Raw genomic sequence first — 67,500 nt, 5'->3', positions numbered from 1 at the left:
GGTTAGCATATACCTTGTGTCACTTGTAAACAAACACACACACACACACACACACACACACACACACACACATGCATTTTTTTGTGTAATGAATGCACACACATATATATTTGCTGTAATTTGTATACGCACATATATATATATTTGTAATTTGTCTGCGCACTCACACACATACATATATACACGCACATACATCCACATAAACTCAGTATAGATCGTCAAATGTTTGTTTATCACGTCACTTTTTTTATTCCTCCCCGTCTTTCACACTTTTAACTAAGGATCGAGGAGGGCAGAGAACCACCATTAGGAGAACACTTTTGTCAAGCCTTTCAATTTATCTTATTATTACTTGATTTTTTACGTATATTTTACAACCAGTCGTGAGCAACAGAAACTCCCCTCTCAAAACTTCTGTTTCTAAAATTGCGAAAAACTGTTATTGAGAATTCCACAAGATTATCCAGAAACAGGTCACATTATTATCTGATTTTTTACATATATTTTACAACCAGTCATGAGCAACCAAAAACAACAGAAACCGCCCCCCTCAAAACTTCTGCTTCTAAAATTGAGGAAAAAGTGTTATAGAGAATTCCACAAGATTATCCAGAAACAGTTCGGGAGAGATATATTTGCTGTCATTCCTTTTCCTTAATTCCACCTCCCAAGTAAACAATAAGGGGAAAAAAAAAGCCCACAAAACTACTGCTTCCAAAATTAACCCGTCCGCTACGATTGGCATGGATTTGGCCTTCACTGGTAGCCTGGTAACATACACTCCCAGGTCTTTCTTTGCCTCTGTGGTGGATAGTGGAGTGTTTCCCATGTGGTATTGGTGCGCTGGATATCCCTTCACTGGTAGCCTGGTAACATACACTCCCAGGTCTTTATCTGCCTCTGTGGTGGATAGTGGAGTGTTTCCCATGTGGTATTGGTGTGCTGGATAGCCCTTCACTGGTAGCCTGGTAACATACACTCCCAGGTCTTTCTTTGCCTCTGTGGTGGGTAGTGGAGTGTTTCCCATGTGGTATTGGCATGCTGGATATCCTCTCCCAAGGTGCAGGACTTTACATTTTTCCTCACTGAATTGTAGCAGCCACTTTTTGTTCCATTCCTGTAGCTTGGTGATGTCTTCTGGTAGGAAATCCGCAGTGAAGGAGTTAAGGAAAAAAGTGATAAAAGATTCCAAAAGATTATTCAGAAACAGTTTGAGAGAGATAATTATTTGCTGTCATTCTTTTCATATAATTTCACCCTCAATTGTTCATCCTAATGGTGGTAATCTACTCCTCCTCTTCTTTTAAAATGTGCGTGCCTGATTGTATACCTTTCCTCTGTGAATGATATAAATGGGAAGCCTATATATATATATACCTAATCTAAATGTCTGTATGCCTGTATATATATGTAAAAGGTATGTTCGTATGTCCCTGGTCTGTTCTTTCTAGTAGTTGACTGCATTGATGTCTATATTAATTGTTACTATACTCATTTATCTTCCATGTGGTAATTCCCTCTCTATATTTACTCTGGTGGTAGCGATGTAACAATTCCACTTATAATTATTTCATGGGGTACTTTTCTTCCTTTTAATCAGTGGTGTAGTCGTAGAAGTAGTGTGTATTTTCGTCCTCTTTCCCTGGGCATTCGTTTCCCATTTTCTCTCCCCGGGCACTCCTGTTTTCTGTTAACGGTGAGGTGGTATACTGTCCTATTTTTTTTAATCAGGTAGGTATACACTGAGCTCTGATATATTGGCCCCATCCTTCCCTGCTTCCTGTATCTTGCTTTCTGGCTTAGTAGAAGAGGGCGTAGATGGTGAGGGTGGGTGGGTGGGGTTGTGTAGATATGGGAGGAGGGAGGAAGTAATGAAGGTAGGAAGGGAGGGAGGAAGAGAAGGAAGGAAGGAGAAAAAGAAAGGAGGGAAGGAAGTAGAAATGAGGAAGGAGAGGAAAGAAGAAAGAAAGAAAGAGGGAATAGGTAAGGAATAAAAAAAGAAGAGAGGAAAGAAGAAAGGGAAGAAGTAGAAAGGGAATTAGGGAGGAAAGTAAAAAGGAGTGAAAAAAAGAGAAAGGAAGAAAAAGAAGAAAGGAAGGAAAAAACAAGAGAAAAAGGGAAAAAAGAAGAAAAAGAAAGGAAGGAAAAAGAGAAAAGGAAGAAAAAGAAGGGATTAAAGAAGAAAGGAAGGAAAAAACAAAGAGAGGCAGAAATAAAGGTACAAAAAAAGAGAAAATAAAAAAAGAAAGGAGATGAAATATGAAAACCAGGAAAAAGGAAGAAAAAACAGACCCAATTTTCAGAGTAGGAAGAAAAACAAGATAAATTAACAAGGAGGTAAAAAAAAAAAAAGAGGTGGAGGAAAGGAGAGAAATATCCACCTCCATTTCCTCCACCTCTCCCTGCTTATTCCCCTTCACTCCTCCTCCTCCTCCTCTTCCTCCTCCTTGCTTTCCCTCTGCCATTTGCTTGTGATGTTAGCCTTAGCTTGTAAAAAAGGGTGATTTAAAGTATATATATAAACCCCCATTGCACTGTAGATTTGAAGGCTTCTTGTTGCTTGTAGAGGTTAGGGAAAGGGAGAGGTAGGGAGGGTAAGGGAAGGGAGGAAGGGAGGGTCAGTGTAGGCTATAGTTAGGCAGCTGTGCTTCTCACCATTCCCCTTCCCTTCCCTCCCTGCTGCCCTCCCCTTCCCTTCCCTCCCCTTCCCTTCCCTCCACTTCCCATCAACTTCATTTTCTCTTTCATTTCTCTCTTTCATTCTTTCGTTCTCTTTTTTTATTCTTTATTTTGTTCTTTCTTTCCTCGTTTTTTTCCTTTCTTTCATTCTTTCTTTCATTCTCTCTCTCTCTCTCTCTCTCTCTCTCTCTCTCTCTCTCTCTCTCTCTCTCTCTCTCTCTCTCTCTCTCTCTCTCTCTCTCTCTCTCTCTCTCTCACACCTGTTGCATCATGCATTAATGTTTTCTGTCACATTCCGGAGGCACCCCGCTTCATCCACCTCCCCCCCCATGGCCCATGCAGCCCCGCCCCGCCCCGCCCCGCCCCTCACTGTGCCCCAGCTGACGTCTTGCCCCAAAGTGGCTAGATTTATTTTTTTCCCCAGAAGACCAGACAGAAGCCGGGTCATCCCCGCTCTCCCTCTCTCCTGGCTCTTCCGCCTCTCCCTCCCTCTCCCGCTCCCACTCCCCCATCCCCATCCCCCGTCCCGTGCGCACCCCGTCACCCTACCTGGCCTGGGAGGATCTGGAGGGTGAGGAGGTGAACGCTGGGACTCCTCTCATCCCCATAGCAGAGAGCTTCGCCTCGCTCTACACCTCCGAGGCCACTAACGCTAAGCCCGGCTCCACCCCCTGCACCCCTGTCTTTGCCTCCGGGGTCAGCGCTCAGTTTGTCTTCCCCACTAACATAGGCGGGGGCGGGGAGGCCTCAAAGCCCTCCCCAAAATCGTCCTCAAAGCCGGCCTCCCCCGCCCCACCCCGCACCTCTGACACTCATGCACCCTCTGCCACTAACCACCCCCACTCTAGAGACAAATCCCCCTCACCCCCGGGCCCCTCCTTCCCCCTGCTCAGCCATGCCCCGTCCCCGCCACCCAGCAGCAAGGCACCCCACACCCCGCGGGGACGCTCAGGCTCCCCCTTTTTCCCCCTGAACCGCACCTCCTCCCTCCCGGGGTCTAAGGCAGGTCTTGAGGCAGCCCCGCACAGCCCTTATGGGTCCCCGCGAGGTGTGGCGCTCCTTCTGTCTACCATGGGGCGGCGGGGGTCCTACCAGAGCCTTGGGGGGTCCACGGGCTCTGTCAAGGACGAGGAGCACCTCCTGGACGACCTTGAGCCAGAGGAGGAGGACGGCCGGGGCACAGGGGAGGAGGAGGGGCCAGGGCAGGAGCCGCCCCACCCCATCTCCCGCCCCATCCCCATAGCCCAGAGCCTCCTGTACCGCCACGGTGGCCGTCCCCTCAGTAGCAGCTGCCCCACCCGTGCTTCCCCCCTCACTAACCCCCCGCTGCCCCCTCTGTCCCGCCTCGCCACTAACAGCCCTTGGGGGGCGCCGGGGCGGGGCCAGGGGGGCAGCACCTCCACCAGCATGACACCCACTAATGCCACTCTTGCAGGGGCCACCGCCACAGCCAGCCGGCCAACCCCCCCAGGCCCCCATCTCCCCTTCTCCAGTAACCCCCTCACTCCCCTCACACCCCACTCCTCCACCTCCTCCTCCACCCCCAACACCAACACCGCCGCAGCCGCCGCCACTGCCGCCGCCGCTGCTGCTGCCGCCGGCGGTAACCCTCCGCAGGACAGGTACGCCGCCCTCAAGGACCTGGACGAGGAGTTCAAGACGCAGAAGGAGAGTGAGACCTCCAGTAAGTCACCTACCCACCTCCTCCTGACCTCTGACCTCACACTAACTGATTGGGTCTTTGATAACTGTTTTTTCTCCTATTTTTATCCATACTTGCATTTCGTATTGATTGTTTTAATTTTTGTATCTATATGTGAATTGGATGAATGAAATAATGTAATAGTTTGTCTCCAGTAATTCACCTCCACTCCCCTTGACCTTTTCTGACCTCAGACTGACTGATTGGGTCTTTGATGATTGTTTTTCTCCTGTTTTTATCAATATTTGGATTTTGTTTATTTAAATTGGATGAATGAAATATTGTAAGAGTTTGCCCCCACTCACCTCTGCTCCTCCTCGTGACCTCTGACCTACTCTGACCTCACACTTACTCATATTTTTAGAGTTGAAATATTTGAATCGGATTAAATGCCGTAGTAGTTTCCCTCCAATAAGTCATCTCGCCTCCTCCTCGTGACCTTTGACCTTGCACTAACTGATTGGGTCTTTATTTTGTATTTCAGTTTTTTGGATAATTGTCTCTTCCTATTTTTATCTATATTTGCATTTTGTATTTTTTTAGAAACGAAATATTTGAGTTGGGTGAATGAAATATTGTAATCATTTGCCCCCAGTAAGTCACCTCCACTCCTGCTGACCTTTTCTGACCTCACACTGACTAATAACATCGGACCTTTAAATATCCGAACTCTATGAATGAAATATTTTGTAGTTTTCCTCATAGGGTAGTGAGCGGAAGGTCGGTTTTTAGATAGGAAATATACCCAGCATATCTCTCCTCCCGAAATTGACCTCTCTTTCGGCCACCTCTTCGGATTCTTTTTAGGAGCAGCGAGTAGCGTGCTTTTTTATTGTTGTTTCCTTTTTTTGTGCCCTTGAGCTGTCTCCTTTGTTGTAAAAAAATAAAATGAAATAAAATAAAATACCCTTAAAAAGCTTGAGCATGTATTTTTTTTTTTTTTTTACAACAAAGGAGACGGCTCAAGGGCAACAAAAAATGTACAAAATAAAAAAAGCCTGCTACTCTCCGCTCCCACAACAGACAAACACAAAGAGTAGCCAAAACAGAGGTCAATTTTGTGTGGATAAATAAGATAAATAAAATAAATAAATAAAAAATGGTGGATGAGAGGTTGCACTGGACTGGAATGGATTAGAATGGGAGTGAGTCAAGGATGAAATAAGTGGTTTTGAGATGAGGGAAGGAAGGGAAGCAAAAGGAAGAAAGGGAGGGAAGGAAAGGAGGAGTCAGGAGATGAAAACATAAAAGGAAGAAAAGAAAGATAAGTTCAGAGATTAAGAAAACTCGTTGAGGAAGAGTTCTATTGTATTTCCGTTTTCTTTAAGGGCCCAGATAGCACAATGCCTCCCCTCTTTCACCTCTCTCCCACACTGGACTGGAATGGATTGGATGGGAGAGAGCGAGGGATGGAATAAGTGGTATTGAGGTGAAGGGAACCCATTGAGGAAGTTCTATTGCATTTCCGTTTTCTTTAAGGGCCCAGATAGCACAATGCCTCCCCTCTTTCACCTCTCTCTCCCACACTGGACTGGAATGGATTAGATGGGAGAGAGTCAAGGATGGAATAAGTGGTTTTGAGGTGAAGGGAACCCATTGAGGAAGAGTTCTATTGCATTTCCGTTTTCTTTAAGGGCCCAGATAGCATAGTGCCTCCCCTCTTTCACCTCTCTCTCCCACACTGGACTGGAATGGATTGGATGGGAGAGAGCGAGGGATGGAATAAGTGGTTTTGAGATGAAGAAAACTCATTGATGAAGAGTTCTATTGCATTTCTATTTTCTTTAAGGGCCCAAGATAGCACAGTGCCTCCCCTCTTTCACCTCTCTCCTCTTCCCCTCTGATCATCTCCTTCACCCCTCTCCTCTCCCCTACATCTCCACCACACGCCCCTTTTTTCTCTCCATCTCTCCACACCCCTTCAACCACCCCTATCACCCCTCTTCCTCTCCCATCCTTCTCCACCCCATCCACCTTTTTCTCTCCCTCTCTAACCATCCCTTCAACCACCCCTACCACCCCTCTCTCCCCCTCTTTCCATCACCCCCTTCTGTCTCTCTCCGGCATATGACCACAGGTGTTGCGCCGACTAAACGAAACTTTCCAACTTTCCCTTCTCCTCACCCCTTTACCTCCTCTACTCTCCCCTCCACCACCACTCATTTAACCTCCCCTATTGCCCCTTCTCTTCCCCACCACAACACAGATGGGGGTGTCAGCTGGGCCGTGCCAAATGGAGCCCATCACCCCCACCACCCCAACACCACCGCCTCCTCTTCCTCCGTCCCCAACAATGGCTCATCCGGCGGCGTGTTCGGCCCCTCCAACATCAACGGCTCGGTCTTCGGATCTCCTCCTGGTGGGGTGTTCGGTGGGGGGGTGAACGGAGGCGCCTCTGTCATGGGTACGCCCCCCACCGCCCCCTCCCCGTGGCAGAACTTTACTGGCGCCAACCCTTTCTCTGGTAGGTTGTTGTTTTTGTTGTTCTTGGTTATTGTGATTTGTTGTGAGGTTTTGATAGTTAGTTTATTTGTTTATTTATTTTGTTTTATTGTTTTGCTTTGGTTGTTGTTTTTGTTGTTGTTGTTGTTCTTGGTTTGGTCTGTTATTGTGATTTGTGAGGCTTTGATAGTTTATTTATTTATTTATTTTGTTTTATTTTGGTTAGGTTGTTTTTGTCACATTGTTGTTGTTGTTGTTACTCTTGTTGTTGTTCTTTGTTGTCTGTTATTATGACTTATGTGAGATTTTGGATACCTTATTTATATATTTATTTATTTATTCAGAAAAGAGGGAGAGAATGTTTTGTGTGAGTTCATATATATTCTTTTCCTATGATGTTTACCTTCTCTAATTGCTTCCCTATTCATCCCTTCTCTTATCCCTCCTCACCGCCCTGGCACTACCTTCTCCCGCCTTTCCCCCACAGGAGTCAACAACGGGGCTGCCTGGGTGAACGGGGGGACAGCCATGAGTGCTCCAGGCCCCACCCACACCCAGCAGGGCTTTGGTGCCATGGTGCAGCCCAACCCATTCGGAAGTAAGTGAGAGAGTGTGGGAGGAGTGAGAGGGGTTAGGAAGGGGCTGGGAGAGAGATTGTCTTCAGGAGAGGAAAGCGAAAAGACCAAGGGGTTGAGAGAGGTTGGGGTGAGAGGTGAAAGGGAAAAGGGTTGGACAAGGATGTGGAAAGTGAGCGATGAAAGGGGCTGGAAGAAGCTTAGGGAAAGTGAGATTGTCTTCAGGAGAGGGAAGCGAAAAGACCAAGGGGTTGAGAGAGGGTGGGATAAGTGAGAGGTGAAAGGGAAAAGGGTTGGACAAGGATGGGGAAAGTGAGCGATGAAAGGGGCTGGAAGAAGCTTAGGGAAAGTGAGATTGTATTCAGGAGAGGGAAGCAAAAAGACCAAGGGGTTGAGAGAGGTTGGGGTGAGAGGTGAAAGGGAAAAGGGTTGGACAAGGATGGGGAAAGTGAGCGATGAAGAGAGGCAATGAAAGGGGCTGGGAAAAGCTTAGGGAAAGTCAGATTGTATTCAGGAGAGGGAAGCAAAAAGACCAAGGGGTTGAGAGAGGGTGGGGAAAAGTGAAAGGTGAAAGGAAAAAGGGTTAGAAAAGGATGGGGAAAGTGAGTGATGAAGAGAGCCAAAGGAAAGAACAAACAGGCTGGGAGAAGGTGAGGGAAAGTGAGATTGTATTCAGGAGAGGGAAGCAAAAAGAGCAAGGGGTTGAGAGAGGGTGGGGAAAGTGAGAGGTGAAAGGGAAAAGGGTTAGAAAAGGTTCTTTCGACCATCTCGGAAAAAAAAAAATCCAGCAAACAGTAACAAAAAAAATAGTTACCCCAAGCAGTATTTTCCTCCTGTCTTTTCCTTCCCTCCTTCCATTTTCTTTGATGCAGCAGTAACTAACCAATCTTCTTTTTAACTCACTCCGAATAAATAAAAAAAAAAAAAAAAAAAAATGCAGTAAACTAGTCGTAGAAAAATTGTTATCCAATGCACTATTTTCCTGACTTTCCTTCCTTCCCTCCTCCCGTTTTCTTTGATGCAGCCATGACTAACCTAATCTATCTTTCGACCATCTCGGAAAAAAACCCCATAAAATCCAGCAAACAGTAACAAAAAAAAAATAGTTACCCCAAGCACTATTTTCCTCCTGTCTTTTCCTTCCCTCCTTCCATTTTCTTTTATGCATCCGTGACTAATCTATCCTCTCACCCACTCAGGAAAGAACAACAAAAACTGCAGTAAATCCCACAGAAAAAATAGTCATCCACTTCTCTATTCCCTCCCACCCTTCCTTCCCCTCTTCCGTTTTCTTTTGATTCAGCCGTGACTAACCTATCCTTCTTTTGATCCACTCTGGTGCAGCAATCTATGGGATGTGGGGTAAGTGGAGGCCTTTAACCCACACTCCGTTTTCTGTTTCGGGGGCTTCTGCAATGTGTGTGTGTGTGTGTGTGTGTGTGTGTGTGTGTGTGTAAGGCTTGGGTTCTTGATATATTGTTTAATTAAATTGTTATACTATTTATATATTTGTGGGATGTTCTTATATGCTGTTGGGAATATTGATGAGAGAGAGAGAGAGAGAGAGAGAGAGAGAGAGAGAGAGAAATATTACCCCATCGATCTACTTACTTTTTTTTTTAACTGACACACACACACACACACACACACACACACACACACACACACACACACACACACACACACACACACACACACACACACACAAACAACACCACCAAACAAACAAACAACTGCCCCCCCCCCCCCAAAAAAAAATAAAAAAAAAATAAAAGGATAATAAAATAGAATTCAAAACAAAAAAACAAACTAACAATCCCAACATTTACTTTCCAGCTCCCGACCCCAACTTCAACCAGTTCGGGGGCGGGGCGGCCCTCAACGGGGGAGGGCCGGGGCCGGGGCAGGGCGGGGGCTGGGCCAACTTCCCCGCCAACCCCCCACAGCCCTCCAAAATGCCCTGGGGAGCTGCAAACGGAACCCCAAACCCATTTATGGTAAGTTAACGTCTCCTTCCAAATTTGACCTTCATTTTGACCTTCATTTTGACCTCTCCTTCCAATTTTGACCTTCATTTTGACCTCTCCTTCCAAATTTGACCTTCATTTTGACTTCTTCCAAATTTGACCTTCATTTTGACCTTCATTTTGACCTCTCCTTCCAATTTTGACCTTCATTTTGACCTCTCCTTCCAAATTTGACCTACATTTTGACCTCTCCTTCCAAATTTGACCTTCATTTTGACCTCCTTGCAAATTTGACCTACATTTTGACCTCATTCCAAATTTGACCTTCATTTTGACCTCTCCTAAATTTGACCTACATTTTGACCTCTCCTTCCAAATTTGAGCTTCATTTTGACCTCTCCTTCCAAATTTGACCTTCATTTTGACCTCTCCTTCCAAATTTGACCTACATTTTGACCTCTCCTTCCAAATTTGACCTACATTTTGACCTCTCCTTCCAAATTTGACCTACATTTTGACCTCTCCTTCCAAATTTGACCTACATTTTGACCTCTCCTTCCAAATTTGACCTTCATTTTGACCTCTCCTTCCAAATTTGACCTACATTTTGACCTCTCCTTCCAAATTTGACCTTCATTTTGACCTCTCCTTCCAAATTTGACCTTCATTTTGACCTCTCCTTCCAAATTTGACCTTCATTTTGACTTCTTCCAAATTTGACCTTCATTTTGACCTCTCCTTCCAATTTTGACCTTCATTTTGACCTCTCCTTCCAAATTTGACCTTCATTTTGACTTCTTCCAAATTTGACCTTCATTTTAACCTCCTTCCAAATTTGACCTACATTTTGACCTCTTCTTCCAAAATTGACCATTTTGACCTCTCCTTCCAAATTTGACTATTTTGACCTCCTTCCAAAATTGACCTACATTTTGACCTCCTAAATTTGACCTTCATTTTGACCTCTCCTTCCAAATTTGACCTCACTTTTGACCTCTCCTTGCAAAATTGACCTCTTTTGACCTCTCCTGAAATTGACCCCTCTTTTATCCTCCTTCCAAAATCAACCTCCCTTTTGGCCTCTCCTGAAATTGACCCCTCTTTTATCCTCCTCAGAAATTGACCTTACGTTTGTCCTCTCCCCTTCAGAAATTGACCTCTTTTGACCTCCTTCAGAAATTGACCTCACTTTTGACCTCCTTGCAAAATTGACCTCCTGAAATTGACTTCTTTTGACCTCCTGAAATTGACCTCTTTTGACCTCCCCTTCCAAAATCAATCTCTCTTGACCTCCCCTTCCAAAATCAACCTCGCTCTTGACCTCCCCTTCCAAAATCAACCTCGCTCTTGACCTCCCCTTCCAAAATCAACCTCGCTCTTGACCTCCCCTTCCAAAATCAACCTCTCTTTTGACCTCCCCTTCCAAAATCAACCTCTCTCTTGACCTCCCCTTCCAAAATCAACCTCTCTCTTGACCTCCCCTTCCAAAATCAACCTCTCTTGACCTCCCCTTCCAAAATCAACCTCGTTCTTGACCTCCCCTTCCAAAATCAACCTCTCCTTTGACCTCCCCTTCCAAAATCAACCTCTCTCTTGACCTCCCCTTCCAAAATCAACCTCTCTCTTGACCTCCCCTTCCAAAATCAACCTCTCTCTTGACCTCCCCTTCCAAAATCAACCTCTCCTTTGACCTCCCCTTCCAAAATCAACCTCTCCTTTGACCTCTCCTTCCAAAATCAACCTCTCTTTTGGCTCTCCTTCTAACATTGACCTCCCTTTTTGCCTCTCCTTCAGAAATTGACCTTCCTTTTTACCTCTCCTTCAGAAATTGACCTCCCTTTTGACCTCTCCTACTTCAATCGACCTCTCTTGACCTCTTCTGAAATTGACCTCTTTTGACCTCCTGAAACTGACCTCTTGACCTTTCCTCACAAAATCAACCTTTTTTTTGCCTTCTCCTATTTACTAATCCTTCTGTAGATAGGATGTCCATTTGACCTTTGTTACCATTATTACTATTTACTATTCATTTTACTATTCAGACTGTCATAGTGAAGCAAAAGCAGAACACTCAAAACTGCAAAGATGTAATGACCTGACCTTTGTTGACCTCTCTTTCCAGGCTGCTGCTCCCCAGATGCCTTCCAGCGGGTCATCCTACAACCCTTTTCTTTGAGTGGTCAGTTCGTAGGGGCAGCCTCCACCTCCTCCTCCTCCTCTTCCTCGTTCATCATCATACTTCTTTCCTGCTTTTTTTTCCTCTCTCGGCAAGGTCACAAAAAAGAGAAAGGACTTTTTTTGGATTTATTTTTACATTTTGGCCTGTCTGTCTTCGTCTGTCTGTCTGTCTGTCTGTCAATCCATCCATCTGTCTGTCTGTTTCTCTCTCCCTGTCCGTTCTTCTGTCTCGGCACCATAGCAGCGAGGATGACTAATGCTAATGTTGCTGCTAATACCGTGATCAACTAACAGATAAAAATAATGATAGTTTGACCGTACGAAGATGACTGAACAAATATATTAATGGACGAGAAGGCCACGTGAAATGATTTGCGTTAGAGGAATCAAAACAGACTTGTACACATTACTACATGATATGCATACAGGAAATACCTTTGGATTGGATTAAGAGTATATATGTGTGTGAAACTGATGGTGTGTGTGTGTGTATGTGTGTTTCCATGTGTGTATGAGTGTGTGTGCGTATCTCGAGGAAGCTTTGTGGTTGTTAGTGTACATAGCTTCATGTTTACATCATGCAGAACTCACACACGTACACATACACAGACAGACACATCAGCCTCGCCAATTAGTGCTTTAGGAAGTGTGTGCGCGCATGTACACGCACACACATACACACACACGGCATCAACTCGTGACTGGATAATCAAAATATGCACACAGGAACTGAATATGCTTGTGTGTATATGTATGTGTGTGTGTGTGTGTGTATGTATGTGAGTGTGTGTGTGTGTGTGTGTGTGTTCAAATGCGTGTGCGTGGGAAAGAGGTTAGCGTACAGTGGTGCTTAATTCTTAAATATACGTACATGTAAGTCTCTCTTCCTGGCGAGTGCACTTGTGTGTGTGTGTGTGTGTGTGTGTGTGTGTGTGTGTGTGTGTGTAAGTACTGCAACTACCCTGTGTTTCTGCAAAGTGTGTTATACAAGAAAAAAGGGAAAATAGTTGTACATATGTTAATTTTATTTTTCTACAAAACATCCGTAAATTTTCTACAGTGTTTCTTCCCTATATTTTTTCTCGTCTCAAATGGACATTACGTAGTCAATCATCAGGAGGCTCATTGTGTTATCATCATTTCCACCCTTATTATCATCTCTTATTACATCTATTTATACCATTCGTCAGGCACAGCACAGAAGCGTCTGCCTCGTCACAGGGAACCACCTCACCATTACGTTAGAGGGGAGGCTTAGCTCTGTTGTTACCATCAGGAGTGACAAATAGGAAAGGGTTCATAGCATCGTGCAAAACAGGAGAGAGAGAACGATGATTTTTTTTGTTGTGTAGCAAGTTAAAAGACACAAAAAATAATGTTAGCCTTTGATTACTATTATTACGAGTAACAAAGAGGAAAGCATTCATAGCATTGTGAGAAACAGGAAAGAGAACATTGATTTTCTTGTCATTATATAGCAAGTTAGAAGAGACAAAAAGCAATCTATCGGTCTTTATTTTGATCATTATTATCACGACTGACAAAGAGGAAAGGATTCATAACATCGTGCAAAACAGGAACATTGCTTTTCTTTTCACTATGTAGCAAGTTAAGAAGACAAAATGTAATCTATGAGCCTTTCTTTTATTATTATTACAAGTGACAAAGAGGAAAGCATTCATAGTATCGTACAAAACAGGAGAGAGAGAACGTTATTTTTTTCCCTTAATGTAGCGAGCTAAAAGAAAACACAAAGTAATCTATTTGGCGTTTTTCACTATTTTTATTATGAGTCACAAAAGAGAAAAGCACTTATCGCATCATGCAGAACAGGAGAATGAGAGAACATTGATTTTCTTGTCATTATATAGCGAGTTATACGAAAACATAAAGTAACCTGTTTCCATTATTATTACTAGTACTATTATTACTATTGTTATTATGAGTGACGAAGAGCATTCATTGTATCGTACAAAACACGAGAGAACGTCACTTTTCTTATCAACATGTATCGAGTTATAAGAAAATGCAAAAAGTAATGTATTCACCTTATCATTATTATTATTACGAGTCACAAAAAAATTTCAATGCACCAAAGAAAATGGGATAAGAAGTGAACGTGTTAACTCTCCTTCTGTTACGTTATAAGTCGTGAGAAAATTCCTAGAAAATTAGTGAAAGGCGACACAGTGCAAATGAGAGGCGGTTGAGGGGTTTCGTAAGTTCCAGATGCTTCGTTTTCTTTCACATAAAAACTTGGTGCTTCAGTGAATGTCCAAATCACACTTGTTAATTTTTCACAGTTTTCCCTCTAGACCTGCAGTGACAAGGGTTTGATTTTCATTAATATTATTACTTGATTGTTTTTTATTAGTCATTTTTATTAGTCACTGTCTCTGTTTCCTACAACCTGCAGTGATGGATGATTTGTTATAATGCTTTGTCATCCGAGGTGCTTTGTAGATATCCTTTCAGTCCGTTCACAAACCCGCAAACCGACAAACAAAGAAGTGGCCTTATTTCATCAGATGTCGCCTTTTGCACCCTTATTCCTGCTCCTATTATCATTATTATTATTATTATTATTATTATTATTATTATTATTATGGTTATGGTTATTGCTAGTACGACTTCGTAGCATACAAGCGTGATAGTTTTCCGCCAATGCTTGCTCCTAAAACTCCATATGCCACACTCCCTTTCCTTCCTCCCTCTGCCTATAGCTTTAGTGGTCTTGTTCCTTCATTCCGTCGCAACACAAGGCCGCGCTTGCAACACTTTCCTCCCTCCCCTTATACCCTTAGTGACCTCATTCCTTCATTCCGTCGTAACACAAGGCCTCACTCGCAACACTCGCTTTGCCGTCACCACTGTCGCTATCATTGCCGCCTCATCGCATCTCGTCACACACCGGCGCGCCCCGACACACCCCTAGTGGTTGTTTATTATTAGTACGTACTTCAGTGGAAAGGTTCGAGGCTTATTGGCATTGTTTCTGTATTACGTTTTTTGTTTTGTTTGTCTTTGCATTCACTTGCGGTTTCGAGCGTCAGAGGATTTATGACCTATTAAGTTTTCATTTGTTGTATAGGTTCTTGGTCTATTCGGTGTTGTTTTTCGTGTTCTTTTCCTTTCTTTTATTTTTATTTGTAACTTTTTTTGGGGGGTGCGAATGATTCCCCTGAGGAAACGTAACTGACGGTTCGATGATGTAATGTGATTTCTCTTTTTTTTCTTGTTTTGGTGACCTTTCTTTTTTAGTGTCAAATGTGGCATAGATTTGAGGCATTAGCATGACACACACACACACACACACAAACACACACACTTTACAGTTATGCAATCTAATCTACACCAGTTTTCCACCTTTATATACACACACACACACACACACACACACACACACACACACACACACACACACTTTACAGTTATGCAATCTAATCTACACCAGTTTTCCACCTTTATCCACCAGTCCATTCATATTCCTTTTAGTCACCACTTGTTATATTATTGGCACTTTGTGATAAATATGTTCGTGTGTATGCATGTGTGCCCTCGTGTGTATGTGTGTGTGTGTGTGTGTAGGTGTGTGAGAGATGGGTATCGTGAACGTATGAGTGTATGTGAGAGCGTGACCTGTGTGTGAGTTGTGTACATATATACATAAATATATATACATAGACAATAGAATAATATGCGTGCGTGTATACCTTTGTTGATATTTTTGATAACTCTGCTAGTGCTGTTAGCCCCCAGACTGACATATACAAATATTACTATAATAACGATAATAATATTAATACTAATGATAATATATATTTTTATTTTCGTTTGAACGATTTCTCCGCTGCTTTGATATTAACTGTTACTATATTACCATCACCACTACTACTACTACTATTACTATGACTATTACTACTATTACTATTCATGATGTTAGATAGGAGTGTTTATTTTCCCATCGCTGCTATCCTTGTGTGTGTGTGTGTCTGTGTGTCTGTGTGTGTGTGTCTCTCAGTTTCTTTCTATTTCCTTCTTTATCTTCTTTATGCTTTCCCATCATACCTCATTAAGCCTTGGAGGAGGAGGAGGAGGAGGAGGAGGTAAACATAGAAGAAGAGAAGAAGAGGAAGAAGAAGAAGAAGCACGAGACAATAAGTGATAAATATGCAGAACAAATCTAAATGAACAAAACAGTTTTCTCTCTCTCTCTCTCTCTCTCTCTCTCATCAGAAAAAAAATCACTGTCCGTCTGTGAAAATTAACTGTACGTAATATTCTTTTTTTCCCCGCTCTCGCTGCCTCGAAACGTATGACCGCATATGTTCCTCTCGCACTTCTTGTATATCGTTATTATTATTATTATTTCTTCTTTTGTATATGCATCTTTTTTTTAGGGACAGGGAGGGAAAGGAGGAGGGACAGGGAGGGGAAGAAGGAGGAGGGACGGGAGAGGGATGGGGAGGGAGAGGAGCGTAAGGGAAGAGAGTAGAAAGATTTTTTTTAGTAATATTTAAAGTAACATAAGGAGTTTGCTGTGTATACTACCATTACTACTACCACAACTACTACTACTACTACTACTGCTTCTACTATAACTACATATTGTTAAAAGGGAAGAGGAGGAGGAAGAAGGAGAGGGAGATAAAAGTTAGAAAAGAGGAAAGAAAATAAAGAATTAAAGATGTGAAGAGAACAGGGAGAAGGAGAAGGAAGGTAGGAAGAAGGGAAGAGGGAAAGAGAGAATAATTAAATAAGTTCTGAAGTAAAGAGGAGAGAGCAAGAAAGGGAGAAAGTGACATTAGGAAGAAGGAAAGGAAGTGGGATAGAATAAATAAAACAGGTAATATAGAAGGAAAAAAGGGAGAAAGGGAGAGAAGTTAAGAGAAAGAAGGGAAAAGGAGTAGAAGGGAGGAATCTAAATAAGTATATAAACAAAGGAAAAAGAAAAGAGAATTGAGAGATGAAGTAGAAGGAAGGAAAGGAGGGAGGTAGAGGGAAATGAGAGGAATCTAAACAAATATATAAACAAAGAAAGAGAAGAAAAAAGAATGGAGATATGAAGTGGAGGGAAGGAAAGGAAGGAGGTAGAGGGAAAAAAAGGAAATCTAAACAAATATATAAACAAAGAAAGAGAAGAAAAAAGAATGGAGATATGAAGTGGAGGGAAGGAAAGGAGGGAGGTAGAGGGAAATGAAAGGAATCTAAACAAATATATAAACAAAGAAAGAGAAGAAAAAAGAATAGAGAGATGAAGTGGAGGAAAGGAAAGGAGGGAGGTAGAGGGAAATAAAAGAATCTAAAATATATAAACAAAGAAAGAAGAAAAAAGAATAGAGAGATGAAGTGGAGGAAAGGAAAGGAGGAAGGTAGAGGGAAATGAAAGGAATCTAAACAAATATATAAACAAAGAAAGAGAAGAAAAAGAATAGAGAGATGAAGTGGAGGGAAATGAAAGGAATCTAAACAAATATATAAACAAAGAAAAAGAAGAAAAAAGAATTGAGAGATGAAGTAGAGGGAAGGAAACGAGGAAGGGAGTTAGAGGAAAGAACTGAAAAAAAAAGTATGGAAATGAAAAGGAGGGAGGGAAGAATTGCATAAGACTGAATAAGTGTATACAAAATATTAGTGTCTTTTTTTCCTTTTGTTCCTTGCATCGTATTTTTACTACACACACTAGGAGGGTTTGGACGCGTGACATTTCTAGTTTAACACCCATTTTTGGCGTTGTGTTTTCTTTTCCCTTTTAGAATGTTTACGTAGTCATTTGAAGGATGTTTTGAATTTACCATTGTGACCTATTATTATTTTTATTATTATTATTATTGTGGTTTTAAATAATTACGAATGCTGTTTTCAAGGGATGTTCTTTATTATTATTATTATTATTATTATTATTATTATTATCATCAAGTAGCTGTTTTGTTGTTATTAGTCAGGTTTGTTTGTTTATTTTCACACACACACACACACACACACACACACACACACATATTTTGGAGAGAAGGAATTGGGAGGAAATGATGAAACAAATCAGAGAATATAAAAGAAAAATTGGGAAACTTATACAAGGAATCATGGAAGAGAAGTTGATAGGGAGAAAAATTGTCACATTACATTACCTCCTAAAAAAAAAGAGGAGGTAGAGGGGAGGAGGAGGAGGTGACGGAACTAGGAAATCTAATTACTAGGACACAGATAGCTATTTTATTACTATTGTCGAGGGTTGTGCTCTCTGCTTTGCTGTTTTGGTCTCACACACACACACACACACACACACACACACACACACATAAAGAAAGGTAGGGCTGAATTTGTATATAGATATCAGTAGCATTAATTTAAATTGAAATACTCCACACACAACCAGCCAGAGCTTCCCTATACACACACACACACACACACACACACACACACACACACACACACACTCCTGGGTTCTTTTCTTCTCTGGCAGAATACGATTAGTTAAGTTATCGCCTCATTAAAACCTGTTCATCTCATCCTTCCTGGCTAAACTTGCCTATGGAGGTGTTTGTATATTGTCCCCACCCACCACCACCACGCCGCGGGAAGGGATCCATCCGCCTATACAATCAATAGCAACATTAAAACATTTATTTCACACTCAGAGGTCTTTTATTTATACAACCTGTAACCTTACCCAATTTTGTGCATGCCCTGTCAAGCTTAGCCCTACCCAGTCCTCCTCTTTCCTCTATTCATTTATTTAAGCAACCTACAACATCATTTAGATATTTATTCCACACTCAGAGGTTTTATTTACGCAACCTGTAACCTTACTTAACTTTGTGCATGCCCTGTCAAGCCTAGCCCTACCCAGTCCTCCTCTTTCCTCTATTCATTTAAGCAACCTACAGCATCATTTAAACATTTATTCCACACTCAGAGGTTCTATTTATGCAACCTGTAACCTTACCCAATTTCGTGCATGCCCTGTCAAGCTTAGCCCTACCCAGCCCTCCTCTTTCCTCTATTCATTTATTTAAGCAACCTACAGCATCATTTAAACATTTATTCCACACTCTGAGGTTTTATTTATGCAACCTGTAACCTTACCTAACTTTGTGCATGCCCTGTCAAGCCTAGCCCTACCCGGTCCTACTCTTTCCTCTATTCATTTAAGCAAGCTACAGCGTCATTTAAATATTTTTCCCACATTCAGAGGTCTTCTATTTATGCAACCTGTAATCTTACCTAACTTTGCCCATGTCCTGTCAAGCTTAGCCCTACCCAGTCCTAGTCTTTCCTCTATTCATTGAAGCAAGCTACAGCATAATTTAGATATTTATCCCACATTCAAAGGTCTTCTACCTGTAATCTTACCTAACTTTGCCCATGTCCTGTCAAGCTTAGCCCTACAAGGTCCTACTCTTTCCGCTAATCATTGAAGCAACTTACAGCATCATTTAGATATTTATTCCACACTCAGAGGTTTTATTTACGTTATTTATGCAACCTGTAACCTCACCCAACTTTGTGCATGCCCTGTCTAACTTATCCCTACACAGGCTTGCTCTCTCATTGCCCTTTTGCCACTCTCCTCTATTCGATGATGTAACCAACCATTAGCATCTTTCAAGCATTTATTTCACTCTTGAACATCGTTTGATTACATAGCCTTGTACCTAGTGCTATTGTGCACCCCTAATTGCCTGAACCCTCTCCTGGTCTGCCCTGTCTTATCCTAGCTTAGCTCTTGTATCCTGGCCTACCTTGTTCTGGACGAGGTGAATGAAATGGTAAATTTATGTTTATGAGTCATGCTCAAAGGGAGTAAAAAGAATACATATTTCAAGTCTCTATGGTTGAAATCCAATGTTTATGCTCGGAATTGCTGGGATAAGAAATATACACTTCTTTTATGTTGTTGCAAGCTCAGGCAAATGTTGTGGCAATGCAAAGGCCAACACGACACAGGTTTCTCCTCTTGTTTCTTTTCTTTCATTGTTTGTGTTTCATGTTTTGAGATGTTTGAACACGACCTATTATGAGGTCATTTGCAGTGTTGTATAGTCTCTCTCTCTTTTGTTGGGCCTTGTGCTTGCTTAAAGAATATAAAAGGCAGTATCCATGACTGGTGTTTTTGGTACAGTCACGGTCAGTTGTGGGTATCCAAGGTTGTCTTCCGGAAGTTATCAAGCGCTAATACTTCTTGATTTTTTAATTTTCTGGACTTGTTTGTTCAACAGTTTCCCATTGCCTGGCGAGGAAACTGAAAAAAAATGGCTGGAGTTAATGTACACGGAAGTAATGTTATTGGGATTGTGCCTAATGTTGAAAAATAACAACTGTGATGATTCATGGGTGATATTTTTCCTTAACTCTCTTAACTCAGTTTTTTTTTTCTCTGCAAGCCTTTTCAGCAGCGTCATTTGGAATAAAGTTGTCAGTTGTTACCTTGGTCCGGTCACATTTTACTCTAGTTCAATAGCCATTTTGAGATGCTTTGGGGAAGAAACAAATTAAATACAGTAATCCCTCTCGTTTCCGAAATGGGCTTCGGTAAGTTTTAAACTGCCACTTGACTGATTTTTTAACTGCCCGCGCGGCCGACCCACCCGTCTGCCGCCTGGCCGGGCGCCGCAGGAAGACGCCTGTGTGGGGTGTCCCTGATACAGTTTCACTCGAGGCGAGCACATAACGGTACCGGCACCGAGACAATGGTGCCGATGTAAGTACCGTCAGGCTGGTGTACCGTTAGCACCGTGTACTGCCCACCCAGCCGCGTGGGTACAGCGGCTCCGCCTCCTCCCCCTTCGCTCTGTCAAACCTGATCAGCCAACGGTTCATGAACCTTTTGTTGCCTTACTTGGGGCACCAATAGGGCAGGAAGTGCTGCTGTTGTGTGTGGTGTTACCTGCACCGTCTTCTTGGCTACCCCGCCGGCTCCACGACCCAGGAAGGTTCTGTCTTTGGAGAAGAGGAGGGAGGCGCTGCGTGCCCGGCATGCACACACACCTGTACGTATATTCGGAATGGCCTCTCAAATTCATATGGTATTACGTCTGGCAGTATATTTTATGAGCCAGGGTTTATAGTCGCCGGGTATATCACCAACCATTCCACTATCCACCAGTCCATTCTCACGCTGGAATTCTCAAACTATCTTTTCCCCCTTCCCGCGAGGAAGCAAGGCTGCTTGGACCAAACGGTATTCACAGTGACGAGGAGTGTCTTTGATGCAGCGCGCGAAGCGGCGAGCGGGAAAGAAATGAACTAATTTCCTCTCTTGACGAAGAGGAGGTGAAGGCCCGCTCTTCGCTAATATCTTCGCACATTTAATGCTTTATTACAACATTGGTAATGGGACTGGTGGACTGGGGAAGGATTGGTAATGGAACTGGTAGAGAGGGGAAGGATTGGTAATGGGACTGGAGGATAGGGGAAGGGTTGGTAATGAGACTGGTGGATAGGGGAAGGATTGGCAATGGGACTGGTGGATAGGGGAAGGATTGGTAATGGGACTGGTAGAGAGGGGAAGGATTGGTAATGGGACTGGAGGATAGGGGAAGGGTTGGTAATGAGACTGGTGGATAGGGGAAGGATTGGTATGGGACTGGTGGATAGGGGAAGGATTGGTAATGGGACTGGTAGAGAGGGGAAGGATTGGTAATGGGACTGGTGGATAGGGGAAGGGTTGGTAATGAGACTGGTGGATAGGGGAAGGATTGGCAATGGGACTGGTGAATAGGAGAAGGGTTGGTAATGGGACTGGTGGATAGGGGAAGGGTTGGTACTGGGACTGTTGGATAGGGGAAGGGTTGGTGCTGGGACTGGTGGATAGGGGAAGGATTGATACTGGGACTGGTGGATAGGGGAAGGGTTGGTAATGAGACTGGTGGAGAGGGGAAGGATTGGTAATGGGACTGGTGGATAGGGAAAGGGTTGGTAATGGGACTGGTGGATAGTGGATGGGTTGGAAATGGGACTGGAGAATTGGGGAAGGATTGGTAATGGGACTGGTGGATAGGGGAGGGATTGGTAATGGGACTGGTGGATAGTGGATGGGTTGGAAATGGGACTGGAGAATTGGGGAAGGATTGGTAATGGGACTGGTGGATAGGGGAGGGATTGGTAATGGGACTGGTGGATAGGGGAAGGGTTGGTAATGGGACTGGTGGATAGTGGATGGGTTGGAAATGGGACTGGAGAATTGGGGAAGGATTGGTAATGGGACTGGTGGATAGGGGAGGGATTGGTAATGGGACTGGTGGATAGTGGATGGGTTGGAAATGGGACTGGTGGATAGGGGAAGGATTGGTAATGGGACTGGTGGATAGGGGAGGGATTGGTAATGGGACTGGTGGATAGTGGATGGGTTGGAAATGGGACTGGAGAATTGGGGAAGGATTGGTAATGGGACTGGTGGATAGGGGAGGGATTGGTAATGGGACTGGTGGATAGAAGGAGGGTCGGTAATGGGACTGGTGGATAGGGGAAGGGTTGGTAATGGGACTGGTGGATAGGGGAAGGGGTGGTAATGGGACTGGTGGATAGGGGAGGGATTGGTATTGGGACTGGTGAATAGGGGAAGGATGGGTAATGGGACTGCTGGATAGGGGAAGGGTTGGTGATGGAACTGGTGGATAGGGGAAGGTTTGGTAATGGGACTGGTGGATAGGGGAAGGGTTGGTAATGGGACTGGTGGATAGGGGAAGGTTTGGTGATGGGACTGGTGGATAGGGGAGGGATTGGTAACATGGGCGTCCGCAGAAAAAAATGCAGGGGGGGGCAATGTTGTCCTGACTCCTGAGATTGCTGTCCTGGGGGAGGGGTCTGAGGGGAGGGGGTGTCCCCCTCCCCGTTGGAAAAAATTTTGCTCCCAGGAAAGAGCTTAGATGCAAAATGGTGGCACTTTTTCATCTGACAGAGTAGCTCAGTTACATTTTCTCCGGTAGAGAAAATTGAAGAAAAACAAATATTTCGGAAAAATTATTTTACAACAACTACATTATTCTATCAATTAAGAATTAACTCTACATGAACCAATCAGACTGGGAGATGTTCAGAGCTCAGGCATGTCTGATACAAACAGGCATCGACATAGAAGTAACAGAGTCTGTTCTTTCATTTTATTTCATTAACAAAACTCATGCTAATTTTCAGCTAAACTAGCTTATGGATTTTAATTAAATTTTACATAGGCTCCTTTGGAGCATGTTACATCCTAATACTAATAGGAGCAGTGTTTCTTCGTGCGTGGCTGCGTGGCTGCGTGCGTGCGTGCATGGGTTCGGTTTCGGTTTTTTTATTTTCCAGGGGGGGGCAAATGCCCCCCCTGCGGACGCCCATGATTGGTAATGGGACTGGTGGATAGGGGAAGGGTTGGTAATGGGACTGGTGGATAGGGGAAGGATTGGTAATGGGACTGGTGGATAGGGGAAGGTTTGGTGATGGGACTGGTGGATAGGGGAAGGTTTGGTGATGGGACTGGTGGATAGGGGAAGGGTTGGTGATGGGACTGGTGGATAGGGGAAGGTTTGGTGATGGGACTGGTGGATAGGGGAAGGATTGGTAATGGGACTGGTGGATAGGGGAAGGGTTGGTGATGGGACTGGTGGATAGGGGAAGGTTTGGTGATGGGACTGGTGGATAGGGGAAGGGTTGGTGATGGGACTGGTGGATAGGGGAAGGTTTGGTGATGGGACTGGTGGATAGGGGAAGGGTTGGTGATGGGACTGGTGGATAGGGGAAGTTTTTGTGAAGTGACTGGTGTATAGTGGAAGGATTGTTAATGGGACTATTGGATAGGTGAAGGGTTGGTGATGGGACTGGTGGATAGGGGAAGGTTTGGTGATGGGACTGGTGGATAGGGGAAGGGTTGGTGATGGGACTGGTGGATAGGGGAAGGTTTGGTGATGGGACTGGTGGATAGGGGAAGGATTGGTAATGGGACTGGTGGATAGGGGAAGGGTTGGTGATGGGACTGGTGGATAGGGGAAGGTTTGGTGATGGGACTGGTGGATAGGGGAAGGGTTGGTGATGCGACTAGTGGATATTATTACAGGATGTTCATATCATGTTAACACTACATATCATAGAGGGAGAAGTAATGACAGCAATCTCTGCTTCTGCCACTGTTACCACCACTGGCACCACACCGTCCTTTGCTTGCAAATGTGAATCACATCACAAGGGGGAAAGAAAGGAAAAATGAAAAAGTTTCCAGCCACAATATTGATATAACAAAGGGAAACAATACTGAGGAAGTAGAGCATACACAGTTGCTGCCAATACCACCACCGCCTTCTCTGAGTGCAGTTCAGCTGCCTCTTCAGTCTCTTGGTCACTTCACAGGGCAGCAGAACACTTCGACTCTGCACCCCTGACTGTGGTCAATAATGGGGAAGCCAGGTTTCTGTAGCGTGCTTTGGACTGTTCTGTGTCTCTTAGCATGTCTCTCAGTATCTGTTGCCAGAAACATTGCGGACAAGAAGATCAGTGACCCAGTTAAGGTCTCGGAATCCACACCAACCCTTGACTTCATTGTGGAGAAGGAAATTGTTCATGAAAACTTACCTCAAGATCCTCTTAGTGCCCTAGCCAAGATGGTTTTGAGGCACTACACCCCATCCACACAGGAAGACATAGCATATGATGTGGCCTCACCGTACACAACATCTGACCCAGCAACACAGGAAAAGAGGTACAAAAATGACCCAGCCACACAGGACGAAGGGTACACAAATGACCCAGCCACACAGGACGAGGATTACGCATATGACCCAGCCACACAGGACGAGGATTACACATATGACGAAGAATACTCAGATGACGCAGGCGAACAGGACGAGGTGTATGCAGAAGACGAGAGGTATGCAAATAACATAAAGGCACAGGATGAGAAAAACTTAGAAAACATGGATGACGATGAAATCGCTGCACATGACAAGGCTATACAGGAGAAGGCATTACTAGAACATATGATTGCTCAGGAAGAGGCCATCGCACTTGAAGAGGCCAACGCACATAAAGAGGCCGACGCAAATGAAGAGGCCAACGCACATGAAGAGGCCGACGCATATGAAGAGGCCGACGCACATGAAGAGGCCAACGCACATGAAGAGGCCAACGCACATGAAGAGGCCGACGCACATGAAGAGGCCAACGCACATGAAGAAGCTGACGCATATGAAGAGGCCGACGCATATGAAGAGGCCGACGCACATGAAGAGGCCGACGCACATGAAGAGGCCAACGCACATGAAGAAGCCGACGCATATGAAGAGGCCGACGCATATGAAGAGGCCGACGCACATGAAGAGGCCGACGCACATGAAGAGGCCGACGCACATGAAGAGGCCGACGCACATGAAGAGGCCAACGCACATGAAGAAGCCGACGCATATGAAGAGGCCGACGCATATGAAGAGGCCGACGCACATGAAGAGGCCGACGCACATGAAGAGGCCGACGCACATGAAGAGCCCAACGCACATGAAGAAGCCGACGCATATGAAGAGGCCGACGCATATGAAGAGGCCGACGTACATGAAGAGGCCGACGCACATGAAGAGGCCGACGCACATGAAGAGGCCGACGCACATGAAGAGGCCAACGCACATGAAGAGGCCAACGCACATGAAGAGGCCGACGCATATGAAGAGGCCGACGCACATGAAGAGGCCGACGCACATGAAGAGGCCGACGCACATGAAGAGGCCGACGCATATGAGGAGGCCGACGCATATGAAGAGGCCAACGCACATGAAGAGGCCGACGCACATGAAGAGGCCGACGCATATGAAGAGGCCGACGCACATGAAGAGGCCGATGCACATGAAGAGGCCGACGCACATGAAGAGGCCGACGCATATGAAGAGGCCGACGCATATGAAGAGGCCGACGCACATGAAGAGGCCGACGCACATGAAGAGGCCGACGCACATGAAGAGGCCGACGCATATGAAGAGGCCAACGCACATGAAGAGGCCAACGCACATGAAGAGGCCGACGCATATGAAGAGGCCAACGCACATGAAGAGGCCGACGCACATGAAGAGGCCGACGCATATGAAGAGGCCAACGCACATGAAGAGGCCAACGCACATGAAGAGGCCGACGCATATGAAGAGGCCGACGCATATGAAGAGGCCGACGCACATGAAGAGGTCAACGCACATGAAGAGGCCGACGCAATCCAAGTCATGGGGAAACCACGACCACGAAAGCAACCAAGAAAACTACGACCATTGCCATTCCCCAAAACCAGGCCCTACAAACCTTCCTACAGCAGCACCGCCACTCGAGTCAGAAGCATTAAACCCATCAATGAGAGCAGGACAATGAATCCCATGACATGCCCGCCAATGCCATATCCTGGTATGCCCTACGAAACCATGTGCGCTTATCCGAACCCTAACATTTGTTGCATACCCAGTGGTGACTACGTAAACTCCTTCCAACCTAACTACCAATACCCATACTTAAGTAATGCACGCATCTCAATGACAGCCCAAGATTCTCCCTCAAATGATGCCATGCCCACTACCAACCTGAAGGACAATACCCCAGCAGATGATGTCACTTTAGAGAACAGCCAACATGATGACATAACTTCAGGCAAACCCCCATCTGATTCCATTTCACCAGAGGATACCTCATCAAGTCATGTCCCTTCAGATTTTACCCCATCAGATGACACATCCTCTGACCATATTTCATCAGGTTATCGTTTCTCACGGAGTCCCCCAAATGGAATCCTCTCAATGAAGAAGGAATTATGGACTACTGTCAATCCGTATAAATTGATTCCAACATCACATTACAAGATGGCCAAGAATGTTCAGCTTCCGCCATCGGACGGCATTGCACCAGAGAGCAATTAGCAGCGGGACATGGCGTCAGGATATGAATAGCAGCAGGAAATCTCAGTGCAATAATTCCCTTGAGGTTACATCCTATATAGTGCACTTGGCCAAACAAGATCTCATTAAGCAACACCCAGCCAGGGAATATCTAGAAACATCAGTTTGAGAACATTCCATACCAGAAAACATCACAAGAATTTGTCTCACATCAGCTTATTTATGTTGAATATTCATATTCAGATCTTCCTACAAGAAGATACAGATTGTGACCACTGAGACCCATTGTTATTATAAATCTAATCATGTCTGTAACCATCTCATCAAACATTACTGATAGAGAACAAGTTCTTAGAAATCTGTTTATCCTATACCCTTGATTGTAATTAGCAACTTTAGGGACTCCACGGGCAGTTTTCAGATAAACTGTGATATGAGCTTTTCCTCTGTTCATAGTCATCCCGTCAGACACATTTTTGCCAGGACAAAATTTTAGAAACCATTTTTCCAACAGCCTTGAGTGGTTTTGGCAGCTTCAACAGGTTAAAGATCATTCTTGGCTGCATTAAAGCCGGCAACCCCGATCCTCTGTGCCCTGTTGAGTATACTCCAGGTGGAAGGTCTGCCTCCATTTATTTTCCTTGTGTGTGCTACTTGAGGTCTGTATCTATATAATATTAATAAAGGGATATCAATGGTGAGATTTTTTTTGTTTCTTTTAACCTCTGCCTAAACAGGTCCATAGAGTCTATAAAAATCACTGATACATGTTTGTGATTGAGACACTAAGTAAACCATTAAAAGTTATTGGTCGGGTATCCTTAGCCACCGACTATGTAGAACACAATCAGGCAAACGCCTCTCTTGGCTCCACTTATTCGTACACCTCAAGGAATACTACTATGCATTTCAGGGGCCTTGACACAGTTTTTCGAATATAACATTTTAACAATGCGTCGGACAAGGATGGTATTTTGGGAGACGATGATTGAGACCCCGACCTAATTAGCAAAAATAGGCTTAGGTGCCAAATGTTGATTACGACAGTTGTAGGAGTAACTTTAAGGTAAACTTCATTAAAATATACAGGCACCAGTAGCGAGGCGAGGTGGCGTCATCAAGTATGCACCGCCTCTCGTTCAAGTCGTGACGTCAATGTGATGTTTCACTATGAAGTAGTAGTAATCACTGACTCAACCGGTAGTTCTCTCTCTCTCTCTCTCTCTCTCTCTCTCTCTCTCTCTCTCTCTCTCTCTCTCTCTCTCTCTCTCTCAAAACATCACCCAGAACCCAAATTAACCAAAAACAAAGTAGATTCCTGACAAAAGCTGCTTAGGGCCTCCAAAGTAGCCATAGGGCTCAATAAACAAGAAGAAACATGAATTAAACAACGTATTTTTTTTCCAGAGAAGACGTATCGCCCTCTATAGCCTATTGGCCAGAATGTGAATTTTCAAGATAGCATCAACACTGGATCATTTTGTATCAGACTTTACTGGAAATTGGCGGGACCTCTCCCCAGAAAACAGGGAACATCTTCTACGTATTGTAGCTCCAACTTGTCGAGAGTATTTGGGCTCATCTGTCCACCTCTCTGCCACATCAAACCCAAAACATCTTTTTCTCTCATATATCAGATATTAACTCCCTCTAAATGAATTTTAAAGTACCCTATACATTTAATTCTCTAAAAGGGCTATAAATACATGTGTTATGCGATCTTGGCATAACATACGTGACGTTCCATGAGTGTCCCCGGCTTACGAGAAAGCGGAAGATAAAGCTAATAGAAGATCTATAATTGCATCCTCAAGAGCAGTTGCTCGGATAGACACAGCCATTAATGTTAGCGGAATGAGACAAACAGACAGAAATAGAGAGAAAAAGGAATGAAGAGAGAGAGAGAGAGAGAGAGAGAGAGAGAGAGAGAGAGAGAGAGAGAGAGAGAGAGAGAGAGAGAGAGAGAGAGAGAGAGAGAGAGAGAGAGAGGTCAGGTCAAGTTAGGCAGATTTGGCAGGGCAGCTGACAGGTGGAATACCTAAGGGAGCCAACTCCCAAACGCTCATGACAAGTTGGAAACACTCGACAGTTCGCTCGTGACGCCAAGCCACGCCGGTGTCGAAACAAAAACAAACTACATGGGTTTCACTTTGACACTTTCGCACCGTCGGTGGGAGGAAGCCTGCATCCTCGTCTAACTATTGTGGATTTTTACAGCATTTTAGATTACCTTCAAGAATATAGGAATGTTTGCGAGGCGCTCTTGTGTATGTGTGCACGACGAAAAGTGAAAATTAGACTCTGATGTCATGCCTAGTGTGTGTTACAATGGACGTTCAAATCGGCAAATAGACAATGTATTTCGTTTTACAGATTCCCATCTGAAACCTGTAACTAACAGAAAAAAGCAAGGGGCTGCAGATGAAGGACAGTAAAACTTAAAAACTGTGCTTTCGTGCTGACACCCTGCCTTGTCAAACTTTTTCGTCTCTGCCTGTCAACATCTACCTTTCCTTCCTGCTGGAAGTACGCCTTCATACAGCCTGTGCCTAAGAAGGGTGACCGTTCCAATCCCTCAAACTACCATCCTATAGCTTTAATACTTTCTTGTCTATCTAAAGCTTTTGAATCAATCATTAACCGGAAGTTTCTTAAGGATCTATACACTTCTGACCTTTCTGATCGCCAGTATGGGTTCCGCAAGGGGCGCTCTACTGGTGATCTTCTTGCTTTCCTAACTGACTCTTGGTCATCCTCTCTTAGCCGTTTCGGTGAAACTTTTGCTGTTGCGTTAGACATATCAAAAGCCTTTGATAGGGTCTGGCACAAATCTTTGCTTTCCAAACTACCCTCCTACGGTTTCTATCCTTCTATCTGTACCTTTATCTCCAGTTTCCTCTCTGACCGATCTATCACTGCTGTAGTAGACGGTCACTGTTCTTCCCCTAAACCTATCAACAGTGGTGTCCCTCAGGGCTCTGTCCTATCTCCCACTCTCTTTCTGTTGTTCATTGATGATCTTTCCAAAACGAACTGTCCTATCCATTCTTACGCCGATGACTCTACTCTGCATTACTCAACTTCTTTTGATAGAAGGCCAACTCAACAGGAACTATACGATTCCAGGCTGGAGGCTGCAGAACGCTTAACCTCAGACCTTATAATTTCTGATTGGGGCAAGAAGAACCTGGTGTCCTTCAATGCCTCAAAAACTCACTTTCTTCACATATCAACTCGACACAATCTTCCAAACTCCTGTCCCCTATTCTTCGACAACACTCAGCTGTCACCTTATACACTAAACATCCTCGGTCTACCCGTAACTCAAAATCTCATCTGGAAACTCCAGATCTCCTCTCTCACTAAATCAATTTCCTCGAGGTTGGGCGTACTGTATCGTCTCCGCCAGTTCTTCTCCCCCTCACAGATGCTGTCCATATACAGGGGCTTTGTCCGCCCTCGTATGGAGTATGCATCACATGTGTGGAGGGACTCCACTCACACAGCTCTCCTGGACAGAAGAGAGTCAAAGGGTACGTCTTCGTCTCATCATCCCCCCTCCTCTTACCGACAGTCATCTACCTCGTAAATTCCGCCGCCATGTTACCTCTCTTTCTATCTTCTATCGATATTTTCATGCTGGCTGCTCTTCTGAACTTGCTAACTGCATGCATCCCCCCCTTCCGCGGCCCCGCTGCACTCGACTTTCTACTCTAGCTCATCCCTATACTGTTCAAACCCCTTATGCAAGAGTTAACCTGCATCTTCACTCTTTCATCCCTTATACTGGTAAACCCTGGAACAGCCTTCCTTCGTCTGCATTTCCTCCTGCATATGACTTGACCTCTTTCAAGAAGAGTGCATCAAGACACCTCTCTACCCGAAATTGACCTCTCTTTTGGGCACTCTTTACTTTTGTCTGTTGTGGGAGCGGTGAGTAGCGGGCTTATTTTTCTACACTTTTTGTTGCCCTTGAGCCGCCTCCTTTGTTGTAAAAAAAAAAAAAAAAAAAAAAACAAAACACAGCAGAAGAGCAAGATGGATTGCAGCAGTCAAGTGAGTTGTAGCTGGAACATAAACATCAGAGAGGGGCCGGAAACCTTATGGCAGACTCTGCAGAGCGAGCTTCATAGGGTAGCTGCTATCAGGTAGATAATATTAATGTGTTAATTTACACAGGACTGGTAAATTATTTGCTAAACTAACTTAACCCAACACAGTGAAAGTAGAATCATAAAAATATGTATCACGTATTTACACTTAAAACAACTTGTGTACGTGCAGGACATTACTTTCACTGTGGTCGATTAAGTTGGTTTGACAAATAGTTAACCATTCCTGTGTAAAACTACATACAAATATTACCTGGCAGCCTATGAAGCTCACTCCAGTCTCCAGACAGTTTTACAGGTAAACCTTCGGAGGGCTCTGCCTATGGGCTCCTGCTGGATCATCATCATCCTCCGGCATGTGGTACGCTACCCCAAACTCAACCCTGCTCACCGGTCACACCTATTATGAGAGAGACAACGCTGAGTGGAGGAGGCCAAGAGGACACCTACAAATCTCATGACTAGAGCAAATCAATTGATCTTGCTGACCTCTGGGAGATATGTGATATGGAAATGGCGCCTGCATGGAAACTTGCTCAGAGGAACTCGTAGGGTGGGGAAGGCAATGTGCCCTCCGACGTATAGGCCCCAACTGACTGACTGATTTTATATATCCAATGACCACGGTGCAATAATTTCACTTGAAAGGTCCCTATAAAGTAATTTTTAAACTTATTCAGAATTTTTTATTTGGCAGGATCGGCAAGTTCATGTCTTGATGTCACTCATAGTGATGACAGAAAACCACTTATACTTATGATAGATCTTAGCTTCTTATCATAAATACGGGTCCAGGGTCGGCACTGACAAGAAGCAAACATAATAGAGAAAATATAGAAATTGTATTAATAACACAACCTCGGTGTTGTGTCAAAATCGGCGCTGGCGGCGAGGTGTCGTCGTGCGGAAGATTCATTGCGTGATTTTAGCCTTGTTTGGGTACTGTATATACGTATATTTTGCCTTGTTTGGGTACTATATATACGTATATTTTGCCTTGTTTGGGTACTATATATACGTATATTTTGCCTTGTTTGGGTACTGTATATACGTATATTTTGCCTTGTTTGGGTACTATATATACGTATATTTTGCCTTGTTTGGGTACTGTATATACGTATATTTTGCCTTGTTTGGGTACTATATATACGTATATTTTGCCTTGTTTGGGTACTATATATACGTATATTTTGCCTTGTTTGGGTACTATCTATACGTATATTTTGCCTTGTTTGGGTACTATATATACGTATATTTTGCCTTGTATGGGTACTATATATACGTATATTTTGCCTTGTTTGGGTACTGTATATACGTATATTTTGCCTTGTTTGGGTACTGTATATACGTATATTTTGCCTTGTTTGGGTACTATATATACGTATATTTTGCCTTGTTTGGGTACTATATATACGTATATTTTGCCTTGTTTGGGTACTATATATACGTATATTTTGCCTTGTTTGGGTACTATATATACGTATATTTTGCCTTGTTTGGGTACTGTATATACGTATATTTTGCCTTGTTTGGGTACTATATATACGTATATTTTGCCTTGTTTGGGTACTGTATATACGTATATTTTGCCTTGTTTGGGTACTATATATACATATATTTTGCCTTGTTTGGGTACTGTATATACGTATATTTTGCCTTGTTTGGGTACTATATATACGTATATTTTGCCTTGTTTGGGTACTGTATATACGTATATTTTGCCTTGTTTGGGTACTGTATATACGTATATTTTGCCTTGTTTGGGTACTATATATACGTATATTTTTCCTTGTTTGGGTACTATATATACGTATATTTTGCCTTGTTTGGGTACTATATATACGTATATTTTGCCTTGTTTGGGTACTATATATACGTATATTTTGCCTTGTTTAGGTACTGTATATACGTATCTTTTGCCTTGTTTGGGTACTGTATATACGTATATTTTGCCTTGTTTGGGTACTATATATACGTATATTTTGCCTTGTTTGGGTACTATATATACGTATATTTTGCCTTGTTTGGGTACTGTATATACGTATATTTTGCCTTGTTTGGGTACTATATATACGTATATTTTGCCTTGTTTGGGTACTATATATACGTATATTTTGCCTTGTATATTTTGCCTTGTTTGGGTACTATATATACCAGAGCTGGAAACATATGGATATGTACTATATATACCAGAGCTGGGCGCGTTACTTTGGCAATTCACGCTCCTCGCACACTCTCCCTTTACCCTTGTCTGGGAAATTCTGTACTTCCGCGCCTAAAATTTTTTCACTCGTTCCGGTACCGCACCTCCGCACCTCCGGTACCGTACCCAAAACTATTAAAGCGCGCCTGAAAAATCTAGTCCGTACCTTAAAAAAAAGAAATACAAGGCAATACTGCAGCAGCATTATTATTATCATTATTATTATTATTATTATTACCATTATTTTTGTTATCATTATTGTCATTTTAACGCATAGAATCTCCACCACCTGAAGTAAAGTAACTACTTTTACACTCATCATAATTATCATACCTCAGTACACATGCAACACAGAAAATTCCGGTTAATATCATTCAAAAGAGGAAGAGAAGATATGGGAATAAGGAAAGATATGTTGCTGATTCAGTTTACTATATGTATCTTTCACAATGATTAGAGATAAATGATTCACAAGTTTAAGTTCATTATAATTTAGTAAATTTTGAAATTATAATGAACTTGTAAACTTGTATCATTTTATACCTTGTGCGGAGGTACTGATATATACGTATATTTTGCCGTTCCGCACCTGTATATACGCATATTTTGCCTTGTTTGGGTACTAAATATACGTATATTTTGCCTTGTTTGGGTACTGTATATACGTATATTTTGCCTTGTTTGGGTACTATATATACGTATATTAATTTTTGCCTTGTTTGGGTACTATATATACGTATATTTTGCCTTGTTTGGGTACTGTATATACGTATATTTTGCCTTGTTTGGGTACTATATATACGTATATTTTGCCTTGTTTGGGTACTGTATATACGTATATTAATTTTTGCCTTGTTTGGGTACTATATATACGTATATTTTGCCTTGTTTGGGTACTATATATACGTATATTTTGCCTGGGTTGGGTAATATATATTAGTATTTTTTGCCTTGTTTGGGTACTTTATATACGTATATTTTGCCTTGTTTGGGTACTATATATACGTATATTTTGCCTTGTTTGGGTACTGTATATACGTATATTTTGCCTTGTTTGGGTACTATATATACGTATATTTTGCCTTGTTTGGGTACTATATATACGTATATTTTGCCTTGTTTGGGTACTGTATATACGTATATTTTGCCTTGTTTGGGTACTATATATACGTATATTTTGCCTTGTTTGGGTACTATATATACGTATATTTTGCCTTGTTTGGGTACTATATATAACGCATATTTTGCCTTGTTTGGGTACTATATATACGTATATTTTGCCTTGTTTGGGTACTATATATACGTATATTTTGCCTTGTTTGGGTACTATATATACGCATATTTTGCCTTGTTTGGGTACTGTATATACGTATATTTTGCCTTGTTTAGTACTATATATACGTATATTTTGCCTTGTTTGGGTACTATATATACGTATATTTTGCCTTGTTTGGTACTGTATATACGTATATTTTGCCTTGTTTGGGTACTATATATACGTATATTTTGCCTTGTTTGGGTACTATATATACGCATATTTTGCCTTGTTTGGGTACTATATACGCATATTTTGCCTTGTTTGGGTACTGTATATACGTATATTTTGCCTTGTTTGGGTACTATATACGTATATTTTGCCTTGTTTGGGTACTATATATACGTATATTTTGCCTTGTTTGGGTACTATATACGTATATTTTGCCTTGTTTGGGTACTATATACGTATATTTTGCCTTGTTTGGGTACTATATACGTATATTTTGCCTTGTTTGGGTACTATATATACGTATATTTTGCCTTGTTTGGGTACTGTATATACGTATATTTTGCCTTGTTTGGGTACTATATATACGTATATTTTGCCTTGTTTGGGTACTATATATACGTATATTTTGCCTTGTTTGGGTACTATATATACGTATATTTTGCCTTGTTTGGGTACTATATATAAGTATATTTTGACTTGTTTGGATACTGTATATACGTATATTTTGCCTTGTTTGGGTACTGTATATACGCATATTTTGCCTTGTTTGGGTACTGTATATACGTATATTTTGCCTTGTTTGGGCCTATATACGTATATTTTGCCTTGTTTGGGTACTGTATATACGTATATTTTGCCTTGTTTGGGTACTGTATATACGTATATTTTGCCTTGTTTGGGTACTGTATATACGTATATTTTGCCTTGTTTATATATATATATTTTGCCTTGTTTGGGTACTATATATACGTATATTTTGCCTTGTTTGGGTACTGTATATACGTATATTTTGCCTTGTTTGGGTACTGTATATACGTATATTTTGCCTTGTTTGGGTACTATATATACGTATATTTTGCCTTGTTTGGGTACTGTATATACGTATATTTTGCCTTGTTTGGGTACTATATATACGTATATTAATTTTTGCCTTGTTTGGGTACTATATATACGTATATTTTGCCTTGTTTGGGTACTATATATACGTATATTTTGCCTTGTTTGGGTACTGTATATACGTATATTTTGCCTTGTTTGGGTACTATATATACGTATATTAATTTTTGCCTTGTTTGGGTACTGTATATACGTATATTTTGCCTTGTTTGGGTACTATATATACGTATATTAATTTTTGCCTTGTTTGGGTACTGTATATACGTATATTTTGCCTTGTTTGGGTACTATATATACGTATATTTTGCCTTGTTTGGGTACTATATATACGTATATTTTGCCTTGTTTGGGTACTATATACGCATATTTTGCCTTGTTTGGGCTATATACGTATATTTTGCCTTGTTTGGGTACTATATATACGTATATTTTGCCTTGTTTGGGTACTATATATACGTATATTTTGCCTTGTTTGGGTACTATATATACGTATATTTTGCCTTGTTTGGGTACTGTATATACGTATATTTTGCCTTGTTTGGGTACTATATATACGTATATTTTGCCTTGTATGGGTACTATATATACGTATATTTTGCCTTGTTTGGGTACTATATATACGTATATTTTGCCTTGTTTGGGTACTATATATACGTATATTTTGCCTTGTTTGGGTACTATATATACGTATATTTTGCCTTGTTTGGGTACTATATATACGTATATTTTGCCTTGTTTGGGTACTATATACGTATATTTTGCCTTGTTTGGGTACTATATATACGTATATTTTGCCTTGTTTGGGTACTGTATATACGTATATTTTGCCTTGTTTGGGTACTATATATACGTATATTTTGCCTTGTTTGGGTACTGTATATACGTATATTTTGCCTTGTTTGGGTACTATATATACGTATATTTTGCCTTGTTTGGGTACTGTATATACGTATATTTTGCCTTGTTTGGGTACTATATATACGTATATATTTTGCCTTGTTTGGGTACTGTATATACGTATATTTTGCCTTGTTTGGGTACTGTATATACGTATATTTTGCCTTGTTTGGGTACTGTATATACGTATATTTTGCCTTGTTTGGGTACTATATATACGTATATTAATTTTTGCCTTGTTTGGGTACTATATATACGTATATTAATTTTTGCCTTGTTTGGGTACTATATATACGTATATTTTGCCTTGTTTGGGTACTATATACGTATATTTTGCCTTGTTTGGTACTGTATATACGTATATTTTGCCTTGTTTGGGTACTGTATATACGCATATTTTGCCTTGTTTGGGTACTATATATACGTATATTTTGCCTTGTTTGGGTACGATATATACGTATATTTTGCCTTGTTTGGGTACTGTATATACGTATATTTTGCCTTGTTTGTACTATATATACGTATATTTTTACTTTGTTTGGGTACTATATATACGTATATTTTTTGCCTTGTTTGGTACTATATATACGTATATTATATTGGAGGAGGATATACACGGAAGTAATTTGTTGAGAGAGAGAGAGAGAGAGAGAGAGAGAGAGAGAGAGAGAGAGAGAGAGAGAGAGAGAGAGAGAGAGAGAGAGAGAGAGAGAGAGAGAGAGAGAGAGAGAGAGAGAGAGAGAGAGAGAGAGAGAGAGAGAGAGAGAGAGAGAGAGAGAGAGAGAGAGAGAGAGAGAGAGAGAGAGAGAGAGAGAGAGAGAGAGAGAGAGAGAGAGAGAGAGAGAGAGAGAGAGAGAGAGAGAGAGAGAGAGAGAGAGAGAGAGAGAGAGAGAGAGAGAGAGAGAGAGAGAGAGAGAGAGAGAGAGAGAGAGAGAGAGAGAGAGAGAGAGAGAGAGAGAGAGAGAGAGAGAGAGAGAGAGAGAGAGAGAGAGAGAGAGAGAGAGAGAGAGAGAGAGAGAGAGAGAGAGAGAGAGAGAGAGAGAGAGAGAGAGAGAGAGAGAGAGAGAGAGAGAGAGAGAGAGAGAGAGAGAGAGAGAGAGAGAGAGAGAGAGAGAGAGAGAGAGAGAGAGAGAGAGAGAGAGGACAAACAAGGCCACACATTATTGCCTATACCACCACCAACACCACAACCTCTTTTTGACTGCTGATGTGAATTAAAACATTGTGAGTAAAAGATTAAGAAGAAAAAAAAGTTTCCTGCCAAAATATTGATGAAACAAGCAGAAACGATATTGAGGAAGCAGAGCATAGGCTACACAGTTTCTCCCATTACCACCTTAGTCTTGTTTGTGAGCAGTTCAACTGGATCTCATCGGTCTCTTGGTCACTTCACAGGGGCAGCAGAACACCTCGACTCTGCACCCCTGACCCATCCACTGAGGTCAACAATGGGGAAGCAGAGTCTCTGTAGCGTGGTTTGGACTGCTCTGTGCCTCTTGGCTTGTCTCTCAGCATGTGTAGCCAGGAACACTGTGCACAAGGAGAGCAATGACCCATCGAACGCCTCGGAACCCACACAAACCAGTGACTTCGTAGCGGGGAAGGAAATCTTCCATGATAACTTACCTCAAAACCCCCTCAAAAGTGCACTACCCATTGCAGTTCCGTGGCAGCACAGCTCACCCATACACGATGAACCCGCACATGACGAGGCCTTCACACATGACGAAGAATCACACTACTACAATGACGAAGCCCCGCACGATGACGCCACACACAACGAGACCTACACACGCGACGAAGGCCCACACGACGAAAAAACGCACGACGAGGCCTACGCACACGACAAAGGTCCACACGACGAAGAACCGCACGACGAGACTTACACACATGACGAGGCCGATGCACACGACGAAGGCCCACACGACGAAGTCACACACGACAAGACCTACACACACGAAGAAGCCACACATGATCAAGAAAGCAACGACGAGGCCCCACATGATGAAGCCCAGACATCAACTCAGATTCTGCCCCAAACACCAACCCAGATTCTGCCCCTAACTCACACCCAGATTTTGACCGAAATACCAACCCAGATTCCAACTCAAACACCAACCCAGATCCTGCCCCTAACTCCAACCCAGATTTTGACCGAAATACCAACCCAGATTCCGGCCACACTCGATCAAGCCAGCACACACGATAAAGCCATACATAATGATTCAGCACAAGACGAAGCAACGAGAGCAGGAAGAACCTGTCCAATCAAGAGCGGATACATGAAAAAAAGAATCTGGCCAAGATTTCGGCCCAAACACCAATGTGAATCCTGCCCCACACATCACCCCAGACTCCGACCCAAACACCAATGCGGATCCCGGCCCAAAAACCAACCCAGACCCCGACCCAAACACCACTGCGGATCCTGTCCCGAACACCAGCCCAGACTCCGGTTCAAACGCAAATACGAACTTCGGCCCACACACAAACTCACACCCCGGTCCTGGCCCAAACATCAACTTAGACCCTGGCCCCTGCGCTATCACGATCTTCCACTCCGGCCCAAACACAGATGCAAAAAGGGGCTAAATCGCCAGGGCAAATGTAGAGGCAAACACAGGCGCAAACACTGGCGAAAACACAAATGCAAACATGGGTGCAAACATAGGGGCAAACACTGGCGCAAACACTGGGGCAAACACAAACGCAAACATGGGTGCAAACATAAGGGCAAACATGGGTGCAAACATAGGGGCAAACACTGGCACAAACACTGGGGCAAACACAAACGCAAACATGGGTGCAAACATAAGGGCAAACATGGGTGCAAACATAGGGGCAAACACTGGCACAAACACTGGGGCAAACACAAACGCAAACATGGGTGCAAACATAAGGGCAAACATGGGTGCAAACATAGGGGCAAACACTGGCACAAACACTGGGGCAAACACAAACGCAAACATGGGTGCAAACATAAGGGCAAACATGGGTGCAAACATAGGGGCAAACACTGGCTCAAACACAAATGCAAACATGGGTGCAAAAATAGGGGCAAACACTGCCTCAAACACAAATGCAAACATAGGTGCAAAGATAGGGGCAAATACAGATGCAAGCGCTGGTGCAAACGCAGATGCAAACAGTGGTGCAAGAACAGATGTAAACACTGGTGCAAGAACAGATGTAAACACTGGTGCAAGAACAGATGCAGATTCAAACCCTGCTTCAAACGGCCCGTACATCCATTTGCACCTTGTCTCCCCATACGGAGACCCCCTCGACCGCCACGCCCGACACCCAGACCCACCCCACCGACACCCAAACCCACTCCAGCGACACCCAGGCCCACTAAAGCGACACCCAGACCCACTCCAGCGACACCCAGGCCCACTCCAGCGACACCCAAGCCCACTCCAGCGACACCCAAGCCCACTCCAGCGACACCCAAGCCCACTCCAGCGAAACCCAAGCCCACTCCAGCGAAACCCAAGCCCACTCCAGCGAAACCCAAGCCCACTCCAGCGAAACCCAAGCCCACTCCAGCGAAACCCAAGCCCACTCCAGCGAAACCCAAGCCCACTCCAGCGAAACCCAAGCCCACTCCAGCGAAACCCAAGCCCACTCCAGCGAAACCCAAGCCCACTCCAGCGAAACCCAAGCCCACTCCAGCGAAACCCAAGCCCACTCCAGCGACACCAAGCCCACTCCAGCGAAACCCAAGCCCACTCCAGCGAAACCCAAGCCCACTCCAGCAAACACAAGCACACTCCAGCGAAACCCAAGCCCACTCCAGCGAAACCCAAGCCCACTCCAGCGAAACCCAAGCCCACTCCAGCGAAACCCAAGCCCACTCCAGCGAAACCCAAGCCCACTCCAGCGAAACCCAAGCCCACTCCAGCGAAACCCAAGCCCACTCCAGCGACACCCAAGCCCACTCCAGCGACACCCAAGCCCACTCCAGCGACACCCAAGCCCACTCCAGCGAAACCCAAGCCCACTCCAGCGAAACCCAAGCCCACTCCAGCGAAACCCAAGCCCACTCCAGCGAAACCCAAGCCCACTCCAGCGAAACCCAAGCCCACTCCAGCGAAACCCAAGCCCACTCCAGCGACACCCAAGCCCACTCCAGCGAAACCCAAGCCCACTCCAGCGAAACCCAAGCCCACTCCAGCGACACCCAAGCCCACTCCAGCGAAACCCAAGCCCACTCCAGCGACACCCAAGCCCACTCCAGCGACACCCAAGCCCACTCCAGCGACACCCAAGCCCACTCCAGCGACACCCAGACCCACTCCAGCGACACCCAAGCCCACTCCAGCGACACCCAGACCCACTCCAGCGACACCCAAGCCCACTCCAGCGATACCCAAGCCCACTCCAGCGACACCCAAGCCCACTCCAGCGACACCCAGACCCACTCCAGCGACACCCAGACCCACTCCAGCGACACCCAAGCCCACTCCAGCGACACCCAAGCCCACTCCAGCGACACCCAGACCTACTCCACCGACACCCAAGCCCATTAAAGCGACACCCAGACCCACTTCAGCGACACCCAGACCCACTCCAGCGACACCCAGACCCACTCCACCAACACGCCCCACACCCAGACCCACCCCACCAACACGTCCCACACCCAGACCCACCCCACCAACACGCCCCACACCCAGACCCACTTCACCGACACGCCCCACACCCAGACCCACCCCACCGACACGCCCCACACCCAGACCCACTCCACCAACACGCCCCACACCCAGACCCACCCCACCGACACGCCCCACACCCAGACCCACCCCACTGACACGCACCACACCCAGACCCACCCCACCAACACGCCCCACACCCAGACCCACTTCACCGACACGCCCCACACCCAGACCCACCCCACCGACACGCCCCACACCCAGACCCACCCCACCGACACGCCCCACACCCAGACCCACCCCACCGACACGCCCCACACCCAGACCCACCCCACCGACACGCCCCACACCCAGACCCACCCCACCAACACGCCCCACACCCAGACCCACCCCACCGACACGCCCCACACCCAGACCCACCCCACCGACACGCCCCACACCCAGACCCACACCACCAACACGCCCCACACCCAGACCCACCCCACCAACACGCCCCACACCCAGACCCACTCCACCGACACGCCCCACACCCAGACCCACCCCACCAACACGCCCCACACCCACACCCACACCACCTACACGCCACACACCCAGACCCACCCCACCAACACGCCCCACACCCAGACCCACTCCACCAACACGCCCCACACCCAGACCCACTCCACCAACACGCCCCACACCCAGACCCACTCCACCAACACGCCCCACACCCAGACCCACTCCACCAACACGCCCCACACCCAGACCCACTCCATCAACACGCCCCACACCCAGACCCACCCCACCGACACGCCCCACACCCAGACCCACTCCACCAACACGTCCCACACCCAGACCGACCCCACCGACGTGACCCACACCCAGTCCCACCCCACCGACAAGCCCCACACCCAGACCCACCCCATCAACACGCCCCACACCCAGACCCACTCCACCGACACGCCCCACACCCAGACCCACCCCACCGACACACTCCACACCCAGACCCACCCCACCGACACGTCCCACACCCAGACCCACTCCACCAACACGCCCCACACCCAGACCCACCCCACCGACAGGACCCACACCCAGACCCACTCCACCGACACGCCCCACACCCAGACCCACCCCACCAACACGCCCCACACCCAGACCCACTCCACCGACACGCCCCACACCCAGACCCACCCCACCGACACACACCACACCCAGACCCACCCCACCGACACACCCCACACCCAGACCCACCCCACCGACACCCCACACTCCCAGACCCACTCCATCGACACCTACACCCATCTCACCAACACCCCTCAGACCCACCCCACCAACACCATTCTTCCCTCCATACTACTGCCGCCCATGCCTCCCAGTGTACCCCAGACCCTGTGTAGGTCTACCCCCCTGCCTTCCATTGTACCCCAAACCCTGTGTACCTCCTAACCAACCTGCTGGCCCTCTTCTAAAGCCTCCCTACTCTCTCCCATGTTGTACACGGTGCTCGCATAAAGTGCTTCTTCCTGTAGGACCTTGCATATCTATATGTATATAACACCATGCCCATCGTCACTACCCTCCTGTTGTGTACACGTGACACCTTGCTTAGCACTGCAGTCCTGCCCCCTTCTACACAAGTCACCATTCCATTCCTATACTCCGCTCCTTTGCTACATGACATCTGCGTGGCCAGCGTGGGGACGTGGTGATCCCGAGGACCCGTCTTCAAGATCATATACTCACATGGTGGTCAGATCTTCTACCAGACCTAACTTCAGCAACTTCGGTCAAGAGGAGCACCAAGGGGGCAGCATGGACTAAGCAAGAGCCTAATGTCACGGTAACCACTGTAAATAAAATTCGCCTACGCCACTAACGGGCTGATGCCATCCACGAGAGCCCACCGGCGTTATAGGCGACATTTAAGAAAAAAAAATGGTGTCTTGAGAGCAAGGTAAAAGAAATTTATAGAAATTATCTTTTTTAATAACCTTGAGTAACTTTGACAGCTCCGTAGGCCCTAGGAACGGGTGTCATATCGTTCATCATGGGCGTAATAAAAGCCATCGGTCCTGAGATCCTTTATCTTTTGTGAAGTACGCAAAGGTGGTGAGGGGCGTCCAGTATTTATGCAGTTCTACAATAAAATATGTATCACAGCTATATGGTAAGAGGCAATGCTGAGTGTTGATGGGGTAACCACATACTACCATGACATCCTACACTGTACACTACCTAGGAATAAAGGCTACTGTTTGTCTTCTGCTTTTAATCACCTGCTGGCTTAGATTGATTCTCCTTCAGGTCCAGTATTCAGTTTAATATTGGGTGGGCATGCATGCCCACTCACGGGTCAGTCAGCACAAACAGCTCACGGATGGACCATGTAGCTAACCAGCGGGAAACTGCTTGCAAGAAAAGGTCCACTGTGACATGCCAGATTTATCAGTCCGAAAAGAGTAAACGGTTAGTGCCAATTAACAACCCAGCAACAGGTGACAAAGAGGCTGCACGAGGATAATATTATAAACTACGAAACATCGGAAACAGCGACAGAAATGGAGAGGTCAGCATTAGCTTTTGGGTCGTGTAGTGCAGATGACTTGCCTGATGGGCGAGCCTCCCATAACTCACTCTGCGAGTGGGGTACGTACCTCTTTGGCCGACTGGTTAAGGAGTAGCTCCCGTCTCGCTGGTCGCGGGTTCGATCCCCCGGCGCCGGGAAAACCTTTCCTTGTCTGGATTAATATCTCGTGTGTTTCGTTACGCGCAGAGGTCGTGTTGGAGTATAGTAAAGAACAAGATCTAAATAAAGGGAGGTCAACCCACGCGCATGCAGCTTAGGTAAGTTGGTAACGTCTATTGGACTGCTGGGAGGAGCCTCCTCTCGCTCTCTATTTCCCTCCACAGGGTATAAAAAAAAAAGCTCAGCGAGTAGGCAACCCCATCAGTCACATCACGACAGTTAACCTGACCTTTGCCCTCCGGGTCTCCGCTCGCTGCCGTCTCTCGCCCGCTCCCGCTAAATTTATTCACTCTCTCTCTCTCTTCTCTCACCCTAACTCATTTTTTATCACTTGGATCTCGGGGAGGATCACTTTTGGGAGGATGCGCGGGCTGGGATGAATTTTGAGCCGACCGTGCACGGGATGACCTCCCTTTATCTAGACCTTGGTAAAGAGTAGCTACCACCAGGGTCATAAAACTATATTGGATTCAACTTCATATCCCACATTTGACTCTATAGCTAGGTAGAAATTGCAAACAGACTAATGGGTGTTCAAGGATTCAGAGACAGATTGACGCAAATGAGAAAGGGTAATGGAGAAGAAGAGCATAGCATATTATATCTTATATATTCTCCATAACTCAATTTCTCTCTCTCTCTCTCTCTCTCTCTCTCTCTAACAACCCAAAACAACCAATAAATAAGGAAAATAAGGAGAATAACACAGTCCACCATAACACACTCACACACACTCTCTCTCTCTCTCTCTCTCTCTAACAACTCAAAACACCAAAAATAAGGAGAATAACACAGTCCACCATAACATACTCACTTTCTTTCTCTCTCCCCTCTCCTTCCCTCCTTCCCTCCATCCCTCCCCTCTCTCTCCCCTCTCCTTCCCTCTCTCTCTCTCTCTCTCTCACAGGGTCCGGAGAAGAAGCGACCGGGGGAGACCAGCAGAGAGGCAGACCAGTCCCTTGTTGTGATTTACTTTAATTTCCTTTATTTTCCCCCAAAGTTTAGCAAGATAGGTGTTAAGATGTCAGCCAGGAGAGCCACACACGCCGGCAGCTGGTACACGGACTCTGGTGAGGAGGAGAGAGAGGGGGCAGGTGTTTGTGTGTGTGTGTGTTTGTGTGTGTTTGGGTTGGGTACGAATATGTAGGGGGGAGGGGGGGGGAGAGTGTGTGTATGTGTGTGTGTGTGTGTGTGTGTGTGGAGTGGTGTTTGTGTGTTTGTATGTGTGTTTGTGTGTGTTTGGGTTGGGTACGAATGTGTAGGGGGGAGGGGGGGAGAGGGTGTGTATGTGTGTGTGTGTTTGTGTGTTTGTATGTGTGTGTGTGTGTGTTTGGTACGAATATGTAGGGGAGGGGGGGAGAGGGTGTGTGTGTGTTTGTTTGTGTTATGGGGTTTGTGTGTGTGGATGTGTGTGTGTGTGTGTGTGTGTGTGTGTGTGTGTGTGTATGCTTAGGACGGTGTGTGTGTGTGTGTGTGTGTGTGTGTGTGTGTGTGTAGCTATGTGTGCTTGTGTGTATGTACATGTGTTTATATTAGGGAATGTGTGTGTGTGTGTGTGTATATATATAGCTATGTGTGTTTATATTAGGGAATGTGTGTGTGTGTGTGTGTGTGTGTGTGTGTGTGTGTGTGTGTTTTCCCTTCCAGAAATGAATGACATACTTTTTATTACTATTTCTACCACCAAGAAAAGGCAAACACCAAACCAACCCAAAAAACACATCTAATACAAACACACAAAAAAAACACCAATTAAAACAACAAACAAACACTGAAACACACACCCAATCCCTTTCAGCTTTCCCTTAACACTAAAAAAAAAAAAAAATAAATAAATACATTAAGGCTCCCCTCCAGAATTGACCTTCATTTTTATTACTAGTTTCTGCCAACAAGATAAACCAAACAGCAAACTAACCAAAAAACACACCCAATACAAACACACAAAAAACACACCAGTCAAAACAACAAACGCACACTTACACACACCCAATCCCTACTTTTTATGCTATTTCTGTCACCAGGATAAACCAAACACCGAACTAAAAAAAAAAATTAAATTATAACTGAAAAACACCAATTAAAACAACAAACAAATACTAAATAAAACGCATTAAGGCTCCTCTCTAGAACTGACCTACATTTTTATTACTTTCTGCGAACAAGATAAACCAAACACCAAACTAACCCAAGAAAACACACCCAGTACAAACACACCAATCAAAACAACAAACAAACACTTACACACACCCTAAATCCCTTTCATCATCCCTTAACACTAAAAAAAACGCATTAAGGCTCAAATTCACACACTTCCCTTGCCCCGACCCAGCCTTGGCAACTCATGACAGGCTGACCTCAATTCCACTCTCTCCTGACACTGTTTGGAGGCACTGTGACCTATTGTGACCTAGTTTATGAAGTTCGGGTCGCCGCTTTGCATTGGTCGCTTAGGTTATGCTTGGTTTAATGGATATTGGTCAGGGTTTGTGTGGTTGTATTGGTTGTGATCTTATATAATGGTTGAGTTTTATATCTTGGGTGTTTTGGTTGTTTGGGTTGGTGTCCAGGTTTAAGCAGCATTGCCATTTTCTTTGTCTCTTGTGTTGTTTTTCTTTGTCCATAGACTTTGCTGTGTTTCCTGTTTCTTTGTCTTCCCTCACTGCTGTTCACTTTTTCTTTGTTCCCTTTGTGTTAGTTTTGACAGTGATAGATCATACATATGTTAGTTTATATGTATGTTAGTTAGCAACACACACACACACACACACACACACCAACATAACAGGATAAGTAGAATTATTATGGATCTGAAGGTGGGTTAATACAAGCATAACTCAAAATCCGTAAACTGTACACACACACACACACACACACACACACACACACACACACACACACACACACACACACACGCATGCACACAGAAAGAAAACAACAACACTCCGAACACTTATCCCAGCAACAGTTTTACTTTGTTCAAACTCCAAACATTATGTGTAAAATTGATCTTTTCTTTGTAGTAAAACATGAATTGTGTACACCTTCATCCTATCATCATGCTGTCCTGGCCATGAGCTAAACATACACAAGAAAATAACATAACCTAATAAGTCACCAATTTAGCAGTGATAGGTTTTTGTTATGTGTTATAGTTAGAGCACTTGGTAATCATCCCTTTGGCTTTCACCTAATTTTTTAAGGGTCATATTAGTATTTATTTTAAGTTCTATGGCTAGTTTTAACATTTTTATGGATATTTTGTCTTTTTAATTCCTTTTTGGTGATGGAGTTAGTTGGAAGAGTTAGACTTTCACAGTGTTAACCCGGTAGCAGCGACGGGCCAAATTTGTGCCATGATATAAACCCCCTAAAATAGATGATACATAATCTGATCACAAATGCATTGATATATATTATGAAATGGTTTGTGTGAGGGGTGATTTTTTCTCATTTTTCTCGCTTAGAGGGACCATTAAGAAACATGATCCCCACTGCTACCGGGTTAAGTCAACATATCACAAGCTCAGACGTAAAGTGATATAAAAAAATGAACAAAACCAACTAACTGCACCTTGAAAAACAGGTCACGAAAGACAGATCAGCCACATTAGTGTTGCCGAAGACTAATACGATGTTTGAATAATCAGCGGTATCTCATGCGGTTCGGGTTGGTTAGGTTAAAAATTTCTCATGACCTGAAAACTAACCAGATGAGCCAAGCCAATGATTTCCCTTTTCCGTTCCCTTGCAGCCACAGACTTGGCGCGGCAACTTGAGAACTGGCTGGGGCAGGCGGACCTCTCCCATGGCCCAGCGCGTGCCATCATTGCCCCGTAAGACCTCCGTGGCTCTCTCTCTTTCTCTCTCTCTCTATCTTTCTCTCTCATTCAATTTTTCTATCATTTTTTCATCAGATGACATGCCTGTTATCATCTAAATTAACTACATTGACTAAGTATAAGTAAGTTCTATGTGTGTGCTTGTTTTGAAGTTGAAAAAGGATAGATTAATGGCATGTATGTATATGTATTTGTGTTGTATTTGAGTCATTTGTGTGTGTTGAGCCATTTGTTTTTTCTTTCTCCAGTATTAAATGATCTCGTTCTTTTTTTTTAAGTGGAAAATCATCCTCATATTGTCTAGTGCTCAATCATCTAATTCTTCCTTATATTAAATCATTGCTCGTATTTCCTAGTGTTAAACCATTTTATGTTCTGTTGTGTTTTAAGCTTTTCTTACTGTTAAACCATCTCATGTCCTCAAATGTTATAAGTTTTTGCTAGTTTTAAACCACCTTGTAGCCTGTGATGTTATTTTTCTTTAGTTTTAGACCATCCCATAATTTTCTAGTTAAGCCATTCCATATTTACTTTCTAACTTTAAACTATCTCATATCTCTAATGGTGAAGTTTTTTTTATCTTGCGGTTCTCCCTTTATCTTCCCTCCTTCCGTCCACAGACATGCGGGGTACCAGTACAGCGGTGCCGTCGGTGCCTATGCATATCGACAAGTGTCTCCCGTAGTGGTGTGAGTATTCCGAGGGTGTGGCACGAATATACAGGTGGAGTGAGGGGGGGTGTGTGTGATGTGAATTTAAGGAGTGTGAAGCATGGAACTGTGGCAATGTGGGCTTGTGCTGTTTGCTGTAAAAAAAAAGGTGGGTGGTGGATAGTGGAGTGTTTGCTGAGGTGGCAGTGGTGTGCGGGAGGTAGCCTGGTAACATAGGTCTTTCTGTGCAACAGTGGTGGATAGTGAGTGTTTCATGTGGTATTGGTGTGCTGGATATCACTGGTAGTGTGGTAACATACCAGGTCTTTCTCTGCCTCTGTGGTGGATAGTGAAGTGTTGCCATGTGGTATTGGTATGTGGATATTCACTGGTAGCCTGATAAGAGATAAGGTCTTTCTCTGCGAGGATAGTGGAGTGTTTGCCATGTGCTATTGGTATGCTGGCCTTCACTGGTAGCCTGATAACATATACTCTTAGGTCTTTCTCTGCCCCTGTGGTGGATAGTGGAGTGTTTCCCATGTGGTATTGGTGTGCTGGATATCCCTTCACTGTTAGCCTGGTAACATTATACTCCCAGGTCTTTCTCTGCCTCTGTGGTGGATAGTAGAGTGTTTCCCATGTGGTATTGGTGTGCTGGATATCCCTTCACTGGTAGCCTGGTAACATACACTCCCAGGTCTTTCTCTGCCTCTGTGGTGGATAGTGGAGTGTTTCCCATGTCATATTGCTGTGCTGGATATCCCTTCACTGGTAGCCTGGTAACATACACTCCCAGGTCTTTCTCTGCCTCTGTGGTGGATAGTGGAGTGTTTCCCATGTGGTATTGGTGTGCTGGATATCCCTTCACTGGTATCTTAGTAACATACACTCCCAGGTCTTTCTCTGCCTCTGTGGTGGATAGTGGAGTGTTTCCCATGTGGTATTGGTGTGCTGGATATCCCTTCACTGGTATCTTAGTAACATACACTCCCAGGTCTTTCTCTGCCTCTGTGGTGGATAGTGGAGTGTTTCCCATGTCATATTGCTGTGCTGGATATCCCTTCACTGGTAGCTTGGTAACATACACTCCCAGGTCTTTCTCTGCCTCTGTGGTGGATAGTGGAGTGTTTCCCATGTGGTATTGGTGTGCTGGATATCCCCTCCCAAGCTGCAGGACTTTACATTTTTCTTCATTGAATTGTAGCAGCCACTTTTTGTTCCACTCCTGTAGCTTGGTGATGTCTTCTGGTAGGAAATCCACAGTCACGGGGTTAAGTGTACAACAATACCACTGCCATCACCACCACCACTAGTGTTACCATCGCTGTTATGTTACGTCCACAGGAAGCGGGTGTTCATTCTCGGTCCTTCCCACCACGTTCGACTGTCTGGCTGTGCGCTCTCTTCCCTTACCAAGTACCGAACACCGCTCTACGATCTCACCGTCGACCAGCAAGGTGAGTGTGTGTGTGTGTGTGTGTGTGTGTGTTCTTACTTATTTGTTCGTACTGCTTTTTTTTTTCATGTGACTGATTCAGGTTTTTACTATTCATTATTTTCCCTGATTTTATGATATGCTAATACCTTAAATGTGTGTATACTTTTCAGCACCCATAGTTTTGTTTGGTACGGTGTTTCATTTATCATTTGCTCGCTGTGTGTTTGTTTTCTTGGTTTGTTTGTTTGTTTATCTGTTCTCGCAATTTGTATTTTTCCAGGATTGAGTGTAGCTTGTGATGTACAGGTTCAGTTCATACAAAGGAGACAGAAGAAATGACTAACAATTTTGATTTATACACATGCATACTTATTAACTTCCATAAAAGTCATAGTTATATATATACATGAGGTTTTATTTTTTATCAGTATATATTAGAGTTATTTAAATGTACATGTGTGTTTTTTTTGTATGTTTTTTAGTCTAAAGTTATACAGTACTAAATCTCTGTAAACCATACCTACATATTTCTTTGCATTACATATCTGTTTCACTTTACAAGGAACCTCATTGACTATAACAGGCACATTTCTTTGCATTACACACACATTCCACTCTAACAATAGACACATTTTACATTAGTACACATGTTTCCCTCTAGAACAAGCTAAAAATGTACCTTAAAATAGCATCCAGGTTATTCTTCACTCCCTATGTGTTTCAGTCTACAATGAGCTGTACCAGACGGGCCATTTTGAGACGATGAGTGTGTCAGCAGATGAGGACGAGCACAGTATTGAAATGCACCTCCCTTACGTCGCCAAGGTCATGGAGGAGTGAGTATGATGGCTTGGGGTGGGCTTAACTTTGTCCTCTGTGCTCGGTGGTGCTCCCTTGTTTTCCAGCTTCTTCGTTTACGCTCCATCATCTTCTTTTCTTGGGGTCGAATTTGTGATGATCCTCCTCTTTATCTTCTTCATATATAGTCCATCTCCTTTTTTGGGGGGTCGGATTTGCAATGATCCCCCTCTGCGCTTGTGTCTTCAGCTTTTAATTCTTCTTTGTTACAGTCCATCTACTTTTCTTGGGGTTGAATTTGCGATGATCTTCCTCCTCGCTTGTGTCTCCAGCCTCTTCTTCTTTGTTACAGTCCATCTTCTTTTCTTGGGGTCATATTTGCAATGATCAGTGTATGTTTATGTGTGTATTTGTACTGTGTGTTCTCTCTTGCATCTCCAGCACCTTACCTTACATTTTTTTTACTTACATTTTTATTTTTATTTTTTTTATTTATTTATTTTATTTTTTACCCCTCGTTACCTTCCGGCAGCTTTCGGGATCACTTCACCATTGTCCCGGTCCTGGTGGGGTCCCTTACGCCGGAGAGAGAGGTGCTGTACGGCCGCCTCCTCGCGCCCTACCTTGCCGACCCCCAGGTGAGCACCTTCCCGCCTCGTTAACGCTCTTAGTCATATTCTTTTAGCTGCTTGATTTATTGACTCGTTTCATGGTGTTGTCATACTTATATTTATTACGTTTTTTATGCAGCCGCTCAATTATTCATACACGATGTTGTTTTATTTTTCTGGATATGCATTGCACGAATTTGAATTAGCATATTTTCCATAGCAAATTTACAGGTGTTTCTTCTTTTATAATTAGGTTACATTCAACACAAGACCCCCATCATAACTCAAAGATACGCATCATAAGTTAAGTCCACACGAACCTAATATTGTAGCCTCAAACATCAATTCAAATTATGCAAAACTCACGTTGTATGACCCCTCCATATTTTTGTTTCATTAATGGTATCAGCTAAGGGGGAAGAAAAAAAGTCCCGCTCCTGTATATAGAGTGGCCATGAACATTGTTGCTGAGATGATTAACAGGATGTATAGCAATTAATTTTTCATATATCGGTTCAGTCCTCCTAGTCATATATCCACTCACTCATATTAACCCAGTAGCAGCGATGGGACAAATTTGTGGCTTTACCGTGTACCAGCGACGGGCCACATTTTTGCCATGATATAAACCCTCCAAAATAGATGATGCATAAACTGATCATAAATGCTTTGATCATAAATGTATGTGAGTGAGATAGAGGGAGGGAATGCTAGAGGACGACATCCAGTGAAATGGAGGGATAGGGTGCAAGAGTACGTTAGGGAGAGGGGGGAAAGATCTTTGAGAAACTTTGAGCAGGCAAGGAGGGAGTATCTGGATAGAGAAAGGTGGAAACTCTTCTACCGTGGCCATCTCCTAGTGGGAGCTTCTAGGAGCAGGCGTCGATGAAATGAATGGATGAATGAATGAAATGCTTTGATATATATTATGAAATGGTTTGCGTGAGTGATGATTGTTTCTCATTATATATATTATGAAATGGTTTGCGTGAGTGATGATTGTTTCTCATTATATATATTATGAAATGGTTTGCGTGAGTGATGATTGTTTCTCATTATATATATTATGAAATGGTTTGCGTGAGTGATGATTGTTTCTCATTATATATATTATGAAATTGTTTGTGTGAGTGATGATTGTTTCTCATTATATATATTATGAAATGGTTTGCATGAGTGATGATTGTTTCTCATTATATATATTATGAAATGGTTTGTGTGAGTGATGATTGTTTCTCATTATATATATTATGAAATGGTTTGGGTGAGTGATGATTGTTTCTCATTATATATATTATGAAATGGTTTGCGTGAGTGATGATTGTTTCTCATTATATATATTATGAAATGGTTTGTGTGAGTGATGATTGTTTCTCATTATATATATTATGAAATGGTTTGCGTGAGTGATGATTGTTTCTCATTATATATATTATGAAATGGTTTGTGTGAGTGATGATTGTTTCTCATTATATATATTATGAAATGGTTTGCGTGAGTGATGATTGTTTCTCATTATATATATTATGAAATGGTTTGTGTGAGTGATGATTGTTTCTCATTATATATATTATGAAATGGTTTGTGTGAGTGATGATTGTTTCTCATTATATATATTATGAAATGGTTTGTGTGAGTGATGATTGTTTCTCATTATATATATTATGAAATGGTTTGCGTGAGTGATGATTGTTTCTCATTATATATATTATGAAATGGTTTGCGTGAGTGATGATTGTTTCTCATTATATATATTATGAAATGGTTTGCGTGAGTGATGATTGTTTCTCATTATATATATTATGAAATGGTTTGCGTGAGTGATGATTGTTTCTCATTATATATATTATGAAATGGTTTGCGTGAGTGATGATTGTTTCTCATTAATTCGCTTGGAGGGGCCTTTAAGAAACATGATCCCCGCAGCTACTGGGTTAATTTCTGTCACCCCCCTCCAGAGCCTGTTTGTGATATCCTCCGACTTCTGCCACTGGGGCCAGCGCTTCCGGTACACTTACTACGACCGCTCTGTTGGGGAGATCTGGCAGTCCATACAGAAGCTGGACAAGCAGGGCATGAGCCTCATCGAGACCTTAAACCCCAGTGCCTTCACCGAGTACCTGAAGAAGTACGGCAACACCATCTGCGGCCGCCATCCCATCGGAGTGTTGCTCAATGTGGGTGTTGCTAGGGGTGGTGGTGGTGATGGTGGTGGTGGTTTTTTCGTTATTTTTATTTACTCTACTTTTTTTTTTTACCTTAACTTTCTTTTTTTACTATTTTTTAACATTTTTTCTTTAACTTTTTACCTTAACTCACCTCCTCCTTCTTTTTCTCTCCCACTCGTCTTCACTCACCCCATATTCTCACCTCCTCCTCCTTTTCCATCCCTCTTCCCGTCACCCCATATTCTCACCCCACGTTCCTCTCCTCCGCAGGCCGTGGCTACCCTACAGAAGACCACCAACGGACACCGCATGATGCTAAAGTTCCTGCAGTACGCACAGTCCTCACGCTGCTACACCTCCTCCGACTCCTCTGTGTCCTACGCCGCAGCCTCGCTTATATTCGAGTAGACCAAGCCATTTGCAGGACGGGGAGGGCCGGGGCCAGGAGGGAGGGGGTAGGAGATGGACAGAACGGGAGAGGGATGGAAGGGAAAGGGGGTGTAGGGGTTAGCCAGCATGCCCCACCTCGCCGCACCTCATCCCTGCCCTGATTCTGACCTGACGTACTCCTCCGCCGACCTGCCTGACCTGCCGTCCTCTGTCCTGCTCTGGCTTGGTTTGGGGGTCATTCTATCACCTCGGTCTATCTTATTCTCTTTCCGCTGCTTCTGTTTTGCTTTGATACTTCTTACATTCCTCCTCTCCTTTCCTTACTTGCATTCCCTCAGACATATCTTTTCTTTATTCTCCGTTTCCTCCTCCTCCTCCTCCATTCTTTATTGTCTCATTCTATTTTCTTTACTTCTGTGTTTCTTAATATTTCTTACATTCCTCCTCTCCTTTCCTCACTTGCATTCCTTCATTCTACCTAATTTCTTTACCCTCCCTCTCCTCTTCCATTTGTCAGTCTCTCATACTCATTCACTTTTTTTCCTTTACTCTTGTTTTCTCGATACTGCATTCCTCCCCTTCTTTTCTAATGCATATTCCCTCACAATACTTTTTCTTCATTTGCTCTCTCGCTGTCTTCCGTCCCTCCTTGTCTCTTTTTCCTGCCTGTCTGTATTTTTCATATTTCATCATGCACCATTTTTCTTTACCATCCTTCTCACCTGTTCCTCCATCCCTCCTTTTCTCTTTTTTCTTGTCCTCCTTTATTTCTTTGCTTGTCTTTTTTTTTCCTGCCTTTCTCTATTTCTTCCTTCTGTCCTCATTCTCACACAAATTTAGCCTCTCTCTCTCCCTCCTTCGACATCGTGACCCCCAACCCGCACCCAACCTGTGATCGCGCTGCTGCTGCTGTGGGAGGCGGCAGGCGGGCCGACCCGACCCGACCTGACCTCTGTTGACCTCCGCCGCCGCTGCCGCATACGCCATGCCATGCCCCCCCAAAGCTGGTCGGTCGATTCACACTGTTTTTGTTGCTCGGTGATTTGTGACTCAGGGTCAATTTTATATGAGATGCTTGTATGTACGGATGACGACAACTACTACTACTACTGCTACGACTACGACTACTTTGTTTACTACTACTACTACTACTACTGATGGTAATAATTGATATCTATAACTACTGCAATCTTTTTTCACCAATGTTTCTATGACTGTTCCTACTACTACTACTACTACTACTACTACTACTTTGTTTACTACTACTACTACTGATGGTAATAATTGATATCTATAACTACTGCAATCTTTTTTCACCAATGTTTCTATGACTGTTCCTACTACTACTACTACTACTACTACTACTACTACTTTGTTTACTACTACTACTACTACTGATGGTAATAATTGATATCTATAACTACTGCAATCTTTTTTCACCAATGTTTCTATGACTGTTCCTACTACTACTACTACTACTACTACTACTACTACTTTGTTTACTACTACTACTACTGATGGTAATAATTGATATCTATAACTACTGCAATCTTTTTTCACCAATGTTTCTATGACTGTTCCTACTACTACTACTACTACTACTACTACTACTACTTTGTTTACTACTACTACTACTACTGATGGTAATAATTGATATCTATAACTACTGCAATCTTTTTTCACCAATGTTTCTATGACTGTTCCTACTACTACTACTACTACTACTACTACTTTGTTTACTACTACTACTACTACTGATGGTAATAATTGATATCTATAACTACTGCAATCTTTTTCACCAATGTTTCTATGATTTCCTACTACTACTACTACTACTACTACTACTTTGTTTACTACTACTACTACTACTGATGGTAATAATTGATATCTATAACTACTGCAATCTTTTTTCACCAATGTTTCTATGACTGTTCCTACTACTACTACTACTACTACTACTACTACTTTGTTTACTACTACTACTACTGATGGTAATAATTGATATCTATAACTACTGCAATCTTTTTTCACCAATGTTTCTATGACTGTTCCTACTACTACTACTACTACTACTACTACTACTACTTTGTTTACTACTACTACTACTACTGATGGTAATAATTGATATCTATAACTACTGCAATCTTTTTTCACCAATGTTTCTATGACTGTTCCTACTACTACTACTACTACTACTACTACTACTTTGTTTACTACTACTACTACTACTGATGGTAATAATTGATATCTATAACTACTGCAATCTTTTTTCACCAATGTTTCTATGACTGTTCCTACTACTACTACTACTACTACTACTACTTTGTTTACTACTACTACTACTGATGGTAATAATTGATATCTATAACTACTGCAATCTTTTTTCACCAATGTTTCTATGACTGTTCCTACTACTACTACTACTACTACTACTACTACGACTACTACTACTTCGTTTACTACTACTACTACTACTACTACTACTGATGGTAATAATTGATATCTATAACTACTGCAATCTTTTTTTCCCTGCTAATGTTACTACTCTCACCAATGTTTCTATGACTGTTCCTACTATGACTACTACTACTACTACTACTACTTCATTTACTACTACTACTACTACTGATGGTAAAAATTGATATCTATAACTACTGCAATCTTTTTTTCCCTGCTAATGTTACTACTGTCACCAATGTTTCTATGACTGTTCCTACTACTACTACTACTACCACCACTACTACTTAAAATACTTACGGTAATAATTGATAACTACCACCACTTCTGCTGTCACTACTTCCACTAACGATATGTACTACCATTTTGCCTACCACTCCTACTACTTCTTCTACTACTACTTCTACTACTATTACTACTACAACAGCGACGACGCAAGTATGTTACGTACTACCACTGTACCGAACGTCTTTAAAAATAAGGAATAAATAAATAATGTAAGTAAGTGTGACGCGCACGTATGGTGATCTTACAACTATTATTATTATTATTATCATTATTATTATTGTTGACGTGCATTGTTCCCGCCTTTCTTCGTCCTTCCGTTCTCTTTCTTTTGTCTTCTTCATGTCGTCTATTGTCTTCCATTATTCCCCGTCTATCTCGTCTCTCTTCCTTTCTCGCCCTGTTCGTCATCTCCTCTCGTTCGTCCTTCCTTCCGTTCTTTCTTTTTCTGTTCATTGTCATTTCTGTTTGTCATGTATGTGGTTCTCATCTTTATGTGTCTCTCGTTCTTCCTTTCCTGCCCTGTTCGTCACCTCCTCTCGCCCTTCCTCTCTTCCGTTCTTCCCCCGTTCATCATAATTTACTGTTTGTCTCGTATGCGGTCCTGTTCTCATTGCCTTGTGCCCCGCCCCATTTTTCCTATTCCTTCCATCTCCCATTTTCCATTTTTCTATATTTCCCTTTCCTCCCCTCTCCTCTATCCTTCCTACCTGTTCTGTTTCCCATTTTTTTCATTATCAACTTCCCTTTCATCTCCTTTTCCCATCCTTTCTACCTTTGATCTCCCATTTTCCCCACTTTCCCATTTCCCTTTCATCTCCGTTTCCCATCTCACCTTTTTCATTCCCTCGTCTCCTCTCCCATCCTCTCGTCCCCTTTCCTTACGTCAACTCTTCTAACTTTTTTTCTCCCTCTAGGTATTTCACTTAAGTTCCTGACAAATTGAAACAGGCAACCGTTTGATGAGATAGGATTCTGTATGTGGCCTGTCCTTCCATGTTTCCTCCTCCTCCTCCTCCTCCTTCTCCTCCTCTTCCCTGTTTTGTCAAGTTTATTCTCCGAGTCACATGAGCTGCCCAGGGAATTGATTGGGTTTCTCGAGCAGATTGTTTTAATGTAAGAATCTGTTGATTTTTCATGCTTGTCCTTGGCTACCCTTCACTTCTCTTCCCTTTCCTTTCCTTCCCTTTCCTTCTCATTCCTTCCCTTTCCCCTCCCTTCCCTTCTCTTCCATTCCCTTCTATTATCTCTCCTTCCCTTTTCATCTCTTCCATTCCCTTCTATTATCTCTCCTTCCCTTTTCATCTCTTCCATTCCCTTTCCCTTCCCTTCCCTTTTCTTTCGTTTCCTTCCATTCCTTTCCCTTCATTTCTCTTCTATTCCATTCCCTACCATGCTCTTCCCTTCCCTTCCTATCTCATCCATTCCCCTTCCCTTCCCTATTCAACCCGCCAACACAAGACCAAAACATCACCTCACTCCCCTAACCTCCACCAAGCAAGTCTTTCATTTATAGAAGAGGAAAAAACAAAACAAAACGGAGGTGACGCAACTTATCCACTTCTTTTGTTATTCCGATTTTGCGAGACGGAAACCGATCGCTGAAAAGTACCGCTGCAAGGATGAATTTAGCCGCACTCTTTGTTGTTATGCTGCCGAGGCTGTGAGGCTGTTTTCCCCGCCACCCAACTTGTACTGTAAGCCCCGCCCCCTCTCCTTGAAGTCGTCACTGATTGGTTGACGCTGCTCTTGCCTTTTCACTGATTGGCTGACTATTTTGCTTGCATTGCTTATTGGCTCCATGGTGTAGTGGTTAGCATGTTTAGCCTCAAATCCATGGACCCAAATATTCAATGTTCATCACTACCTTATGTCTAGCTACATATCCATGGGGCCAAGTATTCAATGTACATCCCTTCCTGTTGTTCATTTTTCTCTTTGGGTGATAAATGGGTACCTGGGGAAACCTGGGGAAGGTAAACTGTGGTAACCTGAATGTCACTCCTGCCCTGTGTCCTGGGGTAGTGGGTTCTCATGCTTCGGACACTCAAGGGCCAGTGAGACAGAGATGAACAGCTTAGCGTTTGCCCCCAACTTTACCATGACCTTACTGATTGGCTAATGCTACCGTCATTGTGATGTTCGATTCCCGGGCGGAGTGGAAAAATTTGGGCGGCTTTTCCGATACCCTACGCCCCTGTCCACCCAGCAGTGAATGGGTACCAGGTATTAATCGGGGGTTGTGTCCCGTCTCCTGGGCTCTGTTCCCTTCTCCTCCTGTCTCTCTCCGGCATATGACCACAGATGTTGCGCCGACTAAACGAAACTTTCCAACTTCCTTCATTGTGATAGAAAAAATGCCTATATCTGAAGTAATCTCATTAATATTAGTAAAGGGGGAAGGGTAATTCATGTAAAGGGAGGTTGGAGGGGAGGCCGGTGATAAGGGTAGTGACTGACTTTGGATGAAGGGCGAGGGAGGTACAGCTGGGTGGTGGCGCCAACAGTGACATTTTCATGCTGTTTGGACCACTCAGCATGATCGTCGGGGACTTAAAGAATCATAAATAGCATATCGTTTCAATTTCTTCTCATTCCTCTAACTCCTTGAAGTGAAAAATTAACGTTGAATAAATCGCATTGTAAAGAGAAATTTTGCAACACATATCTTTATCTATCTTCTATCTACCTATCTCTGTCTTTGTCTCAGCTAACATTGATCATAGGCTGTGATCTCCATGCTGTTTCGTCCTCTCAGCATGATCGTCGGGGCTTGCTTAAAGAATCATAAATACCATAACGTTTACATTTCTTCTCATTCCTCTAACTCCTTGAAGTGAAAAATTAACGTTGAATAAATCGCATTGTAAAGAGAAATTTTGCAATCTATCTATCAATATCTATCTTCTGTCTACCTATCTATATCTATCTTCTGTCTACCTATCTCTATCTCTGTCTTTGTCTCAGCTAACATTGATCATAGGCTGTGATGGTGATAAGGTCTCTCCGTGCTGTTTGGGCCACGCAGCATGAACATAACATAAGCTACGTTCCATGGTGTAATCTGACTGCATTGACTCTGAAATTTGGGCTGGAAGGAGCTACTTATGTTTGGGCTATTTTTGGCACGGATTTGGGCTGGAAATGTACGTATAGCTGGGTTACAAATGCCAGAAGATCAAATAATGTAAATCGCACTTAGTTTGACTTTCCAAAAATACACAACCATGAATTATTAGTAAGGCGAGCAGGTCTTAAACAGGAGAAACAGGTTATGAAAATGGACGGAATTTGGCGAGAAACAGACTTAGACGAACGAAAATCAAATACCGTTGGTCATATTTTATGTATTATTCAATAGAGCTAACGGAGATTGTGATACTTCATGGATCCGCTAAATTCTTGCTCAATTCAGGATCCTACCGTAGAGGCTAAATAAAAAATTCTTCGGTGTTTTTTCACTGCGGTATTTTTGCTTGTTTATTTTTTTACGGTAAAGGAAGCAACGCGAGGGCAACAAAAAGGGAGTGTAGAAAAAAAAAAAAACGCTAATCGCTGCTCCTATAAAAGAGATTCCGAATTAACACCCGAGTTAGTGCTTACGTTGCCCTGTGTCGCTGTCCTGTGGGAGCTTGTTTGCCGAGGATGAGATTACACGATATTCATTCACGGATTATTTTTTCTTCATTTACCGAGGATGAAATTTTACATCATTCATTCATCTATTATTTTCTCATGTTGCTGTTTCGTGGGAATTCATTTACCGAGGCTGAAATTCTACGTCATTCATTCATCTATTATTTTCTCTCATGTTGTTGTTTTGTGGGAATTCGTTTACCAAGGATGAAATTATATGATATTGATTCACCTTTTGTTTTTTCACGTTGCTGTTTCGTGGGAATTCATTTACTGCGGATGAAATTATACGTCATTCACCTTTTATTTTCTCTCATGTTGCTGTTTCGTGGGAATTCGTTTACTGCGGATGAAATATACGTCATTCATTCACCTTTTATTTTCTCTCATGTTGCTGTTTCGTGGGAATTCGTTTACCGAGAATGAGATTATGTGTTATCTATTTACATTTCGCAGCAGTGTGATGTAAAACAAAATCTGTCGCCTCATGAATTCCTCCCGACGTTCATACTTGTTACTCATCTGTGCGTGGGGAGCGACGGATAACTTTTTTTCCTAGCCTGTCTCCCTGTGGCCATCGAGTGCTCAAGGCTGTACCATAAGCTAGTGTCCTGCAAGAATCAAAGTGTGTCATGTGCTTTATATCGGAGAGTGTTGGTTGCGTTGTATTGATTTCTTTGTTTACTCCTTATTCAGGTTTTCAAGGGTATAGAAGGAAGGAAGGAAGGAAGGAAAGTTTTGAGATTATTATAGAAAGGAAGGAAATACAGAATGAAGCAGTACAAAAATAGAAGGAAGGAAGGAAAGTTTTGAGATTATAATAGAAAGGAAGAAAGGAAGGAAATACGAAATGAAGCAGTACAAAAATATAAGAAAGGAAGGAAATTTTTTATTATATTAGGAAGGAAAAAGGAAGGAAATACAGAATGAAGCCATACAACAATAGAAGAAAGGAAGGAAGGAAAGTTTTGAGATTATTATAGAAAGGAAGGAATGAAGCAATACAAAAAATCAAAGTTGTAAGGGTTGAATCTTGCTTTGTGTTAACCCGCAGACTTCGATGGAACTCTATATAGATGGTCCAAAATTCAGTCGGTCAGTTTTGTATGGCAGAAATATAACAACACTCCCAGACTGCGGTAGAATCTCTATAGACACAATGACCCTTTGGATGGTATTACAAGACACCTTCGCTTCTAACATCAACTATTTTTAAAGGTCAAAGAGGGGATCAATCATGTTCTAATGGGTCTTTTTTTAGGTTCGTGGTACAGAAGAAGGGTCAAACTACCACCAGGATCTTAAAACTACTCCTGGAAATGCCTACAACTCCCACGAAAGCCTTGTCAAATATGTGAACTTGGAAGGAGAAATGTTTTAAAATGTGACCCATAGTGTATGTGAAAGACCCCCCAAGAATGTAGCGGAGTAAAGAAAAAGGGAAATATACATAGCAAAAGAGAGAGAAATATTAATCACACTCGCCAGAGAAGAAGGAAAAGAGAAAGAGGGAAGGAAAGCAATGAAAACAAAGCCGGAAATAAAAGAAAATATAAGGTAACACTGTAAGGAAATAGAAAGAAAGACAAGAAAAATATAGAGAGCAAAGGATAGTTAAAACATTCATTATGCGGCCAAACTATATTCATGCTACGGTCGGCAGTGATTATATACAGACGCCTCATTATAGGGGAGCTGCTCTTCAAATACTGCCGCTGTTTGAGGGTTAATTTACAGCAGAACTCCACTAATCTGATCACCCAGTAGTCTGAAGTCATGCAAAGTGGAAATTATAATCACCACCCAAAACATCGCAACTTCTTAAAAGCAGGAAATCAAACTCTCTTAAAACGACAATTATCTGAAATCTGGCATGAAGGAAAGTATGGAAAAAAATATGAATCAGTTTAATTTTGCTATTTATTTGTATTTAGAAGGAAGAAAGAGAAAAAGGAAGGATTATAAAGAAAAGGAAACTCGTACAAGATTTAATCACTTGTTTATTTATTTACCTGTTATATATTTTTTCTATCGTTCTTGTGTCTGTGGTTCGTATTGAGTCACCCATCAACTCATTCACATCTTTACTCTTCATTCCAGTTAACTTTTTTCCCATCAATTCATTCACTTTTTTTCCTTTTCATTCCAACTAATTTTTTCCCCATCAATTCATTCACTTTTTTCCTTTTCATTCCAACTAATTTTTTTCCTGTCAGTTCATTCACTTTTTTCCCTTTTCATTCCAACTAATTTTTTCCCCATCAATTCATTCACTTTTTTCCTTTTCATTCCAACTATTTTTTTTCCTGTCAATTCATTCACTTTTTTTCCTTTTCATTCCAACTAATTTTTTTTCCTTTCAGTTCATTCACTTTTTTCCTTTTCATTCCAACTAATTTTTTTCCTGTCAATTCATTCACTTTTTTCCTTTTCATTCCAACTAATTTTTTTCCTGTCAATTCATTCACTTTTTTCCTTTTCATTCCAACTAATTTTTTTCCTGTCAGTTCATTCACTTTTTTCCTTTTCATTCCAACTAATTTTTTCCCATCAATTCATTCACTTTTTTCCTTTTCATTCCAACTAATTTTTTTCCTGTCAATTCATTCACTTTTTTCCTTTTCATTCCAACTAATTTTTTCCCCATCAATTCATTCACTTTTTTCCTTTTCATTCCAACTAATTTTTTCCCCATCAATTCATTCACTTTTTTCCTTTTCATTCCAACTATTTTTTTCCCCATCAATTCATTCACTTTTTTCCTTTTCATTCCAACTAATTTTTTTCCTGTCAGTTCATTCACTTTTTTCCTTTTCATTCCAACTAATTTTTTTCCTGTCAATTCATTCACTTTTTTCCTTTTCATTCCAACTAATTTTTTTCCTGTCAATTCATTCACTTTTTTCCTTTTCATTCCAACTAATTTTTTTCCTGTCAATTCATTCACTTTTTTCCTTTTCATTCCAACTAATTTTTTACCTATCAATTCATTCACTTTTTTCCTTTTCATTCCAACTAATTTATTTCCTGTCAATTCATTCACTTTTTTCCTTTTCATTCCAACTAATTTTTTTCCTGTCAGTTCATTCACTTTTTTCCTTTTCATTCCAACTAATTTTTTTCCTGTCAGTTCATTCACTTTTTTCCTTTTCATTCCAACTAATTTTTTCCCCATCAATTCATTCACTTTTTTCCTTTTCATCGTAACTAATTTATTTTTTCAACCTCTGTTAACTCTAGGGGACAATCTTCAGCTGGAATTTCCTTTTTAGCGAGTTGTTTATCTCCTTTACATTTCCTATTATTATTTTTTTAGAAGTTTGTAGATACTGAATTCCATCTTCCTTTCATAACATTGGACTTGCAAAGCTTCAGGGTATGGGGTAGGAGTGTTTAACTTTCAATCCCTCTGTCTGGAGCATGGAGGTAGAATTCGTGGAGTCGACATCAGCCCAATTAAGTGAATCCGCCCGAGATGTCATTTTTACGGCCAGGTGTCAGGCGGTCAGGTCAGGCTCGCCCACCCCCATCTTTTGGCCGTAAGTTTGACAGTTCGTCGGCTTCACCTCAATGAATGGGGTTAGCGGGCTGTGTCGACTCCACCAATTCTACCTCCATGGTCGAGAGTTACGTTGCTCGCTCCAGACAAGGGGGTGAAAGATACAGTGCTGCCCTCTATATGTAAGCAGTTTTCAAAGTCCCTCGTTAACCAGTGGAATATTTCTCTCGTTTCATGTATTCGTTGCCCTTCATTTTTCCCCACTTCTATTTATTATTATTATTATTATTATTATTATTATTATTATTATTATTATATCCCCTGAATTTTTCTTTTCCCTTCTTTTTTCCCTACTTCTATTTTGAGAGGAAACGATATGTGATACAAGATTTTTCAGTTGTGTTAGTACGAGAAATAATTCCTCTCACGATCATCTTCCTCCTCCTCCTCCTCCTCCTCCTCCTCCTCCTCCTCCTCCTCCTCGCTTGCTTGAGAAAACACATCACTTATCAAAGCCTGACTAAGCTGTGATTGTGTGTGTGTGTGTGTGTGTGTGTGTGTGTGTGTGTGTGTGTTGGAGTGCATGATGGTGAATAATAGTTCATACCTTCTCTCACACACACACACACACACACACACACACACACACACACACACACACTTGCTTTCATTCCCTTAACTAGACTTCGTACGCAAGTGCTTATATGAAGAACATGATAAAATAATATATATGACTATCTATTATTATTATTATTATTATTATTATTATTATTATTATTATTAAGTTGTGGGATAGGAATGCACTAGATATGCACTTCTAAGCAATATTTTCTGCCCTTTTTTCATTTTTAAGTTTTATTATTTTTACTTATTATTTCTAAGGTTATTTCTCTATGTATGTATTATTTTCTTAGTTAACTTATAACATTCAGAGCTAAAATGTGGTATGGCTGGATATTATTATTGTTATTATTATTATTAGTCAATACTTTTATTATTATTATCGCTGCGGACTTTCAATCGCACTCGTCCTTCCTTTGCATAGATCTTACTCTGATATTGGTTTATGGTATAGGCTTATTTTCTTATCCTTTAGCTTGTAGTGTTTTTCAAGGGTGAGCTTTCTAATATAATAGCATCTGATTTTCATTATTATTATTATTACTATCATTATTTGGTGGATTATGCCCGGTAATGTCTCTCGGAAATGAGTTGATGATACTATTGCAATGAATTCTCTGTCTATATTTTTGTACGTATCAATTAAGTTCATCAAGTTCACTCATGACAGAATTTTTATCGTGCTCGTGTGTTTGGAAAGCTGCAGAGTTTTATGTGTTGCCGGTGGACTTGTTTTCTTTTCTTTTATCTCTCTTTTTAACAAGTTTGCCATGCTCGTAACTATGTCGCAGCCGTCATTTCATTCATCTATAAATTCATTGAAGTGTGTTGTTTCCTTATGTTTATTTTGTAGATTATTCTGCTTACAATTTCAGTCATTATTATTTTTCTTTCCTTTTTTGCTAGACTTATTTTCGGTTTCTCTCTTTTCAACAAGTTTGCCATGCTCGGAATTATGTCGCAGCCGTCATTTCATTCATCTATAAATTCCTTGAAGTGTGTTGCTTCTCTATGTTTCTTATGTAGATTATTCTGCTTACAATTTCACAGTCATTATTATTTTTCTTTCCTTTTTTGCTAGACTTATTTTCGGTTTCTCTCTTTTCAACAAGTTTGCCATGCTCGGAATTATGTCTCAGCTGTCATTTCATTCATCTCTATAATTTCCCTGTAGTGTAATGTTTCTCTATGTTTATTTTGTAGATTATTCTGCTTACAATCCCAATGCCAATAATATTTTCTTTTCCTTTTTTGCCCTTTATAAAATATCTTCCAAGCAATTTTCAGAGTTTTTTTGTAGCCATCAAGTGTGTTTTCCTTACCCTTTTCGAATTCATTATTTTTTTCATTCTTTTCTTTGATTATTATTTTTTCCTTTTTTCTTCCCTTGCAAGCACGGAATCATTCTTCGGAGTTTCTCGTAACCATCCGATGTGTATTCTGTGACATTTTTCATCGCCATTGTCCTTTATTTTTTCTGGCTATTTACTTCAGTGTTCATTTCGAGTTTCTGATAAATTAATTCTTGGGGGTTCCTCGTAAGCCATCATCAGTCACGCTCCATACTCTGTAAAAGTCTGATATCCTGAACGCCACTGGTCCCAAAATCCTTCAAATTAAAGCCTGGATTTGTGAAGGCAGACTATCATAAACTGGAAATAAATACAATTGTCCATATACAGATTTTTTTATATATATTTTTTACATCAATGGAAACAAATCTAAGGCAACAAAAACCCAGAAAACTATTAACATGGTAGCAGTGGGGATCATGTTTCTTAATGGTCCCTCTAAGCAAGAAAAATGAGAAAAAATCACCCCTCACACAAACCATTTTATAATATATATCAAAGCATGTGTGATCAGTTTATGTATCATCTATTTTGGGGGTTTATGTCATGGCACAAATTTGGCCTGTCGCTGCTACACGGTAAAGCCACAAATTTGGCCCGTCGCTGCTACACGGTAAAGCCACAAATTTGGCCCATTGCTGCTACACGGTAAAGCCACAAATTTGGCCCGTCACTGCTACACGGTAAAGCCACAAATTTGGCCCATCGCTGCTACACGGTAAAGCCACAAATTTGGCCTGTTGCTGCTACACGGTAAAGCCACAAATTTGGCCCGTCACTGCTACACGGTAAAGCCACAAATTTGGCCCATCGCTGCTACACGATAAAGCCACAAATTTGGCCCATCGCTGCTACACGGTAAAGCCACAAATTTGGCCCGTCACTGCTACACGGTAAAGCCACAAATTTGGCCTGTTGCTGCTACACGGTAAAGCCACAAATTTTGCCCATCGCTGCTACACGGTAAAGCCACAAATTTGGCCCGTCACTGCTACACGGTAAAGCCACAAATTTGGCCCGTCACTGCTACACGGTAAAGCCACAAATTTGGCCTGTCACTGCTACACGGTAAAGCCACAAATTTGGCCCGTCGCTGCTACCGGGTTAAGCCCACAGAGAAAAATACTGAGAATTATTAAAAAGAAAACTAAAGTGGTTGGTGGTACAAATTCTGGACTGGCCGGTTGCTGTTCAGACTTACGGACTTTTGCCGCCATATCCCGCAACCTGCAACCCGCTGTAACATTGTCATCCTTTCATACTATTTATTATTTGAAGGCGTCATAGCTTTAAGGCGGACAGGGCGGAACTGTGTCGTGGAGGCTCATCTGACCGTCTGTTGAAAGAAGTTGATTTGTTTGTCTCGGGATTTCAATTGACTTCTTTACGGGGATGTTTAATTGACTGTCTGTTAAGGGGGTTCTTTCTCTCTAGAGGTAAGTTCAAATTGACTATCTGTTGGGGCTTCAGTATCACCAATTTGAAAGTTCAATTGACTCTCCTGAAGGCTGGTTTGACTACCTGTTTGGAAGTTGAATTGACTGTTTAAGTTCCATTTGACAACATATTTGGAAGCATATTTGACCCTCTACTGAAGAATAATTGATTACCTGTTTAGGGTTTCATTTGACTACGTATTCGAGAGTTTAATTGAGTATCCTTTTTGGAAATTCACTTTACTCTCTGTTGGAAGATCAATGACTATCCCTCGTAATTTCATTTGGATACCTATTTGGAAGTTCATTTGACTCCAATGGGTCACCTGTACAGCAAGAGCAAGAACAAGATCAACTGACTGTCTATTGAAGGTTTATTTGTTTACCTTTTTGGAAGTTCATTTAGCTGTCTCGAAAGGTCAATTGAGTGTCTGTCGGACGTCGATTTGATTACCTCTTGAAGCTCATTTGATTCCTCTAAGAAAGATCAATTGACTGTCTATTGAAGGTTCATTTGTTTACATTCTGGGATGATCATTTGACTGTCTTTCGAAAGGTCAATTAACTGTCTGTTGGAAATTCAATTGACAATCTTTCAGAAGGTCAACTGCGTATCTGTCGGACGTTGATTCAATAACCTTATTAGGAAGCTCAATTGAATGTCTCGTAGAAGGTGAATTAACTGTCTGTCGGAAGGTTGATGAGTCCTTGTCGGTAATGAGCGAGTTGACGTTTGACACAGTCCTGTACGCGCCATTTCATACTCCATAGCATATTCTTTTATGTACGAACACTTGTCCATTCTTAAGCTTAGGAAACGCAGCTACTCAGTGACGTGTGTCCTTAATCGCTAGTTATTTATTATTATTATTATTGTCATTATTATTATTATTATTATTATTATTATTATTATTGATGTGTTGGTATATGACTTTAACCTTTCCTCCTCTCTCCTTGTTTCCTCC

General features: G+C 42.7%; 4 protein-coding genes and 6 long non-coding RNA genes across 22 annotated transcripts in view; 7 read left to right on the top strand and 3 right to left on the bottom strand.

Annotated features, from left to right (window-relative positions):
- The window catches only part of LOC126986266 (uncharacterized), a 2,962-nt gene extending 629 nt beyond the window's left edge, over nucleotides 1-2,333 (top strand). The window contains exons 1-2 of one of the 2 annotated variants that reach the window (XR_007739468.1): nucleotides 1-787; nucleotides 986-2,333. The exon at nucleotides 1-787 is cut by the window's left edge and continues 629 nt beyond it. This is a non-coding gene — a long non-coding RNA (uncharacterized LOC126986266). Of the gene's footprint in view, nucleotides 887-985 lie in introns of both variants that reach the window. The other variant, XR_007739469.1, reaches the window with a different exon arrangement.
- The window catches only part of LOC126986262 (arf-GAP domain and FG repeat-containing protein 1-like), a 31,253-nt gene extending 18,087 nt beyond the window's left edge, over nucleotides 1-13,166 (top strand). For 2 of the 10 annotated variants that reach the window (XM_050842237.1, XM_050842241.1), the window contains 6 exons: nucleotides 3,104-4,363; nucleotides 6,588-6,845; nucleotides 7,311-7,421; nucleotides 8,743-8,760; nucleotides 9,235-9,395; nucleotides 11,488-13,166. In XM_050842237.1, coding sequence (XP_050698194.1) covers nucleotides 3,104-4,363; nucleotides 6,588-6,845; nucleotides 7,311-7,421; nucleotides 8,743-8,760; nucleotides 9,235-9,395; nucleotides 11,488-11,541 — 1,862 coding nt within the window. In that variant the 3' untranslated portion in view covers nucleotides 11,542-13,166. Of the gene's footprint in view, nucleotides 1-3,103; nucleotides 4,364-6,587; nucleotides 6,846-7,310; nucleotides 7,536-7,658; nucleotides 8,334-8,742; nucleotides 8,761-9,234; nucleotides 9,396-11,487 lie in introns of those variants that run through there. The other 8 variants (XR_007739464.1, XM_050842238.1, XR_007739461.1 and 5 more) reach the window with 8 other exon arrangements.
- Nucleotides 4,626-6,581, bottom strand: LOC126986264 (uncharacterized). Its single transcript, XR_007739466.1, has 2 exons — nucleotides 5,894-6,581; nucleotides 4,626-5,742 (listed from the first exon to the last, which is right to left on the bottom strand). It is a non-coding gene; the product is annotated as an uncharacterized LOC126986264 (long non-coding RNA).
- Nucleotides 13,167-14,437: 1,271 nt separating the features above from the next.
- Nucleotides 14,438-19,874, top strand: LOC126986263 (uncharacterized). Its single transcript, XR_007739465.1, has 2 exons — nucleotides 14,438-18,325; nucleotides 18,602-19,874. It is a non-coding gene; the product is annotated as an uncharacterized LOC126986263 (long non-coding RNA).
- Nucleotides 17,508-18,608, bottom strand: LOC126986267 (uncharacterized). Its single transcript, XR_007739470.1, has 2 exons — nucleotides 18,485-18,608; nucleotides 17,508-18,348 (listed from the first exon to the last, which is right to left on the bottom strand). It is a non-coding gene; the product is annotated as an uncharacterized LOC126986267 (long non-coding RNA).
- Nucleotides 19,875-23,795: 3,921 nt separating the features above from the next.
- On the top strand, nucleotides 23,796-27,083 carry LOC126986261 (uncharacterized). 2 transcript variants are annotated; one of them, XM_050842235.1, is made up of 2 exons: nucleotides 23,796-25,288; nucleotides 25,487-27,083. In XM_050842235.1, the coding sequence occupies exons 1-2, from the start codon at nucleotides 23,915-23,917 to the stop codon at nucleotides 26,399-26,401; spliced, it is 2,289 nt and encodes a 762-aa protein (XP_050698192.1). In that variant the 5' UTR covers nucleotides 23,796-23,914; the 3' UTR covers nucleotides 26,402-27,083. The 2 variants fall into 2 exon arrangements, with proteins under 2 accessions (XP_050698192.1, XP_050698193.1); XM_050842236.1 differs by having other exon boundaries at nucleotides 23,796-25,414; nucleotides 25,613-27,083.
- Nucleotides 27,084-37,280: 10,197 nt separating this feature from the next.
- Nucleotides 37,281-40,643, top strand: LOC126986017 (uncharacterized). The gene has a single exon (XM_050841703.1). It carries the CDS (start codon nucleotides 37,424-37,426, stop codon nucleotides 40,505-40,507), a length of 3,084 nt encoding a protein of 1,027 aa, XP_050697660.1. The 5' UTR covers nucleotides 37,281-37,423; the 3' UTR covers nucleotides 40,508-40,643.
- A 3,598-nt stretch (nucleotides 40,644-44,241) lies between these two features.
- LOC126986260 (protein MEMO1-like) lies at nucleotides 44,242-54,966 on the top strand. The gene is made up of 8 exons (XM_050842234.1): nucleotides 44,242-44,422; nucleotides 47,107-47,188; nucleotides 47,815-47,883; nucleotides 49,189-49,301; nucleotides 50,007-50,118; nucleotides 50,613-50,718; nucleotides 52,650-52,868; nucleotides 53,130-54,966. The coding sequence occupies exons 1-8, from the start codon at nucleotides 44,374-44,376 to the stop codon at nucleotides 53,265-53,267; spliced, it is 888 nt and encodes a 295-aa protein (XP_050698191.1). The 5' UTR covers nucleotides 44,242-44,373; the 3' UTR covers nucleotides 53,268-54,966.
- An 830-nt stretch (nucleotides 54,967-55,796) lies between these two features.
- On the bottom strand, nucleotides 55,797-62,751 carry LOC126986258 (uncharacterized). 2 transcript variants are annotated; one of them, XR_007739456.1, is made up of 3 exons: nucleotides 62,607-62,751; nucleotides 61,950-62,558; nucleotides 55,797-61,803 (listed from the first exon to the last, which is right to left on the bottom strand). It is a non-coding gene; the product is annotated as an uncharacterized LOC126986258 (long non-coding RNA). The 2 variants fall into 2 exon arrangements; XR_007739457.1 differs by having other exon boundaries at nucleotides 61,950-62,510.
- A 4,017-nt stretch (nucleotides 62,752-66,768) lies between these two features.
- LOC126986259 (uncharacterized) overlaps nucleotides 66,769-67,500 on the top strand; it is a 2,548-nt gene continuing 1,816 nt past the window's right edge. Inside the window, exons 1-2 of the long non-coding RNA XR_007739458.1 lie at nucleotides 66,769-66,907; nucleotides 67,044-67,500. The exon at nucleotides 67,044-67,500 is cut by the window's right edge and continues 1,816 nt beyond it. This is a non-coding gene — a long non-coding RNA (uncharacterized LOC126986259). The remainder of the gene's footprint in view (nucleotides 66,908-67,043) is intronic.

The sequence above is a fragment of the Eriocheir sinensis genome, chromosome 61 (assembly GCF_024679095.1).
Source record: "Eriocheir sinensis breed Jianghai 21 chromosome 61, ASM2467909v1, whole genome shotgun sequence".
In the NCBI taxonomy this organism is placed as follows: domain Eukaryota; kingdom Metazoa; phylum Arthropoda; class Malacostraca; order Decapoda; family Varunidae; genus Eriocheir; species Eriocheir sinensis.
This window is presented reverse-complemented; position numbering and strand designations above follow the sequence as displayed.

What these genes read in the sequence shown, in the direction of transcription:
- LOC126986261 (XM_050842235.1), top strand. Translation starts at nt 23,915, where the DNA reads ATGGGGAAGCCAGGTTTCTGTAGCGTGCTTTGGACTGTTCTGTGTCTC. An exon ending in AGGCCAACGCACATGAAGAG is followed by an intron (nt 25,289 to 25,486) that starts GCCGACGCACAT and finishes GCATATGAAGAG; the next exon opens with GCCAACGCACATGAAGAGGC.
- LOC126986017 (XM_050841703.1), top strand. Translation starts at nt 37,424, where the DNA reads ATGGGGAAGCAGAGTCTCTGTAGCGTGGTTTGGACTGCTCTGTGCCTC.
- LOC126986260 (XM_050842234.1), top strand. Translation starts at nt 44,374, where the DNA reads ATGTCAGCCAGGAGAGCCACACACGCCGGCAGCTGGTACACGGACTCT. An exon ending in TCTCACCGTCGACCAGCAAG is followed by an intron (nt 49,302 to 50,006) that starts GTGAGTGTGTGT and finishes TATGTGTTTCAG; the next exon opens with TCTACAATGAGCTGTACCAG. An exon ending in GTCGCCAAGGTCATGGAGGA is followed by an intron (nt 50,119 to 50,612) that starts GTGAGTATGATG and finishes ACCTTCCGGCAG; the next exon opens with CTTTCGGGATCACTTCACCA.